The sequence below is a fragment of the Manis javanica genome, chromosome 15 (genome assembly GCF_040802235.1).
Source record: "Manis javanica isolate MJ-LG chromosome 15, MJ_LKY, whole genome shotgun sequence".
Classification (NCBI taxonomy): domain Eukaryota; kingdom Metazoa; phylum Chordata; class Mammalia; order Pholidota; family Manidae; genus Manis; species Manis javanica.
Window position 1 is genome coordinate 68,885,051 of NC_133170.1, and position 71,505 is coordinate 68,956,555.

At 44.5% G+C, this 71,505-nt stretch overlaps 2 protein-coding genes across 5 annotated transcripts; one reads left to right on the forward strand and one right to left on the reverse strand.

Annotated features, from left to right (window-relative positions):
- The first annotated feature begins 1,176 nt into the window (after positions 1-1,176).
- CCDC63 (coiled-coil domain containing 63) lies at positions 1,177-40,274 on the forward strand. Of its 4 annotated transcripts, none has more exons than XM_073223936.1 (12): positions 1,490-1,607; positions 6,058-6,137; positions 6,529-6,708; positions 9,580-9,769; positions 13,993-14,112; positions 17,405-17,586; positions 18,883-19,061; positions 20,266-20,483; positions 25,954-26,028; positions 28,368-28,557; positions 37,531-37,725; positions 39,898-40,274. In XM_073223936.1, exons 4-12 carry the CDS (start codon positions 9,680-9,682, stop codon positions 40,041-40,043), a joined length of 1,395 nt encoding a protein of 464 aa, XP_073080037.1. In that variant the 5' UTR covers positions 1,490-1,607; positions 6,058-6,137; positions 6,529-6,708; positions 9,580-9,679; the 3' UTR covers positions 40,044-40,274. The 4 variants fall into 4 exon arrangements, with proteins under 4 accessions (XP_073080035.1, XP_073080037.1, XP_073080036.1 ...); XM_073223935.1 differs by having other exon boundaries at positions 6,529-6,698; positions 39,898-40,272; XM_037014592.2 differs by having other exon boundaries at positions 1,496-1,607; positions 6,058-6,133; positions 6,529-6,698; positions 39,898-40,272.
- A 1,672-nt stretch (positions 40,275-41,946) lies between these two features.
- On the reverse strand, positions 41,947-49,746 carry MYL2 (myosin light chain 2). The gene is made up of 7 exons (XM_017666001.3): positions 49,593-49,746; positions 48,236-48,325; positions 45,988-46,063; positions 44,772-44,876; positions 44,052-44,130; positions 43,918-43,966; positions 41,947-42,288 (listed from the first exon to the last, which is right to left on the reverse strand). The coding sequence occupies exons 1-7, from the start codon at positions 49,593-49,595 to the stop codon at positions 42,190-42,192; spliced, it is 501 nt and encodes a 166-aa protein (XP_017521490.1). The 5' UTR covers positions 49,596-49,746; the 3' UTR covers positions 41,947-42,189.
- Between the last annotated feature and the right edge of the window lie 21,759 nt (positions 49,747-71,505).

The window sequence follows — 71,505 nt, forward strand, 5'->3', positions numbered from 1 at the left end:
ATGGGGGCTGCTGAGATCTGCACACCATAAAGGCAAAGAGAGTAAAATCATCTGAGGAAAGCCTATTTTTAACAAGTCCTGAACCTAATTGAACTTAATCATTTTTCAGTCGTTGACACTTGAAATGAGTGAGTCACTGGGCTATGTATGGAGATGAGGTCTACAGCGGTCCTTTAAATACCAGAGAGATGGCAGATATCAGCTTCCCAAAGAGCTGCTCAGGTCTAGGGCTATAGTTTGACTCAGGGTTATGGTAAAGCACGGGTTTCTGGAGACAGACAACCCTAGATTCAAATCCTGAGTCCTCCACTTACAAAAATCACTGTTTCTCCAAGCCCCAGTTTCCTTATCTGTAAAATGGGGATGGTAACTTAGCCCAAAACACTGTGTAAATCAAGGCCTAATATGAGGTTGCTCATAGGCTTCATTTATTCCACTTGGCATGGATATTCATGTTTCCTCACAGAACTGTTAATGTGTTTGATTCTGACAAGTTGCCTAAACCCCATATATAATATACTGTCACACTAACTTCCCTCATGGTTACAATATGGCTGCAAGCAACATCAGGGACAGCATGCTTCCTTGCACACCATATTACCTTTCTAAAACAAAAATACAGTAAATTCTAAAACACATCTTGTCCCAAGAGTTTAGGGATAAGAGGATGGAGATCTTAGTATGGCTAAGCTACAATTCACTGGAGGAGCTAATGAATAGGTAAGGTGAAAATCACGTGGAATCAAATTTCCTTAGAAAACCAATATCCCCAATCATTTCCCTTCAGCAATGTGGCTACTTCTTGAGTTTAGCCTTAGAGGAAATGACCAGCTTGTGTTTTAGGGCCATGTGTATGAAAAATGATTATCTTTAAAAAATACCAAACTCAGGCTAGTGAAGCATGCTCACACCAGGAGACAGAGTGGGCGTTCTGGTTCAGGCAACTTGTCAGAATCAAACACATTAACATTTCTGCAAGGAAACATGTGAATATCCATGCCAGGTGGTATAAGTGTCAGGTGACCTGGGTCAGGCTGGCATTCCCTGGGTCATGCTCACAGAGGGTGTGTGTGTGAGTACTTCTAAAGGAAAATAAAGGGTGAATTCCCCGCTCTGGTGACGTTACTCTTCTCTTATTTGTTTTTCTTTTCTCTTCTTTTTTTTTTTCAGAACAGGAAGAATCTGGTTCTTTTTCGTGCATGTAAAGTATGCACCAGGCACGTGAGGTTGAGAGCCAGGGTAATACAGTGAATGGAGACGAGAGCGGATGACAGTGGAAATTTGGCGGTGTGAGCAGCCCAGTCGGGGAATGAGAGCGTTGACTGAGCCAAGAAGTTACTCAGTGTCCGGGTCCAGCTGGTGGGGTAAGGACTGGCGGAGGAGTATGTTCGCTCTGGTCCCCTCCAGAGGGCCCTGTGTTTTCCCGGCGCCTTCCAGGGGAGAACGCCTCATCTGTGCAGGTCACAAAGACCCCCATTCCACGGTTCGGAGAAAGGCCCAGACGCTGGGCTGGGGGCGGCGCAGCGAGGCCACGCGCCAAGCAGCCCTCTGGCGCCGTCGCGCACGCAGCCACAGCAGCCATCAGACTCGCGGCGGCAGCAGGCCGGGTAAGTTTAGCGGTGCTGGCGGCCGCGCCTGCGGCTCCACATCTCCCCCTACTGGGGTAAAGCAAAGACGTGGTGGCTGCCCCCAACTCACTCCGACTTTCAGCTGCCCTAAACCTGGAAAATATCACGGTCCCCTCAATTAAACATAAATAAATTCCAATGTATAAAATGACTCCAAGAAAGTCCAACAAGCTTCCATTTCCCCCACCTTCAATAAAGATTCCCAATTAAGAGTAACTTGTGCGTGCTTCTGCACCCCTGCTTGGCTAGTTTCCCAAGCAGATGTTTAACTTACCGCCAGGTTATGCAGCTTTGGATCAGTTTTTACAGGCTCCTCCCCTCTCAGACCTGGCATTTCATAATCCATGAGGTTATGGGTCAGGCTTTTCCTTTAAAAGCAGATTATTAAAATTCAGCAGCAGGAGGGGAGCCTGCCTCCCTTACCCCAGGTAATTAAATATTAGGTGGTAAAGATGATCTCTGCCAGAGAAGAGACTCCATTCAAGCAGTATTTGCTAAAAGCTTATCATGTGCCCAAGACTACAAGACACTGTAGTGGATAGACTGAGGCCCAGGGCACAAGAGGGCACCTGCTTGATGTTACCTACATTATCACAGTGCTCCCCAGAAGTGGCTAAGCTTTTCAATTCCTCCCAGGAATGGCAAACTCAAATTCCTGCTGGTGCCAGGCATTCTGGAGGGAATGTGGGAATTGAGGGAAGGAGACAGGCAGTAAGGGAAGAGCAGAACCTGCAGCCAGGAGAGTGAGTGCTGAACCCACATTCACATTTTAAAATACTGCTTGCTAAACAGAAGTGAAGGCCCTGAATTTGCCCTGAGGGCCTTGAACTTGAGACCCTGGAATGAGAGGGTGCTAAACTAGGGGCCAGGACACCTGTGGGGTATCTGAAGGCCCAGCTGTGAGAATGGGGGTGAATATGTCTCCAGGGAACAGAGCGGGCCCACCCCAGAGGGCACAGAAAGGGATATGCCTGTACTGGCATCTGGAAGCTGGAGAGAAGCCCAGTGCCCCAGGGGGAGGCTGGCTCTGTGTGTGTGAATGTACAGCACCAAAAAGGTAGGAAGATGATGGCACCTCCAGCTCCTGGGGAAAGACACAACCAAATAACTAAAGGGCAAGATAAACTGATACATGGAAATCCTGATTCACAATCAAGTTACATTCATCAAGTGCCTGTTATGTGCAAGGCTTAATATACATTATTTTAATATATATATGAACTTTATTTACATTATTTTATGCTGAGAGGTGGGAGTGAGTATCCCGTTCTTCAGATGAGGAGACTGAGGCTCAGAGAGTAAAATCACACTGTCAATGAATGTCAAGTATACTTAAGCCATGCTCTTAGAAGGTACATCACAGATCCATTTGGGACCGAAATAGACACGAACCCAGAAAACTTTCTGGCCTATATGAAGTTGTTGCTGCACACAATTTCAGAGCTGAAAGAGGTCCCAAAGTGTATACCCTTTGCCCAAACCTTACCAGTCAGGTAAATGCTGATATAGCCTCTACCCCCTATCTTGAGGGCTCTATCCAGAGTAATTAAGCTAAAGAACGATTGTCTTTATCACACTTCCCTGCCTGTGGGAATTTCCCAGCATTAGATGTTTTCCTTCAAATATGATTTACCAAAGTTCAGTTAGTCTTTAGAAACCCTCTAGAACATATCAGGGAAAAGCCAGAGGTTCCTACATTGTCAGCCACCATTGTCCTATCACCCAGCAGCTTGAGAATCATTTTCAAGCCTACATTATCATGTAAGATAAAAATGTTCTAGGTTACAATAAACAAAATACTTGATAAGAGTGCCCTAAACAAGAGTGATGCTATTTCACTTAACAAGAAGCCTAGAAGTAGGTAGTTCCAAGGATGAGGCAGTGGCAAACAGGGTCAATAAGGACCTAAAATTTCCTTCCTCTTTCTTCTTGTGCTCCTCAGTGTGACAGTGATATTCCTCATGGTCACAGGATGGTTGCCACAGCACCAACCATCATGCCTTCACAATACTTTCCAAAAGCAAAAGAAAGGGAGACATGGACAAGTTCTTTTTGTCACAAAGAAATTGGAATGGACTTTTCCTTATGTCTCATTGACCACATTGGGGTCACATGCTCATCCTTAGACTAATCATTGACAAGGGAAAGCGGGGCTACCATAATTAGTGGGTACCAATCATGATTCATCCTCTGGGACTGGGCATGTTAGGGAGTGACAAAATCAGAGTTCCTGGGTAGGAAGGAAGAACTTAGGGTATTCTTAAATTCTTTCTAGCTGCTGTTACAAATAAATCCCCACATTTCATTGGCTTAACACAACAAAAGTTAATTTCTCATTTTTGTAAGAGTCCATTGAGAATGTTTGTGGCTAGCAGGTGACTTCTTCCACACGTTGATTCAGAAGACCTGTCTTGTGGCTCTGCCCATTTATGGTTCATCTATGAAGGAAAGAGAGGATGGAAATGTCACATCTGCTTCTTAAAAGTCACGGTCTGGAAGTGACACACTTCCCCTCTGCTCTCACTCCATTGGTGAGAACTCATCACATGGTCTTATGTGGATTCAAGAGAAGCAAGGAGTAAAACCCTAAACCACTACCTCAAGCAACTTTGCATGAAGGGGAAGTGGCTGTTCGGGAGGCAATTAACTGCTCTATCACAGGCTGATCTTACTGCATTCTTGCTTTTAAGAAACATCCAGGCTTTTCTAGACCTCTTTGCCAGTCACTTCCCCTGGATGCTGCCACCTATACTAGTCACACATCATTCTCTGAACACTTCTTTTATTCACTTGCCTCTCAACCTTTGCCCAGGCAGTTCTCTCTATCCAGAATTCCTTCTCCATTTTTCTTCTCTTCTTGATGAACTCCTATTCATTCCTCAAAAGCCAAATTAAAAGTTATTTCCTTTGTGGAGACTTTTCCACTATTTCACTCTAGGTGGGATTCATAGTGCCTTGAAGGCTGGCTTATCGCTGAATTTCCTACAATGTTTAGCACCCAGTAGGGGCTTAGTTTGTGTGCTAAATGGATTTAAGTACTTTAAGCCTGAGAACTCATTTAGTTGCAAGTGATAGAAAACTTATCTCAGCTTGCCTTAAGATAATATGTTGGTTCCTGTAATTGGACATGATCCTGATGTATCTTTAGGCTTGGCTATATCCAGGGGCTCAAACGATAGGTTCAATTTTTCTCCATTTTGTCTTCTCTCTTCCATGGTGGCTTTATTCTCAGACTCCCTGCAGAGGCAAGAAGGTTGCCAGTCGCTCCCCACCTCATTCACCTAGGTTCAAGTGTATCAGGAAACAGTCTTTTTCTTCCTGAGTATGCATGCTTAAATTCCACTCCACTCTGCACGGACTAGCCAGGCGCCCATATCTGACCGCTCTGGCCAGGGGGTGGGATTATGCCGATTAGCAAGGGATCTGATTACTCTGATTGGCCCATCCAAGGTCATCCTGCGGAGGAAGAAATGACCAGCCAGTAATGGAGGGTATGGCTTCCCACGGGAAGTCCAGGGTATTGTAACCAGGAGAGAAAGGATTGCTGGGTCCCCTCCAGCCACCAGAAACATTCATTATACTGGACCTTCCCCATATGAGACAACCCATATCATTACCACGTCATACATGCCACTATGTACTGAGCACTTACTGTGGGCCAGTTGCAGTGCTAGGCGCTTTACCAGTCCAACAACTTGTGAAGCGGCTTCTAGAATTTCACCTGTTTTCTAGATGAGGAGGAAAGTGAGGCCCAGAGAATTGAAGTGACTTGCTCAAGGTTAGTAAGTGGCTGAGAAATAATTTTTGCTGAAATCTGATGATTGGCACAACCAGCACTTAAAACCACAGCACTGCAAGCCCCTCAGTGGCAAAGCTTGATGGCTCTGCCTCGGCAGCTGGCTCCCGCGGTCTGGGATCAGGGTCCAGTGGGCCTCACAGCCCTGCAGGGCTGTAGGGTTAACATTGTTATCCCCTTCTCCGAGTACCAGATGAAGTTCAAGTTACGTGATAAAATGCCTCTCAGTACCACTGGCTTCTGTTTTAAAAGGTGTGTCTGTGGGGCACCCACAGCTGAAGCTGAAGATGGGCATATTTAGTTCTAACCTCACAGGGGACCCACCATCTGAATGCCATTTTGCCCCTCTTCTTTGGGAACACAGGGAGCAGGAGGGTAACTGACACGTCGGAACCATCTGCCCAGATCCTAATAATAGATGGTGAGAGGAACAGGTTTCAGGCAAACATTGCTTTAAAGAAGAAGAAGAAGCCTCTTCTCACACCCGGGCAGCCATCTGCCGTGTGCTCCTCACGTGCCAAGCTGTGGGAGGAGGAAGGGACTGCAGGGGGTGGGGAGGGGAGAGCGTGACGCTGGGTGCTGACCGCTGGCAGGGGTGGCTCACAGCTCTCTTCCTTTTGCCACTATGGACAGGGGGCATTGCAGAGGGAGAAAGGAGCGCTCGCTGGCTTTGATTTCCCTGGGTCCAGTGTCTGAGCAGAGGGCAATGGTAGGTAACAGTAGCTCCTGGGTAGAGTGCTTATTGTGGGTCAGGCACTGTGCCAGCCACTGTACACATATTAGCTTATCTAATCCTGACAACAAATCTATGCACACTCATTTTATAGATGAGAGACTGGGGACACAGAGAGGTTAAGTGACTCACCCAAGATCACACAGCAAGGCTGCATCTTCAGTATGCAATAATGAGTTCAGCTTCCTGTCCACCCTGGCAACCCAGGGTGGGTTTTCCATGTAATATATAAGCAGTTGACCTCACCCAAGCGTGGTGGTCTTCCAGCTCCAGCCCTGCCCCAGGCTCCTCCTGCCCTCCATCCTTGAACTGAAATGTGGGTTTCTCTAGTCACCTAACTCATTCCTCAATGGCCCTACTGTCTTACCCAGCTGAAGAAGCACAGGAGGAAAGCCTCTGAAGCTCTCCAGGAACCTTCAGAGAAGATCAGAGGGCGGCAGGCTGAGGCTGAGTTTTGGAAGCAGAGGCAGCAGTTCGGGAAGATGGTGGAAAGTTGGAAGTCTTTTAACTTCCACTCTCAGCGGAAGATCACAAACCAGCAGTAAGTGATGGTCAGTTTTGTATGCGTGAACTTGGAGAAAGTTTTGGGCTTGGTTTCATTAAGCTTGCCTTCTCATGTGGCTTCTAGGGCAGGGACCCAATTCTGAACCCAATCTGGATACCCACCTGGGATAGCTTCAGCAGGGAGAGATTTATTCTCAGAATCCAGGACGTCTCAGGGACTCCCAGGGGAGCAGGGCACCCATATCTTAGGGAGGGACCCAAATGTGAAACCATTTCTAGTTCCTGTTTTTCTCCCCTTTCTGAATCTCAGCCCTGGCTGGTGGGAGATGGCTGCCCCCGACTCCTGAGCTGCCAAGGGCCACACAGAGAGACTGTCATGAATCAATTCCAATCCCAATTCCAAGAAGAAGAATCTGATTGGCTTAGCTTGGGCCAGTGCCTGCTCCTGGTTCAATCAACCGTGGCCAGGGGAGCTGGGCCATAGAACACAAAGCGGCCACTGGGCGTCCTTCCCATGGATCTAGCAATGGAAGTGGGGGAGTTCCCAGAGAAGGGGAAATCACCAAGCTGTGAATATTCCACAGATTTCCTGTTTGTGTGTCTTTATGGGATATGCAAGATATAATATTTGAAATTTGATTGTCCTAGGAATTGGTGGATAGTTTCTTTGGGCAATAGAAAGGTGTTCCCTGGGGTTGAATGAACAATATCAAAAAGGTATTCTTAGCTTCTCCTCAAGGGAATGTAATTCCTTAGCTACATCCATAATGTTTATACAGGCAGCAGCAACTGCCTATTATTAGAAAAGCTTACTGGGAGATGATGCATGAAGTTCAGAATAGGCAAGAGTGGTTCTTTAGATTTTCCTCAGATTCAGTTCACTCAGAGCTACTGTTGGTCCATATGGGATCTTCCTGCGAATTACAAAAAGGCAGCCTTTCATAAGACACTTTACTGCCATCTGTTGGAAATATTGTCATTTTGTGGGGATCTTGCTAGAACAAGACAAGTGCCTTCCAAAAAAATGTAAGAAGTCAATAAATCAACGATTATTTTTCAAGCCGATGGTGTTCCCTTGAGCTGTGCAGTCCACAACCTGCACCTCTGTGCCTGGCGGCCCTGATTCACAGCCTACCCCTGATGGGCATCAGGAAATGCCTCCTTCCTAGCATGTCTCTAACAGTTTCGCTTGAACTTTACCCTTCACTCTTAGCCTTGCCCTACTTGACCCCAGTCCATTTCATCTGGTTTCACTGTAATGGAACTGGTGGGAGGCAAGTGGAAGAGTGGAGATTTTAGATTCTTTGAGTGAAACATCTATAAGTAGGAGCCAGAAGTGGGGTGAGCTGAGTGAGGAAATACTGTGGGCCCAATATTTAAAGAGGTGCTTTTTCCCAGTGCTGACCCTGTACCTATACCACCCCAAGAGTCAAGGTGTCCTTAAATTTGGGGGTGCCTCATGGCCCCCATCCCAGTCCTAGTCCTGCCAACAAGACATACAAACCTTCCTTTCGCTTCTGCTGAACCCTCTGGAAGCCTAACTCTGGTGGATTGTAGTGCTCTTTCTCTTTTCTCTCCGCCTTAACAAAGACCCCCTTCCCAAGAGGGGCTTAAGAGGGGGAGAAAATCCTAGCTGCCAGGTTTAGAAGACAAGCTGTTCTAGAACTAGGTGTGCACTCTGATGGTCCCTAGCCACAGGTGGCTATTTACATTTGTAATTAACTAAAATAAATAGCATTAAGAATTCAGTTCTTTGGTTGCATTTACCACATTCAAGTGCTCAATAGCCACATGTGCCTGGTGGATGCTGTGGGATAGCACATGGAGAACATTCCATTGTTGTTTGACTGGATGCTGCTGTGTCAGAACAAGGGTCGGCAAACCATGGCCCAGGAGCCAAGTTTGGCTGACTACCTGCTTTTGTAAAAAACGTTTTATTGGCACACAGCTCTGCCTGTTTGGTTATGTGTTGCCTTTGGCTACTTTGTGGAGTAGTTGCAACAGAGACTATCGGCCTGCAAAGCCTAAAATATTAACTTTTGGCCCTTTATAGGAAAAGGTTTGCAGATCCCTGCCCTAGAACGTTCTTTGCTCTTCTACAGTGGTGCTTCCAAAACTTTAATGTGCATACAAGTCACTTGAGGATCTTGCTACAAAGCAGATTCTGATTCGATAGGATTCCATAGGTCCCAGGTTGGGGCCTGAGCATCTGCATTTCTCCACATTTCCAAAGTGCACTGAGGAAACACTGCAGCAGGTGTAGGGTGCCCAAGCTTTGGCAGAAACTTGGCCTCAGTGTCATTTCTCATTGTTTAGTTGTGCGGCAGCCTCAGCCTTCTCTTCCCTTTTCAAAAATCCCTTTTCGCCCACACTCTCACCCCTTCTGTGCTCCAGAATAGGGAGAGGGAGAGAAAGGATGAGACTCATGTCAGCCAGTTTAATAAATCATCAGCACCCTGAGCAGAGAAGCTGGTGGAGGTTAGAGGTTACTCTGAGTCTCTGTGTTGATGCAGAGTCAAAAAATCTTGCCTGATGGGTTTGACTCTCATTACCAGAGATAATTGTCTGGAAAGTCTGGAAAGAAAGTGTGCAAATCAGATGCCAGAGAGCCACCACAAAATAGAACTTGGGGGCTCCTACCAGGTCTAGGAAATGGGTTTTGACAGGCTCAACTGCAAATTGGTCCCTAGGCAAAAAAAAAATGCCCTTCAGAGAAGGGTGGGGCAGGTGGAAGTCACAGTGAACTGGGCTGCAGGCGATCTGAGCTCTAGACCTGGACCTGAGACCTTGGGCAAGTCTCTTCCACTCGCTGGCATGGGAAGTACCTTGCTGAGTCTCCTTTCAGAGCTCAGCCTGGAGCATCTGATCAGGGCAGATTCGGAGGGTTCAGGATTAATCACGTGCTGCTTTCCCAACAGCAATGAAATCAAGACCCCCAAGAAAGAGCAGGATGAGATCACCTTGCTTTCGAGGTTCATTAAGTCCTCAAAGAACTTGGATCTGAATGAGAAAAACTACATGGAGCTGCGTTTTCTGCTGCAAACCAAGGAGGGCTATGAGACCTCTTTTGAATCAATGAGAAAGCTGTTAGCTGAACTGGATGAGAAGGTATGGTCTTTCTCTGAAAGAGTTAACCAGAACACAGAGCAAGGGGAAGGAGTGAGGGAAGAACCTGTGATGCCTTAGGCCAGATCTGATGACCCTTATATCCACCACAACTTTTCTAAAGGTGACTATGTTCATTCTCCCCACCGTCTTGTGACACCTAGTCTCCCAGTGCTATTGATCCATTACTCCATTGTGGTCTCTAGTGCCTTCCCGCTACACTTAAGATAAATTCCCAAATCCATACTGTACCAGTCAGGAGAGGTTAGGTTATGCTGCAGTAACATTCCACACACACACACACCCACTGCCCAGTGGTTTAAAACAATAAATGTTACCTCCTCGTTCATGCTACATGTCAATAATGGATTGGTTAGGGGTTCTTACATCATCCTGATGGGATAGTCACCATCTTGAATATTGCCATGGAGGAGTAAAAGAGAGTTCTGGAGAGTTACACTGGCAATTGAATGCTACAGACTGGAAGTGACATGTTACTTCTGCACATGATGCATTGACTCAAAATAGTCTACCAAACCCATAAATACCCAAAATACCCATACCCCATATAGTCAACTCTACCCATCCACAAAAGGGTCCAGGAAGTACAACCCTCCCGTGTATCCAGAAGGCAAAGAGCTAAAGACGTTTGTTGGACAGTGTTAGTGGTTAATCTCGTCCTATGGCTTGAAAGGGATCCAGCCCCTGCTTACCCATCTGGCTTCATCTCACATCATTCCCTCCTTAACTCATCTCACTCCAGGTGCAAAAGACTTTTTTCAAATATGGTAAGCCTTTTCTCACCTCAGGGCCTTTGCACATGCTCCCCCGCCCCTGCTGCCTGTTGTTCATGTCTCAACCTAAATGTGACTTTCTCAGGGAGGCCTTTTCTAGGCTCCTCTCTCCAGTTTAAAATATGTCCCCCTTGCATTAGTTAGGTTCCTGGCCAGACACAAAAAAGCATGCTCAGTAAGGAACTTTGAGAAGAGTTTTATGAAGGGACTATTTACAAGGATGTGGGCACAGAGTAGGGATGTTGAAGCCCTGTAGGGTTGGCCACAGCAGTCAGGGGGGAAACTCTGGAACATGGAGATAGGAAGTAAGCTGTGGGAGTGAATACCCTAACCTCTCTCTTCTCACCCTCTGATCCCCTCTGAGGGAGCCACTGTGGACTCCTTCTAGGTCAGTCTCCTGGGGCACAGAGCAGGGTGGGGAGTGGGCCCCAGTGCACCCCTTAACCTCTCCCATAATGCCCCATGGCTCACTGCATAGCTCCTCACAGTGGTGATTATACCTTAATATGGGTGTATAAATGAATGAGAAAGGTGGCAATAAAGTGAAGAAAGAGGAAAATTGAAGAGAAGATGGGGACATGGGTCTTCAGAAACATTAGGACAAGGCAACCTAATTTGGATCCTCAAGAGAATATGGCCCTCACTGCCCAGTACAAAACCTCTCTTTACCCAATTCCATTCTAGGAGACGTAGGTCCTAGAACGCCTCCTACTGCCCCTGCCACACAATGCCCAGAGGTTCATCCTTGCAAGAGGTCACGGGAGGCAAGGACTTCACTGGGCCCTTCCTAGCCTCACAAAACATAATATGCCTATGCTTTCATGCTGGGAAAGAGCTTCCCACACAGGCAACACATTTCTCCATCAGGCACAGCCTTGGATAATATCATCGGGCAGAGGCTAATTACTCTCAGCATCACAAAAGCAATGTAGGACGTAAAGGTGCCAAAGGGAACAGGATGCTAGATTTATGAGAGCTACCAGAAAATGCTGCCATCATAACTTCCTCTGACAGGTAGCTGGAGCCTGAGTCCTCCACTTGGGTAGGGGTGGGCATCCCACAGCCTAGAGATGCTGCCCACACATGCAGTAAAACAAGTCACTGGTTTTATTTCACAGGGTGAGTTGGTGGGGGTTGTGTTGAGGATGCTGCCTGTGCAAAGAGCAGGAGAGGAGAACAAAGAATAGGAAACTGGCTTGACTTGAACCTGGCTGTCCAGTCTGTGAAGCTCTTTCTTCTGGCTCTTGAGGGAATTTGGCAGAGTACATGTGTTCCAGTTAAAGTCCAAAGCCTGGCTGATACCAGTTATAAACGGCATTTACATGCCTTGCTGGTTTGTATGGCACCCAATAGTTTCCTTGGTGCCTGAATAGTGGAGCTGCCATCAAGCAAGTGAGGATGTGTTGGGCTGTAGGTAACAGAATTCTTGGCTAGAAGTGGCTGGGAAAAGGGAGGTTTGTTTTTCTCACATAATGTGTCATCTGTCTGAAAATAGACTATGCCAAGGATGGTTCAAGCAGCCCTACAGTGGTGGATTGGTCTTTTTCTCTCTGATCCTCTTGGTTGCCTTCCCCTCGTGGTCATAAGATGGCTGCCAAAGCTTAGCTGATACAGCTTCTCACATAATCACATTGAAAGATATGAGTAAGGAATGGGAGGTTTTCTTGCATAATATTCTCATCTTACTAAGGAGAGAATATTTCACCAGATCTCTCCAGCAGATTTTCCTTCATTCCTTCATTGGCCAGGGCTAGGGTAAATTCCTACATATAGGCCTATCACTGGCAAAGGGAAATGAAGTTTCTAGAATTGGTTTGGGGTAGACCAGGAGCAGCAAACTACAGTGAGAGGGCCAAAGCTTGTCTGTATATGACCCTCCAGCAAAGAATGGTTCTTACATTTAAAATGGTACTACAAGAACCTACATGATAGCCTGAAATGTTTACTGTCTGGACCTTTAAGAAAAAATTTTCCAGCCCCTGGTTTAGACTAATGATGATTTATACCCTGGGGCTAGAGGCGGAGCCCACCTTCCTTGAGTAAACTACTGCAGTAAGAAAATATTTTTTCTCATATAACAGCAAGTACAAAGATAAGGTAAGCTTCGGGGTTGATTGGCTTGGCAGCTCAATTATTTTATCAAGTGGTTGTCTTTATTCTTTGGGGCAAGATGGCAGCAGCAATTCCAGGCACCACAACAGATAGGACAATATCTTCGATAGGATACAGACCATCTCTTCCTATGACTTCTTTTTAGGAATGAGGATTCTTTTTCCAGAAGCTTCCCCACCAGACATCCCTTCTCAATTCAGAGGTCCTAACTGGTTGAGCCTTGCCCACACCTGAATGCATAAATCATAGGCAGAGGGGATAGAATTACCCTGGTTAGCTTGGATTCAATCACCTGGGGTAGGAAGTTGTTGGGTGTCAAGCACCCATCATGTCCACCACAGGTCTGGTCGTGGTCACCTCTGCCAGCTGCCTGGGTCTGGACCACTCTTCTGTCTTCTGCTTGGATCTCTTGCTGCCTAAAAGCATCTTTCATCAGTGTACTGTGGTTCTTCCATGACTCTAAATGTGGATTGTAGCATGAAGACAGCCACAGATAATAAATAAAGAATGGGCTTGGAGTGTGCCAACACAACTTTATTTACAAAAATGGGCAATGGGTCACGTTTGGCTGAGGGCGATAGTTTGCAGACTTTTGGTCTACAAGATGTAATCAGAGGACTGTATTATTTATAGCAGAATCACAGAAGATTTCATGCTACAGACTGATTTCAGGCTGTTGTATCTGCAGCTCAAAGAACATGATCCAGGTTATGCTGGTGATATAGTTTCCATAATTTCTGGATAAATCAGTGTCTTTTAGAACTGAATGAAAAGCATGTGTTTATATGTAAAAGACAGTTTAATCCTAGGTACAGAAAACTAAAAAGAGGGTTTTCACCTGCATAATGTCCAGAAGGGCATTGAAAAGTCACAAGGGTTGGAGAACAATTCTTGGACGTTTGGTGCTGTTTTACACGTTGCAGGGTGTATGGCATCTTATGACCTGCCCACCTGGTGCCTCTAGTAAAAAAAAAAACACTCTACAAGATTACAGAATGCCCCTTGGGGGACAACATCATTTCTACTGGAAACTATGCCTTTGGGATAAGGTGGAACTTATGCCCACAGATGAATGAAATTGATCATACACAGGTGAGAACAAAAACTCAAAATCACCTAATTTTACCTCAAACTGTTTAAGAGAGAGTAAGTTGAATTGAGCATGTATCCAAGAGAGAAATTAAAATTCCACTTACAGGAAAAGAAAGAATATTGCAGTTTTTGTTGTAGCACATTTGAGTTAGTGAGCTGCAGAATTTGTACCTGTACAGGTGTTAATTTACACAGCTGGGTTTCTCTCTTTCTCGCTCTCTCTTTCAGATTGTTCAGGTGGAAAAAAAGATTATAAACCAAAAACAGATCTTCACAAAAATACAGGAGGCCAATAACCCCCATAAACTGCAGAAACAGATCCATGTTTTGGAAGCCCGTTTGAATCTTGTAAGTAAGGTGTTCTCTGCAGCTTTGCAAACAACTCTGCCTTTCTTTGCTCAGAGTAAAGAATGAAGTCTGTGGAGCCATTAGCCGAAGATACCCATCTCTTTGGCTGACTCAGGAGGTGAACTACTGATGAACACACAAGCCCGACAGTGTTTTAAACTTTTCCAGCCTGCTGCACTCACTCTGTTCCACTCGCCTGTTGGCCCACTGTTGCCCAAGGCACCATTCTCTTGCTCTCTACACCTTATCTACTATGCTGTTGTCCCCACATCCTCTACCCCAATCCCCCACCACTCCTGGATGCTTACTCTTAGTTCCCAGACTCAAAAATTCCTGCTTGTTTTCAAGAAGCAACTCAAGTATCACCTTTCACCATGAAGAACTAGTTAGACCTTCCTTTCCCATGGCAATTTGCTCATGCCTCTGTTAGGCCCAGTGCCTTTTGGTTGTTGATGTTCTCTCTGAGAAATATTTAGCATAAACATGAATAACTTGATAAAGAGAAAAGTGCTGTTTCCCGATCACCTTCAATTTATATGACTTTTGCATTAAGCAGGATTCTCTAAATAACAACAAAAAAAGGGAATGTGTTTGTCATAGGACTGAAAAATTCAGGGGAAGAATTGAAGACTTTCCTCTGGGTAGAAATGACTTCATTCTTGGGTGGCCCCCAAATGTGAACACCAGCAAGAAAGAAGCATCTATTTCCTAATTCAATCACAAGTCCCAGGGAAGGTTCCCATTGGGTCAGTTTAGGTCACATGCCATCCCAAAACCAATCACTATGGCCGAGAAGAATGGAATGGACTTGAGTCATGCGACTACCCTTGGACCATACCCCTAACCCCCAAGTCAGGGGAGGGCAACCCTATTTAACTATGCAGTCTGAAATTTGGAAAGAAATAGTTCTAGAAAAGCAAAAAGAAATGAAGAAGGAACACTGGGCAGGCCCAAACACATTCCAGTCTGACTTGTGATACTGCAGCTTCCACATGAGCCAGGAGAGAGGGAAAATGAACTGATTTGGAGGGAAGTCTCTCACTGTCTCACAAGCTCTTAGTTTCCCCAAAACTTTGTTCTACCAGGCTTTAACCACAGATGGGTGAAGCTAACTGAATTGGATCTCTGTCTGGAATTGACCTGAAGGCAGGGCAGTATCTTTTCAATGTTCATGCAGTGATTTGCAGCCATGCCTCAGAATGCCTAAGATGTGTGTTAAAATGCTGACTGCTGGGCTCCCTCCAGATTCACTGAATCATAACCTCCAGGGCTTAGACAAGGCATCTGCACTATTATTAAAAGCTCTGGTGAGGCTGAAGATCCCCTTGGTTAGGAATCATTAATGCCTGGCACAGTGTAAGGCTTAGAGTAGGTACTTAGCCAACAAACATCTGTTGATTGAATGAATTAATTAATAATACATGAATGATTTGATGCTGACTTCTCTATAGAGATCTGCTTTTTGTTATAGGTGTATGCAAATTTTCCATTTCTTCCTGAGTCAATTTAGTAGTTTGCTTCTTTCTAGGAATTTGTCCATTTCATCTAAGTTATCTTAATTTGTTGGTATATATTTATTCTTAGTGTATTCTCTTACAATTCCTTTTATTTCTGTAAAGTCTCTAGTAATGTCTTCTCTTTCATTTCAGAGAGGTCTGCTTTTTTGTATCTCAAACTGGTCTCCTCTTCCCTTCCTTCCAGACCAGGTCTGGCTGTGCCTCTTAGTAGATTAGGTAGCCATCTCTAAAGGTTATTTCAGGGTCCCAGAATACTCCGTGACTCTAAGGGCTCCTCTACCTGACAGTTCTCCCCATAGGTCAGATCTTTTATCCCACAATCAGAGGGTGGGTAGCATGCCAACCATCCTGGAGTAAAATTCACACTAAAGTGTGAATGTCTGCTAACTAATGTCTTACTAAGGGTAAGGAGAGGATACAGAGATAAAATTAGTATGTTCTGCTGCTGAATTACCTTCCCTTGTGTAGTGGCTACTGACACAGCCTCAGACAAGGCCAGGGCTGAGACTAGAGTGAAGCAAGCAAAGAGCCCAGGGTATAAAATTTAAGAAGGTACTCACTCTCAAGCTCATGGAAACGCATGGTTGACACCTAAGAGTAAATGCCTCCTTAAATTTTCTGCCCTGGTGGCCTTACTTGCCTTACCCCAATTGTGGCCTTACAAGAATGTATTCAGAACAAGCTTTGAAAACCTCTCATCAAATCTACTCCCTTACCATTAGGAATATTTTTTTTTTTGTAGTTTTTTCCTTCCACTGTCTATGGGAGCATTGTGCATCATTTTTTTAAAAACTTAAGACAAATATATTAAGATACAAAGAAAAGTTGAGGGAACAAAATAATGAACACCCATCCACCTATCACTTAGATTTAATGGTTGTTAACATTTTCTAATATTTGTTTCTCCTTTTCCCCCCTGAACTATTTTAAGGTAAATTAAAATCATTATGACATTTCACCTCTAAATCCTTCATTTGCATTCCTAAAAATCAAACCTTTTCTTTCATAACCATGAGACCATTCTCACACCTTAACAAAAATTCATACTATTTCCTTGATATTGCCTGTATTAAAATTTCTCTGGCTGGCCCCAAAATGTATTTTAAAGCTGAAGCCAATCAAGAGTCACATAAAATGTCTTTTACATTTCTGTTATCTAGAACAGTGGTTCTCAATCAAGGGTGATTTTGCTGCTAAGGGGACATTGTCCCCAAAAGGAGACATTTTTGGTTGTCACATCTGGGTCATGCAATGTGCTCCTGGCATCTAATGGGTAGAGACCAGGGATGCTTCTTGAATACTTTGCCATGCACAGGATAGTCCCTCCCCACCACAAAGAATCATCCAGTACAAAAATGTCAGTAGTGCTGAGATTGAGAAGCTGTGTTTTAAAACAGCCCCATCCCAACTTTTTTCATACCATCAACTTGAAGAGTCCAGGTCAGTTGTCATGTAGAGAGTTTTACCTTCTGGATCTGGCTGATTGTTTCATCATGATGTCATTTAGCTTGTTCTTTTCTCCTCTGTAATTGCTGAGAACCAGAAGTTAGGTATAAAAGTAGTTGAGAGATTTGAAATCCAAGAAAAAAACTTGCCAAAAGCCATGGAGCCAGTTGGTGGCCAACTCAAGCCTTGTGTCTAGTGTTCCAACTGCTGTTTGCTGTGGTTTGGTGGTGGGAGGTTGAGGGGAAGACCTTTTAACCCTCTGGCAGCCTTCTGCAAGCTTCTCATGTCCCAGTAATGAGCCCTGTTTTGAAGTACAACCCTCCCCACAGGTTACTGTTCAGTTTGATAACATGCTGACCACCAATGCTAAGCTCCGGAAGGAGATTGAGGACCTACGGTATGAGAAGGCTGCTTATGACAATGTTTACCAGCAGCTCCATCGGCGCCTGATGATACAGAAGAAAACCTTGAACGTGGTCATTGAGCAGCATGCTCAGGCTTATGACCAGAGGTGTGCTGGGGAAGAAACCCTAGAGGCAGAGACATCTCTTAGGTCCCTGTTGAGCATCCAGCTTCCTACTCTGGGCCACCTCTGTTCCCTGTTCTTATGTGTTGAGAAATCTTAAATCATCCTCATAGTAACTCTGAGCTCTGACTGTGCTACCCATGATGCTAGGTGCTCTGGGTATTATTTCAAGCCTTGCAACTTCCCTAGGAGTTACTATCCCCATTTTATAAACCAGGACATGAAGGCCTAGAGATGCCAAAATGCTTACCTGAGAGCCAGGTAAATGGCAGATGTGGTGAAGCTGACATGCAACCTCTATCCACCATTCCCTCCAGGTGCCCCTGCCTCTAGTCCTAGGGGTCTCTCAGTTTGTGTAATCTCCTGGCTTCACACTCACAGGGTCAAGAGACATATAATTTGGCTGAGAAGAACACAGGTTTTGGAGTCAGAGAGACCTGGGTTTCAATCTTAGCTCCACCATACTATTTTATAGGACCTCTTTGGGTGGTAGTAAGGATTAAATAATGTATGTATATAAGGGATTGGCTGGAACACAGTAATTGACAAGTGGTTATGACGGTGATGGTGGTGGTGGTGGTGATGGTGATGGTGATGATGGTGGTGGTGGTGATGGTGATGGTGATGATGGTGGTCGTGGTGGTAGTGGTGATGGTGATAGTGGTGATTGTGATGGTGGTGATGATGATGATGATGGTGATGATGGTGGTCATGGTGATGGTGGTGATGATGCTGGTGATGCTGGTGATGACGGTGGTTATGATGGTGGTGATGGTGATGGTGATGACGGTGGTCGTGGTGATGGTGGTGGTGGTAGTGGTGATGGTGATGGTGATGCTGGTGATGATGGTGATGACAGTGGTTATGATGGTGGTGATGATGGTGATGGTGATGGTGGTGATGGTGGTGATGATGCTGGTGATGCTGGTGATGATGGTGGTGATGGTGGTGGTGATGGTGATGGTGATGATGGTGGTTATGATAGTGGTGATGGTGATGCTGGTGATGGTGGTGGTGATGGTGATGGTGATGACGGTGGTGATGATGATGGTGGTGATGGTGATGATGGTGGTGGTGGTGATAGGAAAATCATTTCCTGTGGGTGGTCCAGAGCTAGCAGCTCCTGTCTTCAAGTAAAGAAGGTTGTTCCTCCACTCCCAGTAACCTCCATGATTAAAAGAAGTGATAGCCATTGGCATAAAGTCCCTCTGGCCTGATAGGGAGAAGGGAGGAAAAGGGAGGAGATTCCAGCCCCTCACACTCTGTGCCCCGCTCACCCAGGCTGGAGGCCATGACTCGAATGGCTGCCATGAAATACCGCCAGCAGGAGGATATCTCTCAGTACAACCTGAAGATCCAAGAGCTGGAGCGTCTTGCCCACAAGACCAAGCTCAAGTCCTTCCTCCTCATCAAAATGAACGATCGCATGGAGTTTAAGGAGCAGGCCCAAAAGGAAGAAGGTATACTTTCCAGGTGCTTCCCCCACACCTCTCATTCTCTCTCTCAGTTGAAGGTGCCCAAGTCTCCCTGCAGTGGGGTTGCCAAATTTAGCAAATAAAATGACAAGATACTTAGTTAAATTTAAATTTCAGATGAACAATGAGTAAATTTTTAGGATAAGTATATCCCATGCAGTATTTGAGACAATACAAAAAAATTATTGGTTGTTTATCTACAAGTGGGACATATTTATACCTTTAAAAATGTACTGTTTGTCTGAAATTGAAATTTAACCATGTGTTCTGTAACTTATCTGCCAGTCCTAACCTGTAGGATGTATCCTCACTCTGGGGCTGTCCTTCACTTGTTCAGGGGGAGAACTTGTGTGTCAGGGATCCCCAAGACCACTCCCAGGTTTGGTGGTTCACTAGGAGGACTCACAAGACTCAGCAAATAGTCACATGCATGGCTATGCTGTAGGGACCCAAAGAACACTCAGCAAAGAGAAAAGGCCCATGGGTGAAGCCTGGAGGAAACCAAGCTTTCAGAGTCTTCTCCCAGTGAAGTCACAGGACATGCTTAATTTCTGCAGCCTCTAATTGTGACAATATGTGTGAAAATTGCCTACTGGGGGAGCCCATTAGAAACTCAATGCCCAGGATTCCTGCTAGGGGCTGGTCATGGAGGCATCCTCTCCTGAACATGTACCAAAATTCCAGCCTCCTAGAAGGAAAGCAGGTGTTCAGCATAAACTGCAAGGCTTATACAGTCTAGGCACAAGGAGACACACTCATCATTTAGGGAAAGTTAGGGAACCATTTACCAGTAATTGCCTAGGGCTAAACCTCACAAGCGGGCCTTTCTAAGGAGAGCAGTCTCAGGCCTGCTCTGGTAACTCCCTCCTGAAAAGACTGAAAAATCTGAACTCTTCTAACAGACCCCTGCACATGTAGCTGCTTTTATTCTTTGTTCTTTTGGCCTTTCCCATTTCCTCCTGCTTTATCATTTGGGACTGTATTGCTATAAGTGTGTTTCTGAGAAGCCACCATCTCTCACTCCCTGAAATAGCAAAAACACTTATTGGACCTTCTATCCATCCATCCATCCATTCATCTAGCCAACTGTCTACTGAGGCACTAGCTCATGCCAGCTTCTAAGTGCCTGGAATGCATGACTTCCACTTAGCCCTCACAGGGCTCATGGTTGCCAGTTTTCCCTTTCTAGCTCTCAAGGCAAAGAAACACAGGAAGAACAAGGGTGAGAGTTTTGAGAGCTACGAGGTGGCCCTCCTCCAGCTTCTGAAGCCGACTGAGAATGGGAACCTGAACCAGCCCATCGAAGAACTTCTGGCCAAGGAGGAGAAGAACTTTGCTTTGTTCACATATGTCACAGAATTCAGCAGTGACATGGAGATAATGCACAAGAAGACCGAGAAAATCCAGGTCAGAGCAACTCTTCTCTCCCAGGTCTGGGACCCTCCCGTCCCCACTGCAGCCCTCCCCAAAGGGAATTCCTTGGAACACTCTTTGATTTTTTTTTTCCTACATAAAAAAGGGCCTCAAGGTCAAATCAGTTTGGGAAACACTGCATTTCCCTACTGTTCCCTGTATCTTTTTTTTCTAAAATTGTTATTTGTCTCTCAATTGATACATACATTTAATGTGTCATGTTCCCTCACCCTTAGTAGTGACATTTATAATCCATGGTGCGCTCTGTAATCCAGGGGTCAGTAAACTATAACCACAGCTAGATATGGCCTATGGTCTGTTTTTGTACAGCCCACAAGCTAAGAATGTTTTCTTACATTTTTAGAGGTTGTAAGAAAAAAATTGTAAGGAAAAAAGGGAATATACAAGAAAGACCATATGTGGTCTGCAAAGCCTAAAAAATCTGCTATCTGGCTTTTTGCCTTAAAAGCTTGCAGTCCCCTATTAATCAACAGTTTCACTGAATTGAGGAGAAATGGTCAATTTTTCTTGGAGAGAGTTGATGTACATGAGCTTACTAAAAGCTCTGATAAGTCCTTCTATAAAGACACCTGTTTACCTTTGTTGAGCCCATAATTTCCCAAACTTAATTGGCTTCCTGAGATATTCCCAGAACAGGCTTTGGAACTGTACACACAGAATAGAATCCAAACTCCTTAGTGTGATGACATTCCAGCGCCTTCAAAATTTGGCTTCAACCTGACTCTGCAGGCCCAGCTTCCATCATCTCCCCCAAGGTACCCTCTGCAGCTGCCAGTCCCTGCTGTCCCATGCATTTCCCTCCTCCGAGGTTTTCCCAGTGCTGTTTCTGCCCCAGATGCCCACTCCCACACCACCTGCTTTACTTCTGATTAAATACTGCGTGTTAGTCCTGACCCTGCACAATGTCACCTCCTTAGGGAATTCATTACTTCTCCCTGGGCTCTGCTTATATGATGAGGGAAGCTACTTCCTTTTGCAATGTCACTGATTCCTGAATATGGGGCAGTACGCGGCCATGTGCAGGTAGATGGTAGCTAAAATATAGATGAAAACATTTTAATTTACTAGTGATGAATTGATTTTAATGAGGATTCAGACAAATATAGCTTGCAGAGCAAACTTGTGATTTAATGGATGTATTACTGAGGGTGATAAGTAATAATAACAACAGTAAGCAAATAATGATAAACAGACAAAATTTGGTTGATTTTAAGGAAAACTGTTAATAGATAAAAATAGTGACAGATAATAATAGTACAGGTGGCTTGCAAAAATGGCAGAAATGGAAGTGGTTATATCAGTTGGGGTTGTCATAGAATACAGAAGGCTTACCCAAAATGGGTAAATTGAGGTGGGTTTTTTAAAAGGGACTATTTACAAAGGTCTAAGGAAGTTAAGAAAGCAGAGTTCAGGACCAGCGAGAGAGGGCTCCAGGACAGGTGAGGGGAGAGAGCTGCTTCTGCAGTCAGCAGAGAGGTATGTGGAGAAGGCTGGCTGTGTGTCTTTCCTGGAGGGATGTGGCCAAACTAATGACCTGCCAAGAAGTGGGCAAGTAACCCCCTACCTCACTCTCCTTCCACCACTAATTTCCCACTCGTGCCTCCCTTAGCTGGGCCAAGTGGAGCCAGAGGGCAAGGGAGCCCATAGCCACAGTCTCTGCTGGTCTGGGGCAGAGGGTAGGGTGGGGAAGGGTGATGGGTGGTGTTGGGGGCAAATGGAGAACTTCCAGCTCAGTGTGTGTGGTGGGGTGGGAGTGAGGGAGATGAGCTTGAATGGCCCCCTCTGTGTCCCTTCTGCAAGGTGATATTCCAGAGGACAGGCACACACATGTACTCCCTCTGCATTCCCATGCCCAGGATAGCCCTGCACACAGTGGGAGACACCAAGAAATGGTTCCAAACAGTAATTGACCTTGACCTTCTCATTCGCCTTGAGGGTTCTCCTTTTCTCAGCCACCCAGAATGCCTCCAGTTTTAGGTGTAAGGTGCCAAACTCCCGCCCTGTCTGGGCCTCAGTCTCCCCATCTGTAGTACAACATACTTGGATCAGAACAGAGGTTTCCAAACTTTCATTAAAAAGCTCTAGAATGTTTTTGTTTAAACCTGGGTTATGAGGAAGCACTGGTATACAAAACAGATAAAATGGAGCAGTCCTAGATGAAGCAGGTGCAGGGGGACGGGTGGTTGGAGAGGGTCCTTAGGACCTTATCTTTTTGCCCCCTTGTGGCACCACTGCTCAAACTAGAGTTCAGGTAAAAATAAAATAAAATAAAAAATAGTCATAATTCTAACAGCTGACTTCAGCCCTACCCAGAGGACTGGGGTCAGAGGTCATCAACTGGTTGAATCCAGTCTTCATTCTTCTTTTGTTTGGTCTTCGCTATCCCCAAGTTAAAAATGATCAGTTGCTAACGTTTAAAAATCAGGATATCCACATGAGAATCTGGATTTCTGCTTTCTCTTGGAAAATGACACCTGACAGTTCCGGCCCACTTTCCCGCGGAAGGTGAGGGCGCCGCCCAGTCAAGGGAGCCCCGCCGCGCGGCCCTCGGGCGGGCACAGCTGGTCTGAGAGGCTCGCGAGGCGGCGGCGGGGCCCTGCGGGCCTTGAGTTTCCGGCCTCCGGTTTAGGCGCTTCGCCGCTTCGCCCTGGTGGCGATTGGCAATATCGCAGGGTAGGTCAGAAGTAAAGAGCTCTGAAAGGAGGGAAGGGACGGCCCGTTTGGCACCAGGAGTGGGCAGGACCCTGAGTTCTTACTTAACAGAAGGGAGCATCTTACTAGTCCCAGTGGGGTGATGGAGACGAGCCATAGCTGCGGGGTGTGAGGACGCCACGCTGACCTGACCAGGAAGTGGTTCCTCAACAGAGCTGACCTTGATCTGTCCCCTTCACCAGGTGGTACCCTCTTAGCCACAACTGGGTTAGGACAAGTGTGTCTGATGGAAGATGGGCTTCAGTTTCACCACCTGTAGAATGATGTTTCTTCCAGAAAGGTAGCTTCTCAGCCCTTTTTTTGAAGTTACAGAACTGTGCCTTTTGGGACTTAACTAGAGTTGCAAATGCCTGTTGAATAAGTCCTGAGAATACTCATTTCTAATAGGAGACCTAAAATTTGAAAAATATTATGAGAGACATATGCCCATTATAGAAAACTTGGAAACTACCTAAGGATCAAATTTTTTAAATCACCCATTAGATCAGTCATCTAGGCAATGATTGCCTAGAGACAGTCATTGTTGATATTTTGATATATTTTCTTTTTTTGTGTGATGCTTTTAAAACTTAACGTAGTGGTTATTGTATATTATATGTAAAGTTGTATATTCTGATTGAGAAAAATATTCTTTTGGTTGTTTGATCAGACACCAAGGATTTATTGAGCACCTACTATGTGCCAGGCACTGTTCTACACTCTGGTAGTACAGTAGTGAATGTTATGGCAAAAAGCCCTACCCTCATGGGGCTTCTATTTGGCAGGGAGAAAAAAGACAACAAACATCAAGCCTGATAAATATGTACATGATAGAGTATATTAGAAAGTGAGAAGGGGTGTGGATAAACAGACAAAGTAATGCAGGTTAAGAGGGGTTCTGGAAGCCAAGAGCTTGGGTAATTGAGAAGTTAAGATCTGAACAGACCTGTAGGTGAGGGGTTAAGCTATGCAGATCTCCGGGCAACAGATGTTCCAGGCAGATGAAACGGCATATGCAAAGGTCCTGAGGCAGGAAAGTGCAAGCAGGCAAGGGTGCCTGGAGTGGTGAGAGAGGGCTGAGAGGGGGAGGAGAGGGGGTGGGCTGAGAGGGGTCTGAGAAACAGGGATGTCACGGGAGTTGGAAGAGCACATTTCTGGAAGAGTTTTTGGTGGTTATTACTCAAAGAAATAGAAGTTGTGGAAAAGCAGAGGAAGAACACACCTGACTCAGGTTATCTACAGAATTTGGAAAATACTAAAAAGCATAAATAGGAACCCAAATCAAGAAGAATCCCATCACCTGGACATGGCCTGACTAATCTTTCTGGTAGAGCTCCTTTTTCTTTTTTTAAAGAGATTGGAAGCCTCGCTTCTTTTAAATTCTTTTTTTTTTAAATTAAATAGTTTTTGTTTCTGATTATAATGAGAATACATATGCCCGTGGGAAAATGCAATTCAGAAAAATGTGAAGAAAAAGTAAAACATCACCACTTGGAGACAATGCCCATCAATATTTTAGTGACATTGCTTACAAAAACAGTGTTCACTCCCTCGTGTGCCTGCACACACATGCCCGCATAGACACAGATACACACAACACACAGTTAGATCTCCACTTACAGCACTGGGATCACACTAGACAACTCATGAATTTTTCCTGAAAATTCATCATAGATTACCTCCTCCCCAACATCTGCTATGTTCTTTTTAATGGTTTCTGGAAACCCTGGGTGCTCAGTAGTAGGATCACAAGATTCTTCTTTAAAATGTGAATTTCCTAGGCTTTACCCCATACTTACAAACCTAGATTCTCTGAGAATGGGCCAGGAATCTACATTTTAACCATGTTTTTATTTGAGACCCTCTCCCCCCATGATATGAATGTACCATCATTGATGTAACTGATCCCTATCAGCAGATATTTAGGTTGTCCCTAACTTCAAGCCCTTATAAATAATAACCCAGAGGACAGCCTTAAGCAGCTACCTTTGCTCGTATGTCTTACTATTTCCATGGGATAGATTCCTACAGATGGAATTACTCAGTCAGAAGGTGTGTGCCTTTTATATTTGGACACACTGTTCTAGCCCAGGACATCTCAGATCTGGTCCCTGGACCTGCAGCAATAGCATCTCCTGGGCACTTGTGAGAAATGCACATTCTTGGGCCCCACCCAGACCTACTGAATCAGAACCTCTGGGACTGGGGCCCATCAGTCTGTTTTCACAAACCTCCAGGAGCTTCTGATTCAAGTGAGAGTCTGAGAACTGCTGCTTCAGAGCTGCCTATCCATTACTAGCCATGTGTTGATTTAAGTTTAATTTAATTTAAAATTAGTTTAAAATTTAGTTTAAAAATCTAATTGAAAATTTTCATTTAATTTAAAAATTAGTTCCTCAGTGGCACTAGCCACATTTCAAATGCTCAATACCCTCCTGTGGCTAATCACAGGAGGACTGCATCATGAGGAAAGAACATTGCCACCATCAGAGAAAGTTCTATTGACTATTTTGTTCTAGATGATTCTCCAGAAAGGATAACACACCCACCCTTCCATGCCCTCATACTCCTTTTAATTAACAAACATCAGAAAGAACCTCCAGGGGTATATGAGGAGCCCAGGGGTTCTGGGGCTCCTTGAAGCAGATCATTTAAATTTTCATCGGCTGACTCCTCGAGGCACAGGCTTGTTTGAGGTGTGGTGGTGAGAGGACCACCCACTTTTCCTTACAGTCTGTTCTGTCCCAAGCAGAATGAAATCATCCTCTCGCGATCCCTGCAGAAACCGGCTGGTGATGACTGCCACTCTGTCCTGAGACAGCTGGAGGTAAGATCAGGGTAGGGAAGGGGGTCATGGGAGTCTCTGTCAGGCAGCCTGTCAGTTGGTTCTCAGGAGGAGGGATTACCTTCCCCCCCAACATCTGCTATGCTCTTTTTAATGGTTTCTGGAAACTCTGGGTGCTCAGGAGTAGGATCACAAGATTCTTCTTTAAAATGCAAATTTCCTAGGCTCTACCCCATACTTACAAACCTAGATTCTCTGAGAATGGACCAGGAATCTACATTTTAACCATGTTTTTATTTGAGACCCTCTCGCTTCATGATATGAATGTACCATCATTGATGTAACTGATCCCCTATCAGTAGATATTTAGATTGTCCCTAACTTCAGGCCCTTATAAATAATAACACAGAGGACAGCCTTGAGCTGTCTACGACTCTCTACTGGCCTGGATCATGTCTTGATATGTCCTGATCCTTTGTTACAGGCAGCCTCTGCTACAGAAATTGCTGCAGAATTTTGTCCCTAGGGCCTCTTTGCCCATTTTAAAGACTTTGCACTTAAGAGAACCAAGGCCAGACCCTTACACCTGTATGTTCATCCCAGGCTGGCAAATCCCAGACAGATCTCCACTTCAGTCTTTTCTTCTCTCTTTTATCCTGAAGGTGGCCTGTTTTCAATCAATAATAGTTATTACAAACATTTATTGAGCAGTTACTACATACCAGGCTCTGGGCTAAGTGTTTTTCTTGCACTATCTCATTTCATCTCCAAAACAGCCCTGAGAGGTAGGTGCTACGATCTCTCCATTTTCCAGATGAGGAAACTGAGGTTCAGAGGGGTTAAGTCACTTGACCAACATCATGGAGCTGGGATACTGTATGACCTTGTATTGTATTCAGCTGCTGATAATCAGAACCCAAAAGAACAGTGGCTTAAGCAAGATAGTTTATTTACTTTGTTAAGAAATAAGTCTGGAGACAGGTACTTCAGGGCTAGTCATGATGTCATCAGTGACTCAAGCTTCTCCATTTTGTTTTGCCATATTTAGCAGGTAGCTTACGTTCCCAATGTTGTATCCTGACTGCAGTTGATCCTGCTATCACATATACATTCCAGGCAGAAAGAAAGTAGGGGAGGCAAAAAGGGCCTTGTAACTGAGTTAGCCAGCTTAAGATCTTTCCCTGAAGTCTCAGCAATGACTTCTGAGTTTACATCTCACTGGCATCCCTATTGCAAAGGAGGGTTGGAAATACAGCTTTTAGCTGGGTACACTGCTGCCCAAATACAATCATGTTTTGTTATTAAGGTATAAGGGAAGAATGAATAGCAAACGTCTGACAAAGATATGAACCCAGAGTATTTGACTCCAAAGCCCTGTTCTAATCTGCTAGTCTCTGCTTTAGGAACTGCACTCCTGTCATTTCCCTTCCCTTCTCTGTGGTTTATTTTTGTTCTTGGCCTGCTGCTGGGAGACAGGGATGGCAGCGCTATTCTCTGGTGGCCCACTTGGAGGCAGCAAAGCACATGCTGCCCGCATTGAGCTGCTCCGGCAGAGAGGCCTCTCCTAGGAGCCCAGGTATGGGCGTTTAGACTTCAGGCTGTGCGAGTTGAATAAAATCCTGAATGTAAATGCTTGGCACACTGCAGGACAGAGGGCCCAAGTCCAAGGAGTCCCCTCCCCAGGCTGACCACACGCCTGGGGACCCATGTCCTTGGCTCAGGGCCACCCAGTGTCCAGATGCCTCCTTTGGGTTGGGACTAGTGCCACTCTCCATATCAGGGATTTGAAAGCCTACCACATATCTCCCTGACATCTGCCTGAAGTCCTTCCATCAGCGATTTGTGCTTTTGGCTTTAGCATGACTTCAGGAGGCCTCTTTGTAAATGTAAATACTCTAATAAGGGGAATTTGTTTTAATAGCAATGGGCTCACAAGAGCCTGTTTTTCTTACCCCCTGCTAAAGATCACTTCTATCTGCTCTATCCTTTCCATACACCCTCCATCATCATCCCCTGGCTCTCTGGGAGAAGGGGTGGGACCAGTCCCTTAGTGGGAGGGGCTTGGGTATGACTTTCAGAGAAGTCCCTTCCTAGCGGTGGGACTTTGAGAAAGAGATTTAACCTCTCTGAGCCTCCATATATTCACGTGAAAATGGGAATAACAATGGTTATCACTTCATGGGGCTGTGAAGGTTGAATAAAATCATGCATATACATGCTTGGCACACTGCAGGGCCAAGACTATACATGTAACTATCATTATCGGTGTTGTTTATCAAGTAGGTCCGAAACCCTCATCTCCACTGGAACTCCTCATGGGTAGGCTGAACCCAGGGTGTCAGCCTGGCTGACCTGGGGTGGGAATCGGGGTTTGCCACCAGGAGAAACTAAAGAAGACCATGCAGGCAGCAGATATGTATGAGAAAAACTACAGGGAGATCAAGACTCTGGAGTATCTCAAGAATTCAGTGGAGAATCTGCTTAAGAAGATAAATTGTGATGCCACCAAGATCCTGGTGCAATTAGGGGAGACAGGGAAAATCACCAAAACCAACCTTCTGCAGTACCTTGGTGAGTCAAGTTGGGGCATGTTGGACTCTTAGGAGCTGTTTCCAGAGCTTTCTGTGACCAGGTAGGAGGACTTATTATTTTGGTGGTAGTGAGTTTGGTGGTGAAGCATGTAGACATGAATGCCAGCCTGCCTGGATTCAATTCCTTGTTCTACTCAAACTGTGTGACTTTAGGAAACTATCTGGACTTGTCTGTGCTTTACTTTAAAAAAACTTTTTTTAATTAAGGTGTTATTGGTATACACTCTTATGAAGGTTTCAAATGAAAAAACAATGTGGTTACTACATTTACCCATACTATCAAGTCCCCACCCATACCCCAATGCAGTCACTGTACTTCAGTGTAGTAAGATGCCACAGATTCACTATGTCCCTTCTCTGTGCTACACAGTTTTCCCCATGATCCCCCACACCATGTGTACTAAACATAATACCCCTCAGTACCCTTCTCCCTCCCTCCCTCCCCACCCACCCTCCCCCACTCCTCCCCTTTGGTAACCACTAGTTCCTTCTTGGAGTCTGAGTCTGTTGCTATTTTGTTCCTTCAGTTTTGCTTTGTTGTTTTACTCCACAAATGAGGGAAATCATTTGGCACTTGTCTTTCTCCACCTGGCTTATTTCACTGAGTATAATATCCTCCAGCTCCATCCATGTTGTTGTAAATGGTAGGATTTGTTTCTTTCTAATGACTGACTAGTATTCCATTGTGTATATGTACCACATCTTCTTTGTCCATTCATCTACTGATGGACACTTAGGTTGCTTCCGTATCTTGGCTGTTGTAAAAAGTGCTGCGATAAACATAGGGGTGCATATGTCCTTTTGAATCTGAGAAGTTGTATTCTTTGGGTAAATTCCAAGGAGTGGGATTCCTGGGCCAAATGGTATTTCTATTTTTAATTTTTTGAGGAACCTCCATATTGCTTTCCACAATGGTTGAACTAGCTTACATTCCCACCAGCAGTGAAGGAGAGTTCCCCTTTCTCTGCATCCTTGCCAGCATTTGTTGTTCATAGTCTTTTCGATGTTGGCCATCCTTACTGGTGTGAGGTGATATCTCATTGTGGTTTTAATTTGCATTTCCCTGATGATTAGTGATATGGAGCATCTTTTCATGTGTCTGTTGGCCATGTGAATTTCTTCTTTGGAGAACTGTCTCTTCATATCCTCTGCCCATTTGTTAATCAGGTTATTTGCTTTTTGGGTGTTGAGGCATGTAAGTTCTTTATATATTTTGGATGTTAACCCCTTGTTGGATATGCATTTACAAATATATTGTCCCATACTGTAGGATGCCTTTTTGTTCTGTTGATGGTGTCCTTTGCTGTACAGAAACTTTTTAGTTTGATGTAGTCCTGTGAGTTCATTTTTGCTTTTGTTTCCCTTGCTTGAGGAGATGTGTTCAGGAAAAAGTTGCTCATGCTTATATTCAGGAGATGTTTGCCTATGTTGTCTTCTAAGAGTCTTATGGTTTCGTGACTTACATTCAGGACTTTGATCCATTTTGAGTTTACTTTTGTGTATGGGGTTAAACAATAATCCAGTTTCATTCTCTTTCATGTAGCTATCCAGTTTTGCCAACACCAGCTGTTGAAGAGGCTATCATTTCCCCATTGTATGTCCATGGCTCCTTTATCATATAGTAATTGACCATATATGGTTGGGTTTATATCAGGGCTCTCTATCTGTTCCTTTGGTCTATGGGTCTGTTCTGGTGCCAGTACCAAATGTCTTGATTACTGTGGCTTTGTAGTAGAGCTTGAAGGTGGGGGAGCATAATCCCCTCAGCTTTATTCTTCCTACTCAGGATTGCTTTGGCTATTCTGGGTCTTTTGTGATTCCATATGAATTTTAGAATGATTTTCTTTAGTTCATTGAACAATGCTGTTGGTATTTTGATAGGAATTGCATTGAATCTGTAGATTGCTTTAGACAGGATGGCCATTTTGACAATATTAATCCTTTCTATCCATGCGCACGGAATGTGTTTCCATTTTCTGGTATCTTCTTTAATTTCTCTCATGAGTGTCTTGTAGTTTTCAGAGTATAGGTCTTCAACTTCCTTGGTTAGGTTTATTCCTAGGTATTTTATTCTTTTTGATGCAACTGTGAATGGAATTGTTTTCCTGATTTCTCTCTCTGCTAGTTCATTGTTAGTGTATAGGAATGCCACAGATTTCTGCATATTAATTTGTATCCTGCAACTTTGCTGAATTCAGATATTAGATCTAGTAGTTTTGAAGTGGAGTCTTAAGGTTTTTTATGTACAATATCATGTCATCTGCAAACAGGGACAGTTTAACTTCTTCCTTGCCAATCTGGATGCCATGTATTTCTTTGTGTTGTCTGATTGCTGTGGCTAGGACCTCCAGTACTATGCTGAATAGAAATGGAGAGAGTGGCATCCTTGTTCCCTATCTTAAAGGAAAATCTTTCAGCTTCTCACTGTTAAGTATAATGTTGGCCGTGGGTTTGTCATATATGGCTTTTATTATGTTGAGGTACTTGCCCTCTATACCCATTTTGTTGAGAGTTTTTATCACAAAAGGGTGTTGAATTTTGTCAAATGTCTTTTCAGCATCTATGGAGATGATCATGTGGTTTTTGTCCTTCTTTTTGTTGATATGGTGGATGATGTTGATGAATTTTCGAATGTTGTACCATCCTTGCATCCCTGGAATAAGTCCTCCTTGATCATGATGAATGATCTTTTTGATGTATATTTGAGTTCAGTTTGCTAATATTTTGTTGAGTATTTTTGCATCTATGTTCATGAGGGATATTGGTCTGTAATATTCTTTTTTTGTGGTATCTTTGCCTGGTTTTGGTATTAGAGTGATGCTGGCCCCATAGAATGAGTTTGGAAGTATTCCCTCTTCTTCTACTCTTTGGAAAACTTTAAGGAGGATGGGTATTAGGTCTTCACTAAATGTTTGATAAAATTCAGTGGTGAACCCATCTGGTCCAGGGATTTTGTTCTTAGGTAGTTTTTTGATTACCAGTTCAATTTTGTTGCTGGTAATTGATCTGTTCAGATTTTCTGTTTCTTCCTTGGTCAGCCTTGGAAGGTTGTATTTTTCTAGAAAATTGTCCATTTCTTCTAGGTTATCCAGTTTGTTAGCATATAATTTTTCATAGTATTCTCTTATAATTCTTTGTATTTCTGTGGTGTCCATAGTGATTTTTCTTTTCTCATTTCTGATTCTGTTAATGTGTGTAGACTCTCTTTTCTTCTTGATAAGTTTGGCTAGGGGTTTATCTATTTTGTTTATTTTCTCGAAGAACAAGCTCTTGCTTTCATTGATTCTTTCTATTGTTTTATTCTTCTTGATTTTATTTATTTCTGCTCTATTCTTTATTATGTCTCTCCTCCTACTGTCTTTGGGCCTCATTTGTTCTTCCCTTTCTAGTTTCGTTAATTGTGAGTTTAGACTGCTCATATGGGATTGTTCTTCTTTCCTGAGGTAGGCCTGTATTGCAGTATTCTTTCCTCTTAGCATGGCCTTTGCTGTGTCCCACAGATTTTGTGGTATTGAATTATTGTCGTCATTTGTCTCCATATATTGCTTGATCTCTGTTTTTATTTGGTCATTGATCCATTGGTTATTTAGGAGCATGTTGTGAATCCTCCATGTGTTTGTGGGATTTTTCATTTTCTTTGTGTAATTTATTTCTAGTTTCATACCTTTGTGGTCTGAGAAACTGGTTGGTACAATTTCAATCTTTTTGAATTTACCAAGGCTCTTTTTGTGGCCTAGTATATGATCTATTCTTGAAAATGTTCCATGTGTACTTGAGAAGAATGTGTATTCTGCTGCTTTTGGGTGTAGAGTTCTATAGATGTCTGTTAGGTCCATCTGTTCTAATGTGTTGTTCAGTGCCTCTGTCTCCTTGCTTATTTTCTGTCTGGTTGATCTGTCCTTCAGAGTGTATGGAGTGTTGAAGTCTCCTAGAATGAATGTATTGTATTCTATTTCCCCTTTTACTTCTGTTAGTATTTTTTTCACATATGTTGGTGCTCCTGTGTTGGGTGCATAGATATTTATAATGGTTATATCTTCTTGTTGGATTGATCTATTTATCAGTATGTAATGTCTTTATTTGTCTCTTGTGACTCTCTGTTTTGAAGTTTATTTTGTCTGATACAAATACTGCAAATCCTGCAGTTTTTCTCCCGATTAGTTGCATGAAATATCTTTTTCCATCCCTTCACTTTTAGTCTGTGTATGTCTTTGGGTTTAAAGTGAGTCTCTTGTAGGCAGCATATAGATGGGTCTTGCTTTTTCATCCATTCAGTAACTCTATGTCTTTTGATTAATGCATTCAGTCCATTTACATTTAGGATGATTATTGATAGGTATGTATTTATTGCCATTGCAGGCTTTAGATTCGTGGTTACCAAAGGTTCAAGGTTAACTTCCTTACTATCTAAGAGTCTAACTTAACTCACTTAATATTCTATTACAAACACAATCTAAAGATTATTTTTTTTCCTCCTCCTTTTTCTTCCTCCTCCATTCTTTATATACTTGGTATCATATTCTGTAGTCTTTGTCTGTCCCCTGATTGACTTTGGGGATGGTTAATTTAATTTTGCATTTGCTTAGTAATTAGCTGTTCTACTTTCTTTACTGTGGTTTTATTACCTCTGGTGACAGCTATTAAACCTTAGGAACACTTCCATCTACAGCAGTCCCTCCAAAATTCACTATAGAGATGGTTTTGAGGAGGTAAATTCTCTCAGCTTTTGCTTATCTGGAAATTGTTTAATCCCTCCTTCAAATTTAAGTGATAATCTTGCTGGATTAAGTAATCTTCCTTCAAGGCCCTTTTGCTTCATTGTATTAAATACATCATGCCTCTCCCTTCTGGTTTGTAAGGTTTCTGCTGAGAAGTCTGATGATAGCCTGATGGGCTTTCCTTTGTATGTGATTGTATTTCTCTCTCTGGCTGCTTTTAATAGTCTGTCATTATCCTTGATCTTTGCCATTTTAATTACTGTATGTCTTGGTGTTGTCTTCCTTGGGTCCCTTGTTCTGGGAGATCTGTGCATCTCCATGGCCTGAGAGACTATGTCCTTCCCCATATTGGGGAATTTTTCACCAATTACCTCCTCAAAGGTACTTTTTATCCCTCCTCTTCTTCTGGTACCCCTATAATGCAAATATTATTCCATTTGGATTGGCCACATAGTTCTCTCAATATTCTTTCTTTCTTAGAGATCCTTTTTTCTCTCTGTGCCTCACCTTCTTTGTATTCCTCTTCTCTAATTTCTGTTTCATTTATTGTCTCCTCCACTGTCTCTAATCTGCTTTTAATACACTCCAATGTGCTCTTCAACGATTGGCTCTCTGACCGGAATTCATTCCTGAGGTCTTGAATATCTTTCTGTACCTCCACGAGCATGTTAATGATTTTTATTTTGAACACCCTTTCAGGAAGATTCATGAGGTCGATGTCATTTAAATCTTTTTCAGGAGTTGTATTAATAATTTTACTTTGAACCAGGTTCCTTTGGTGTTTCATATTTATATATGGCACCCTCTAATGTCCAGAAGCTCTACTCTCTGGAGCTGCTTAGCCCCTGAGGCAATGTCGGGAGTTGCAGGGGAGTGGTATTGGTGCCTGGGAGGAGGAAAGAGCTGTTTCCTGCTTCCCAGCCGCCTATGCCTGTCTCTACTGCCTGAACCAGTGGGCCAAGCACACAGGTATAAGCCTCTATGCTTTGTGCTTGTAGTTGCTGTGGACAGGTCTTCCCTCTGGCTGGCATAACGCCAGGGTAGGGTTTGCCAGTTTGTGAGCCAGGTGGGACTCACTGGGAGAAAGGCACAGGAGGTGGCATATCATGGAGGGGGGTCCTTGGAGCTGTGTAGCCAGCCAGGGAGCTGGAGCACCTGAAGATCATGAAAGCTCCCAACCTGCTGAGCAGAACGCACCCAGACAGTTTTGTCTACTTGTCCTTTCTCCTGAACAGTAAGCTCTGTGCAATCCTTGCCCCTTTAGCAGCCCTCTTGCTAAAGGCTTCCTTGTTAGTTCCTCTCAGACTGCCCGCCTTTCTTTTGTACCAGAGCAGCTGGATATGGATCCCTGCTTTCCACAAGCGGTTGGAATCTCAGTCTCTCCAGGAATTCTGTCTGTCTTAGCTTTCCAACCTCCTAATCTTGAGTGTATCATGCAAGCACCATGAAATTAGACTTGTGCTCCCAGAGCAGATCTCTGGAGTTAGGTATTCAGCAGTCCCAGGCCTCCACTCCCTCCCCACTCCATTTCTCTTCCTCCCGCTGGTGAGCTTGGGGTGGGGGAAGCTGGGCCACAGCTTTGGTACATTACTCTGTTCCGTGAGGTCTGCTCTTTTCTCCAGGTGTATGCAGTCTGGTGCAGTCCTCTTTCCTGATGCTCTTTCAGGAGTAGTTGTATTAATTATATTTTCATATTATATGCAGTTTTAGGAGGAAGCCTCTGTCTCACCTCTCATGCTGCCATCTTTTTGTGTGTTTTATTTTTTTATCCAATAAAAATGAGGGGTAAACCCAATATCTACCCCATGATTGTTGGTGGGATTAAATAAATTAGCATTCTTAGAGAAAAATTATATGATCATCTCAATGGATGTAGAAAAAGCATTTGAAAATATTCAACATCCATTCATGATAAAAACTCAACAAACTAGAACTAGAGGGAAATTTTCTTAACCTGACAAAGGATATTACAGAAACACAACTAACCTCATAATTAATGGTGAAAGACTGAATGTTTTTCTTCTAAGATAAGGAACAAAGCAAGGATGTCTGCTCTCATCACTCCTATTAAATATTATATTGGTGGTCCTAGCTAATTCAATAAGGCAAGAAAAAGAAACAAAAGGCATATAGATTGGAAAGGAAGAAATAAAGTGCTCAGAACAGTGCCTGACATGTAGCAAGAGCCTATTAACTAGAACACAAGTGTCTAGGCATAGACCCTGAGCTCCAAATAGAGAGGGAGGACTGCACCTACACAGATCATGACTATTTGGAATAAGTGGATTCTTCTGCTCTTAGAATAAAACCTAAAGTTTGTAATACCATCTGTGTTTGGGAGTTTCCCAAAACACCCCTTTATGCCAGGATCCGTGATTCTCTAGGAGGGCTCATAGACTCAGCATATAGACATACTTGTGGCTATGATTTATTACAGCACAAGGATACAAAGAAAAATCAGCAAAGGGGAAAGGGAGACATGGTGTGAAGTCTGAAGGAAACCAGGAGCAAGTTCCAAGGCTCCTTCCCCAGTGGTGTCACGCAGGATGTGCTTAATTTCCCCAGCAACAAGTTGTGACAGCACAAGTGAAATGTTGTCAACCATGAATGCTCATTAGAAACTCTGTGCCCAGAATTTTGATTGGGGGCTGATCATTTGGTACTTCCAGCCTGGCACATATCCAAATTCCAGACTCCCTGGAAGGAAAGCAGGTGTTTAGCATCAACCACATTTTTTATACACACAGTTTAGGCACAGTGAGCCACTTTTATCCATTAACTGTGATAGGAAACTTCCTGAAATCCAAATTCCCTGATGTCAAACTAGGGCCATCCTGGTAAGCAGAAAAGGAAAGCAGTCAGGCCTCCTGTGTTAAATTGTTCTGGCCACTGCTTATTATGTTCTTAATAGCCTGGCCCTGCTCACATTTCTCATCTCTTCTTGTCCTGTTCTCCCTCCTTGCTCACCACCTCTAGTCACACTGTTCTCCTATCTAATCTTCTAGCCCTCCCCCCCAGTGCTTTCCCACCTCAGGGCTATTCCTGGAATACTTCCCATGTCCAGGTCCTCATCATTCTCAGATCTCAGTTTAAATGTCCTCTTTCCAGCAAGACCTCCTATCACTGCCCCATCTGAAGCTGTCATGCTGTTGACACAACCTCCACACACTGTTATTCCCTTGCATGGCAGTCCTATTGCTGACTATTCACCCAGTTTGTCTCTATGTACAGGTAATTCTGAGTATCTGAATCTATGAGGTTCTTGAGATCTGATAACAAGTTCTAAATGCAAATATTTTTGATCCCTGATTTTCAGAGGGAATAACAACAGTATGGGTAGTATGAGTTGTTTTTTTTTTTTATTTATCCAAACCCAGTATTTACTGAATTCAGATAAAAAGCACCTATGTAGGGAGGGATATGTGTATTTGTCCTCTCACAGAGCTTGTCTTTCCGCCTCTATACACACTGAAGCTTGTGAGCTTCATCACGGCAGGGGCTGCATCTTTGTTGTCCGCCTGTTTTGCCTCCATGCTTCCATAGCATCTAGCACAGTGCCAGGCATCCAACAGCCATTTGTGGAATGAGTGAATGAGCAAACGACTGGTGACTGCATGGGGCTGTGAAACAGCAGGAAGGCAGCTCTCCCAGTCTTAGCAGGTCAGGGAAACATTCCTGCAGATGGTGAGGCCTGACCTGAGTCTTAAAACACCAGTAGGGGTTACACAGGGAGGGGTGCAGGGAAAGGCATCCTAGGCACAAGGATTGGCATGGGAAACCACCCAGACGCCCAAGACAGAAGAGCAGAGAAAAATCAGTAGTTTAAGGCCAGGCTGCACACACTCCCAATTTTTAGTGTAACCCAGTGTTTCTCAACCTTCTTTTCATTATCACCTGCTAAGGAGCCATTATAGATGCTGTTTTCCTAATTGCCCCTCCAAATGAAATGTTAACATCATAGATATACTGTGTAGCTGTTGACTGTTGTATATATCTGTGCTTTGTACATTATAGAGTAAGATTTTTTGCTTCTCAAGACCTAAACTTTGCCCTCTGGGGGGTGATGCTGCAGCCTCCAGAGTGCATGGTGGAACCCAAGAGGAAGCCCTCATCCTTAGAGGCACTCATGACCCCCATTTCCTGTTCCTTTCCTCCTCTGTGGTGGGGCACCACCCCAAGTTCCCCCAGAACCAGGTCTCTAGGCAGCCGTCTTGGTTCTGCTTGTTTTTTTCCAGCCATCATTGAAAAGAAGACCAACGACCTGCTGCTGTTAGAGTTCTACAGGCGGATCCTGGATCCAGAGACCGAGACCCCGCTACCCTTCATCAACCCATTCTGGGAGGGCTCTACCCTCCTCAAGCCTGTGGATCCTGTCAAGGTCATCCCCCCGGTGCTCCGGTCTGATCTCTTTGCCGACGGGTTGGATGAGGGTGAGTTGTCTCTCTGATCTGCACTGGTTGCTAGGAAACCTGTGCTGCAGAGGGTCTTCAGTGTTGAGCCTCAGTTTCCCCCTTTATGAGACCCATGGGTCCATCGGTTCCACTAGGTGCCATCTTGACTTGGTTCACTTGGGGATGGTTCTCCCTACAGGACAATGACCCAGCCACAGATCCTGAATTTCAGTTATCCTGGATAGTTTAAAAAATCAAAACTACACTTAAAATGAACCTTAAAATGTCCAAAGTTTACAAAGTGTTAAGTTATTGGCACATAAGTTTCCCTGATCCCATTGCTCAGCCTCACACTATGCCCTCGAGTCTTATTCCAGCCGTGGCCTCATTTGGCCCCACCCCATCCAAGCCCCAATCCCGTGGTTGCAGGGACTGCGACCTGTTTTGTGCCAGAAGCCAGATGCCTAACTGTGGCCCTTTTGGCACCGGCCTGTTGATCTTCCCTAAGTTCAGGGTTAGAAGCTTCTCTCCCATGGTGGAGAACCAGCTCTTCTCTTTGAAGGTGGGGAGAAAATCAGAGCCACCTGGTTTTTGGGGGGCAATTAGGCAACACATATGGGAAGCCTGGGAAATGGATTCACCCATGAAGCCTGTAATCTCCCCTGTGGGAACTGGACATTCAAGAAAAACTTATTCAAGGGTCAAAGATGGAAGTAGGAGGATGTTCACTAAGCCCTAAACTGGAAATGAATGAAATACCACTCATAAGAGATCAGTTGAATAAATTCTAGTTCACCTATCCATGCAGTGGAATACTACACAGACACTAAAAAGATTGCAGTAGGTCAATATGAACTCAAACACACAAATTATCATTATATATATAAACTGTATAATTGTATATGTATGTATAATTATGTATACATTTGTATCTATAATTATATATAAATTCATATATAATATGATATATATAATTATATATAAATTCAATTGTTCTCAACCAGGGGTAATTTACCCTGTGGAGACTTTTGGCAATGTTTGGAGATATTTTTGGTTGTCATAACTTGGACATGGGGGATGCTTCTGGTGTCTAGTGGCCAGGGATGCTGCTAAAAGTCCTACAGAGTACAGGACAGCACTTCACAACCCTGACATATATATGGAGAAAGAGAGAGAGAGAAGGAAGAGGCAGAGAGGGGAGGGAGGGAAGGAACTGAGAGGGAGGGAAGGAGAAAGGAACCTTGATGGTGCCTGTAAAACCAAAGAGTCTGTACAGGCTGACTTACAGTGGCTATTTCTGAGTGATAGTTTGCAGAGAACCTTCTCTGCATTTACAAATTAAACGATTCTGTATTTAAAAAATTTTATTTTACAATGATCTTGTGTGACTTTAGTAATAAAAAAAAAAGCACCCCAGAGTTTTAAAAAGCTGCCCCACTTCTCTGAGCAGCATTTAAGTGTGCAGGAGTGCCAAGGATGCCGGGAGAGGACTGCCAACACGAGGACACACGTGCCTTCTGTTTGATTTAGTCGAGGCAACTGAAACTTAGCAGTAGTGAAAGCTGGTCTGGTGTCAGCCACCTTAGCTTCCCTCACGAGTTCCTGAAGAGGAGGGTGACAGGGCAGAGGTGCTGGTAATGCTGTCCTCACAAGGTTGGGAACTTACTGATGATGCCTTCACTTATGTTCAAGGGAATGTTGATAAACAGTGGGTTCTCTTAGCCCACCAGCCTTTATGACTTGTATGTGCAAATGAGAAGAGGCATCCACTCTAGGCAGATTAGTTGGGGAAAATGCCCCTTCTGGGTAACATGGCTTGGCAATCAAGTGAAGGCTAGATTTCAGCCCATGCAATCGCCTCTCTACCAGGTGTCTTTGTGCAGTCCACATCCTGAACAACTACAGAGGATGAGCATGTCTCCTTGATATTAAACCAAACTCATCTTCACAGCCTCATCTAGGGAAAAAAAACAGTTATTGTCTATGTATCCCTATGCAATGTATCTATGCCTATCATCCCTCTCCCTGAAACTCCAGAATGTTCCCACTCCAACCCCCAGCACTGTGGAGGGACCCCAAACTAGGCTTGGACATCCTTTCCCTGGGCACCCATGAATGGGGCAAAGAGGCACTGTCTCTGGGAAGGAAGCCGCCCACCCCTTGCAGGGTTTGATTTCCCAGCTCCTCACATGAGTCCTGTCTTTGGTGCAGTGGACCAGCCCCTGGACCACAGCAGCCTTCAGCAGCTGGTGCTCAGTAACCGCACTGCAAGAGAGTCTCAAAGCAGAGAGGTCCACTCAGGCAGCATACCTGAGAAGCGGGATGATATGAGGGCCAAGAAGAAGTTAACGGTCTGAGGTGAATGGGGCTCCATTTGTACCATAACCCAGAAAGAATAAATGTTTTGTTCTGTAACTCCACTGCCTCACATTCATTACTAAGAGACTAGGGTGCTGGGAACCACGTGGGACAGGGTAGAGGAGCAGGAAGGGTTGAGTTGCAAAGCCGGCTGGGGGACAGAGTTGTGTGAGGTCACTGTGGCTATTGAGAACCCCTGAGGCGGTGGCCAGCACAGGTCCCCCTCACCATGGCCCACCAGGTGGAGCAGGGATGAGTGAACACAGACAGGGGCTGGGTGGGAGCCGAAGTATTGAACTTGGTGCCCAGATCCACACGGGATGCAGCAAGTGCTTAGTGCTCACAGGCAGGACCTGGAGCCGCTGAGCCTCTGTGTCTGCATCTCTGTGCGTGCCTACATATGCCTTTACATCTGTGTGTGTCTTGTGGATGAGCATGTCCCTCCAGAGCTGTGTCCAGGGTGTCTTGCCCTGAACCACACTGCACATGAGTGATCAGAGCTGGGACCTCTCCTGCGCCTCCTGGTGCTGGTGTGTCTGTGCAGGAGCCTCAGGTGGCGGGTTCTGGGCGTGGAGTCTGGGTCTTGGCAGCATGTGGATCACGGTGGGTCATCACGGGCTGGGAGTCTCTTCGGTCCCTGCCCGCGCAGCATGCTGTTGGCTTCAAATGGGGCCTCCTCTCCCAGCAGCTGGCGCGTGTGTTAGTCATACTGATGGAGCTGGTCCTGAGTTCCTCCTGAGCCTTGGCGACTCACTCCAGTTCTGGCTTCTCCCGAACTGCCTGGACCGCCTCATTCCCTCTTGGTGGCTCCAGCAGCCACTCTCACCCCCAGTTTCAGATGTTGGCTCCCATCACATCATTTGCTTTGGCTGTGTTCCTGTGTTCCTGGGACTCTCTTGAGGGCCCAATGTCCACTCTGTTCACTCTCCCTTCTTCCTGAAAGGCATCTGGATTTTCCTTCGGGGAATGGCCCCCCAACCCTAAGGCCACACGGTTAGGGAGGGGGACTGATTTCATCCCCAGTAATGAGAGTTAATCATGTGCCAGTCAGAGCGCTTCTCCTGTTTCAGGGTTGTTTTAAGTACTCCATAGGCCCTGTTCCGGGATATGTGGAGAGGTTGGAGAAACAGAGGTACCCTCTCTCCACTAGGATTGCTGACGGGAGAGACAGGAGCTATTTTGCCACCGCTGAGAGTAGCACAACATGAAAGAAAGCAGTGGAGAGGCCTCAGGTTCTGATGGTACTGTTTGAGCTCCTGGTTGCAGCTATGCCTGAAGCCCTCAGACTTCTTGGCTGTGTGAACCCATTTGTTTGCTAAGTTGGGATTCTTGCAGACAAAATAGACCTGGATGCTTCTGCAATGACTTTGGTCACTCAAAATCAAGAGTCAACTCATGCTCGGACAGGGTTAGTTATCACACTTCACACAGGGTCAGAAATCAGTACCCCTCCCCCAATTTGCCAGGAAAGTACAGACAAGTTCTACTTTATCTGAAATTAGAAACTAACCTCTTATGATTAATGGGTATGATTTTTTTTTAATCAAATGAGCCTATTCTTAGCATGCATGTGAGGCCTCTTCCTCTTAATTTATCATAAGGCCTGTCTAAGCACATCTATGGAATGGCATCCTAAAGGAAAGGTTATCATGGGAGGTAGTCTCTATAAATGCTTGAGCACTTTGGAAGAAAGGGCTGTGGTTCTCTAGTTATCATTCCTGTAAAATGTGGCTCTTGATAGAAATAGCCTTAAGTGGCTGCAGAGGTCTGCTTTAAATAAGGAGTCACTAAGATGCGTAATAATGACAGCAGGGCCATCACCCACTCATATGCTGCCTTTGTGGGAACTAGCAAAGGACCGTCCTTACTAAAGGCGCTTCTGTCAGAGAAATACCATGAGCAAATTGTACAACCTCCTGTTTATTTGAACATAGCCTCTGGATGAATTTCCATCTGCAGGATGTGTGGCCACATAGTATCTGTAAGCTAGTTGGGCTGCAGAGAAGATGGCCTCGGATAAAAGAGGCGGCCACACAGCTCACAGGCCAGGGGCAGGGACAGCTGTGTTACTGGGAAACGTGGGCAAAGGGCAGGGACCCCCTCTCCCTAAAGACAAGCCCAGGTTCCGGCAGTGGGCGTCCCCCCTTAATCCTTCTCTTCTCCATGGGTGATGATGTGCACCAGATTCTTATAGTCCAAGTTGCCGGTCACATCAGGAGGGAAGGCGGCGAACATCTGGTCCATCTGCAGTGAAACAGCGAGACGTGCTGAGGATGCGTACATAGTAGCCTGCATGCCACCCTTATTCCACCAGGAAACCAGGGGAAGGGAGAGGGAGGGCTGTGTGCAGGGCAGCTGAGAGAAAGGTGGCTAGGGGGATATGACACTCAGACCCCCTCCAGGAATGCCTTGTCACCCAGCTGCTGGAGAGAGCTGCCAGCCCCAAGGTCATGCCCTTGCTGGTGCAGCCCACCGCCAACTGATCAGTGTGGGGCCCAACGTGGGACCTCTCAGAAGGGCTGTTCTAGCTGGGGGTGGGGGGTGTCGACCAGGCTGTTCTCTGGGTCTGAATTGCATGTCTGCATCTCCCACTGTGCTCTCCTGCTTCCCTGCCCTTCCACAGGTGCTGACAGCAAGGGCCATCCTGCAAGGATGTGCCCAGGAACCCAACCGGCGGCATAAAGCAGGGATCTCAAATCACGTGTGCAAAGGGACTGGGCCAGTTGCATAAGGGAGCAAGGTGGAACTGGTGGGACTATGGATAAGTGGAGACATACAGCCCAGCTAAAGAGGGAGCAACTGCTTAGGGCCAGCTGCGTGTGCCCATGTGGGCAAGACTCTTTGAGAGAATATGATCCTTTGAGGGAAACTAAATATCTCGATTTTTTAAACATGCAATTTCCACATTTTAAAAGTATTGGCTAATTATTTTTTTAAAAACATTGGCTATGACAGCTACCATTTATGTTGCCCTTATCACATGCCTCAGAACTTCACACATTTTCACTCATTTAATCCTCACAGTGTACTGTGAGATAGGGTCTATTATTATCCCCACTTTTCAGGTGAGGAAATTGAGGCATGCTGAAGTTAAGGAGATTGTCCAAAGTCACAAAGAGAGGAAGGCAGGCTCTTTTAACTGCTTGAGGTTTTGCGGGTAGAGTGATCTAAATAAAGTTTTTAGTGAAATGTGGAACTCATTGGAATCAGGTCTGAGAAGGAGCTATTTTAAAAAGACTCATGAAAGTTTTGTTAGTAATACTGACAGGACTGTTTCTTGTTCGTACAAGACCTTTAGTAAATTAGCAAAACTGCCCTTCCTCTAGGCACATTACTGTCACCTGCTAGAAAATGTCATACATACTGATTTTTAAAAAATTGTAACAAGACATTTTACTGCCATCTGCTGGAAAATATTGCAACAAGTACATACTCTACAATATATATTATGAGAATGTGCAATATATCTAGGAGAACTGTGCAGTGTACAACCTATAAGAACAGTACATAGTAGCCTGTATGCCACCCTTATTCCATCAGGAAACTGATGCTCTAACCAGGGCTCCATGCTTTGTGAGGAAGGAAGCCCTACAGACAGACCTGGGTTTGAATCCAAGTTCCCCAGCCCTACCATTGTCCTTTTAGACAACTTCTCTGGGCCTCAGTTTCCTCACCTATAAAATGGCAGTGATACTAGGGCCCACCTCGTAGGGTGACTGAGAGAATGAAATGAGATAAGGGCTCAGCTCAGTAAACAATAGTAGGTTCTCTCTCAGTGTTGGGTCAGGGGTGTTTAAGAAAAGAGAAGGGTGGAGTCCCCAGAAGGTGGCACCAGTTGTTGGGGTGCAGAGAGTGTCCAAAAGGCTCTGTTACCTCCTCCTTGGAAAACCTCTCTGCCTGTGTGGTCAGCATCTCCCGAACGCTGCAGAGAGAGAAGAGCAGGTGTTGGCACCAGGTGCGTGTGTGGGAAGCAGGTCCCTCATGTCCTCCCCACAAATCCCACTCACTAATCAGCCTTGAGCACCCCTTTGCCTTCAGGGTCAAACACTTTGAACGCATTGAGAATGGTCTCCTCGGGGTCTGCCCCTGAAACAGAAAACAGAGATGAAATGCTGTGGGTGGCTGGGAACCCACAATGTGCTGGGAGGCCAGGCCCAAGTCCCTCCAAGGTGGTGGGGCCCGAGCAAGGCTGTTTCACTTGGAGGAAAGACCCTGCCTTCCTTCAAGTACTGAGTCGTTTGGTATTCTGAAAGAGAGGGCTGAGAATCCAGTTATTTCTGAGCACCCTCAAAGGCAAACATGGATTTAGAGTTAGAGAGACTAGGATTTGAATCCTGCCTCCAGCACTTGCTAAATATGAGTCTGCCAGCAAGTGATCATCCATCTCTGAGCCTCATTTCCCATCTGCAGGCTGGGATAAGAATGGAGCCTGCCTCCTAGATGCCATTAAGTGATGTGATACATATAAAGTGCTTAGTGTAAGGTCTGACTCAGGGTAAGCCTTGGAGCCATGTTCACTGCAGTTTTTTATTCTTTTTCTCCCTGCAGTGTTAGTCTGCCTTCATTTCCTGCCAACCCCTATATGTTCTCCTGGTGCTTTTATTCATGCCCAAAGATGAAGACATGTAAAGACAGGCACAGACACACACACAGATGCACAAGTACAGACATACATACACAAATATGCACACACAGAAACAGATGCACAGACACACATATAAGCTTACCCTTCAGTTTCTCTCCAAACATGGTTAGGAACACAGTAAAGTTAATTGGACCTGGAGCTTCCTTGAGCATTTCATCAATTTCCTCATTTTTCACATTCACACGGCCTAGGGCAGGAAACACACACTCAGGGCCTCCAAGCTGAGACAGAAACAGCTATCAGGACACTGCCATTTGCCCTTGTAATTCCACTTCAGGGAATCTAGTGGAGGAACGATCAAGAGACAGAGTGGACAGGGCCAAAGATTCACGTGAGAAGATGTTCTTGACGGTGTTATTTATAACAGCCAGACAGCTGGAAACAACCCAAGGGTCTGATATGAGGAGGCGTTAGTCATTTGTATAGTAGGGTTTTCAAAACCTGGAACATTTTAAACAAATATTTTAACTTTTTACTCAAGTGGGCAACGCTTATATTATAAATTAGCCCTTTTCAGTTGGAGGTGGGAGAGATCAATCAGAATCACCTGAGGGAACTTTTTCAAATTATACCTGCTGTTACCCACACAGCCTTGGAGGTTCTGATATATCTGCTCTAGCCCCTGCCGTAAGTCCATATAGTATCTTTGTGAGAATTAGAAAAAGTCACCCCTTCTTAAGATAATTTGTTTTAAATACAAAAATCTATAGTGGCTACAAACATGAATCGTACTGCGTATAATTGTGCAGTGTATAACCTGCACAGCTGTTCATGGTGACCCGAAGTTCTGCAGGTGGGAGTGGAAGGGTGGGTGGTGGCAGGTTGGACATGTGTATTCTGAAAAAGCTCCATGCAGTCGTGTTTACACTCTTGAGATGTTAAATTTTAAAAGTTGAGTCCAAAAATAGAATGAGTCCAGTTTTTTTTTGAACCACAAAAAACAGATACCTAGAAAAGACTTAGAGGCTTGAAATATTAACAGTGGAATGTGGCCTGTTGGGTAATGTTTTCTCCTTTGTACATTTATGCACTATCCAAGTGTTCTATTGTGTGCTGGCATAGTATTCAAAATCACACACAAAAAAAGTTATTTTAAAAGAAAAATAAAAGATAATATGAAGACACCCTTAGGCTAAACTCTTCTTTCCTATCTTCTGAAATTTGTCTTAAAGGCCAATTGTGATTGAGCCATTTCTTTGGAAAATGACAAGCTCTTGAACTTTCTGATGGTCCCACCTCCTGCGCCTCTTGGGGGTGGGATAAGGAGACCCTCTTATGAACTTAGAAGGCGGACGTACCAAGAGCAGCAAAGGTGTCTCTCAGATCATTCTTGTCAATGAAGCCATCCCTGTTCTGGTCCATGATGGTGAAGGCCTGTGAAGGGGGTGGTTGACTGGTCAGCCAAGGAGAAACTGGGGGGAGGAGCATAGGAGGTTGGGCAATGGGCTGGGAGAAATGGGATTCTGAGATTCAAGGAGCATTGAAGGACATCAGTCAAAGATTTAAACCTGGCAGTTCCTCAAATGTTAGGTGTAGAATTAACATATGATCTAACAATTCCACTGCTAGGTATCTGCCCAAGAGAACTGAAAGCATCTGTTCACACCAGAACCTGTAGATGAATGTCCATAGCAGCTTCATTCATAATAGCCAAAAACTGGAAACATCCCACATGTCCATCAACTGATAGATGGATAAGCAAAACACAGTTTATACATACAGTGGAATATTATTCAGCAATAGAAAGGAAGGAAATTCTGATATGTACTACAACATGGATGAGCCCTGAAACATTATGCTGAGTGAAAGAAGCCAGACACAAAGGCCACATGGTATATGATTCCATTTCTATGAAATGTCCTGAATAGGCAAATCCATGGAGCCAGAAAGTAGATCAGTGCTTGTCAGGGGCTGGGGGAAGAGGGGAGTGGGTATGAGGTTTCTTTTGGGGGTAATGAAAATGTTCTGAATTAGATAGTGGTGATATTTGCAAAATTTTGTGACCACACTAAGTAACTACTGACTTGTACACTTACTTTTAAAAAGTGAATTTATGGTATGTGAATTATATCTCTAGAAGGCTGGTATTTAAAAGAAACAAGTGAATAACTGGGATCTTATCTGCCTTCCCACTACTCCCAAGCCCAGGTTATCTGTAAAATGGGACCAATAATCTTTCCCAGCTAGCTCCTGGGGAGACTCCACGAGTTTTATAAATGTGCAGGTATTTTACAAATGACTTATCAGCCATACATTTTTTGAGTTCTTCTTTGCAACTGGTTCCTGAAAGAATTGGCACCCCCTGCCTGCCTCCCAGCAGTTGTTCTCATTCCAGAGATTGGGACAGTGTGAGGCAGAAGGGATGGTATCATCTTCTCCCTGGAAGGTGACTATTTCAAGTTCAGATATGACATTTTATCCTGGGAATTACATTTTCCCCGGTGGCTGTGGGACACAGTATTCCTGTGATTTGAGTTGTCAGTGGGAACAAAAGGTGTAAGTGTCCATCCCCATTTGGAAGCCCCAAGAGGGTTGCCCTTTGATATAAAACACACTGGCCTCTTTAGCATCGTTTTAGCATATTTTCCTCTGAAGGGCCAGGTGGGAGTGCGGAGGACTAAGTGTGAGCCATCACCACTGCTGGAAAACTGATTCAAAGTCCACCTCCTACGCCTGTGCGCAGTGGCTTAATTTTGCCTAATTGGTACTTAGGTTTACTCAATAAAATGCTTCCATAGAATGTGATAGAGTTTCAGACCTGGCTAGTGTTCAACAATTGAGGATTGTAAAATTTAAAATCCAAGAGATACTGCTTTTCATCCCTCAGATTGGCAAAAATAATATTTTAGACTATTAATACCCACATTGATGGAAATGTGGGGCAAAGGCATTTTCTTCCTTTGGGCCTGTTGAGGGAAGGGATCCGTATAGCGTTTCTGGAGGACAATTTGGACCAATGGTTCTACTTGTTTTTGGTTCCTTTTTAAGAAGTTCCTTTGACCCAGCAGTTCTGCTTTTAGGAATTTGCCCCGAGGAAATAACCAGAGATGCAAGCGAAGATGTGTTATTTATAATAGTAAAACAGTCTAAACAAATGTAACATCCACATCATAGGAAGTGATTTAAATAAATGATAGAAAATGTTGATGCTGAATTGCTCAAAGGAAAATAGCAGGTAATATTAGCATGCATGGAAGATTGTAACTTTGCTTAATGAATATATATACATACAACAAAAATGACTTGAAGGGTAGATACCAAAATGTTAACTGATTATCTCTGAGCTGTAGAATAGTAGGCCATTCATTTCTTCTTTGTGCTTTTCTGAAAAATTTTCCTATATTTTCAACAAGAAATATGCTTTACTTTGATGATCAGCAAAAGTTATTAAAAATTTCTTTTTAAGGTTGAGACAGACTTTGGACTTGTTTGGAGGCTAAACACATCTAATCAGGAGGTCCCTGCAGGGAATATGGGACAGGGGAAAGGTGCTCACTAATGGGTGGGAATTTCCATCCAGGCAGATGATTCAACAGCTCCACCCACCTCCTTAAACTCCTGGATCTGGGTCTGTTCAAACATGGAGAACACATTGGAATTGGCGCCCTCTGCTCTCTTCTTGGCTTTCTTGGGTGGCTGTGGTGGGAAAGAGCATCAGTTAAGAGAGTCTGAAGCTGTGAATTAGAAAACTGGGTCAGCTCCCATCTCTGGTGAGCCTCAGCTGCTCATGTGTGAGCAGGGGGTAGGGTGCCCACGGTCATCTCAAAGCAGTGATGCTGGAGAGATAAAAGGGCACTAAACCCTGTGTCTCAAAAGCACCCCAGTTCTGGTTGCTTGCCAGGGATTGTGGGTCTTGGAGCAGCTCCTTTGCAAACTAGGGGAGGTGGAGGTGCGTCCGGGGATGGAAGCCACACATCTGGATCAGCCCCAGTTGTTCTAGCCGCTTTTGTTCTGACGCATTTCACAAAAAGTTGAGTAATGCAAAAGGAGAATTGACTGGAGGGGCAAAAAGTCAGGCTCACTAAACCATGAGGAATGCCAGGATGAAGCGACTTTTTCAGGGTGTTAAACCCCAACTGCTACCCACCCCAAATTTTCCCTTGATTCAAATGGCAGTGAAATCTCCTCTCTAGATGTTCTGTCCTTACACTATGAAAACAGTGCAGAGAAGGCGAGTTAACATTTCTCCCCACCCCACTTGTCTCTGACTTTAAATAGCGCACACACTTCAGCACCAAACATACATTATTTCATTTAATCCTCTGTCTGTCAAGTTGGTGCTATTATTACCAGTGCCATTTTACTTGGGAGGCAAGTGAGCCTCGGAGAGGTTGGGTCACTTGCCCAGGGTCGCACAGTCACAACAAGGCAATGTGTCTGAGTTGAACTTGGGCAGTGTGTCTCCAGAGTCTGTGCCCCCAACCATTCTCCTGCCCTGACCCTGATTTGGGGGCTTCCTGCTTTGGGAGGGGGACACCTAACCAAACAACACAGGGAGAAATGCTTTAAATTTGCAAGTTCAAAAGGTGAAAACAAAAAGATTCTTTCCTCCAGCTGCCTGAACAAGAGAAAAGAATTACAATTTGATCCTTAAAAGCATTCAATCCCATTTTGCAAGCCCTGGGAGTTATTGATTCCTCAAGAGGTCAGTAGACAAACCATAAAAAAGCCAACTCTCTTTTATTTTGTTTTTGTGAGTCCCCGGGAGCTGCTGTTATTTGTGGCTTATCGGGGCATTGATTGGAGTTCCTCTGTGCGCACGCGGCCAGCAGAGCTTTCTCCACCAGCGGCCGGGGCCCTGGAAAGCTGCCTTTCTACCCGCCCCTTTGGTTCTTTGCTTGCATGTGGCGTCCGCCTCTTGCCAACCCCACCTCACTCACCTCAAGGAGGCATCGCTACTCACCATGGTGGAGAAGGACAGGGCACTCCTTCCCTGGAAGAATCCCACAGGCTGCCCAGTTCACCTCGGCCCAGGAACAATAAATACTTCCTCCCCCATGTTTAAAAATAACCCCATGACCACTTTTGGCAGTAATAGGTAAGACAGACACCACCTAAGTCTCCCCCACCCCATGCCATTCTTCTGAAGTAAGGGCAGCTCACTCACCACCTGGTGACACATGAGACCCAAAAAGACATTCAAGGTTAAAGAGACAGGCGCCTGGGTCACAGGGAGAGATGTGCATGCTTTCTGCAGCGCTAACATGACATTTGTGCTTGTCAATTTTGAGAAGGAAAATGGTGGGAGGCAGGGACTGTTCAAATTCCCTAATATTATTGGGGTCCCAACCAGGGCCTTTGCACCTACAGTTCCCTATACCTGAAATGCTTTTACATCAGACATCTGTGGGGCTCCCTCCCTCAACTCCTTCAGATTTTTGTTCAGAGGTCACTTTCTCAGTGAGACCCCACCATCCTGTTTAAAATAGCCATCCACCCCCTGTCCTGCAGAGGCCTGTCTGCTTTGTTTTTCCTCACAGCATTTATCACTTCTTAGCACACGATGTGGTTCACTTACTTATTTTGCTCAGTGTCAGTGGACAGTCAGCTCGGGAGGGCAGGTTCCCTTCACTTCCCTCATCACTCTCCCCCAGCTCCTAGCTCATGACTGGCACAAAGCAGCTGCTCAACAATTATTTGTTAATTAAAGAAATGCTCTCACTTACCATATGTTTGTTATGTGCCAGGAACCCTATACAGATATCTCATGCTCATATTTATATTTTTCAACCACCCCGTGGGGTTGGGACCACCTTATCCTCCATGTCCCCATTTCACAGATGAGGAAACACGTTGAAAGGCAAAGTGAGCTTCCCCAGGGTCACACAGTGGTGGAGCTGGGAGTGGGTCCAAGGCCCATTTACCTCCCCAGTTGGGGCTCTTACAGGGCCTGGGAGAAGGCAGCATGTTCAGAAGTTGAGGCAGGACAGTTATTACTCTCTCCCAGGGTGACTTTCCTCATGTGGCCTCACAGGCAGCCTTGGAGACCACAGAGTGAGAACTCGGGGCTTGTAATCGAGTCATGATTTTATGTAGTGGCTGTGGGTGCTGGGTTCCAGAGTTCATACCTCTAAGAAGGAGAATATTCCCTTGACCATCTCCAGTGGTAAGGACTCAGATCCGATGGCCAGACAAGCATTCATCCCCTTTTTGGGTCCATACTGTGTGCCAGGCACAGTATTGCAGGGGAGACCACCACCAAGTGGCACACTCCCTGCCCTCATGGCACAGATAGTTCAGGTAGTAACAAATATTACATAGGGATGAAATAGAGGGACATGGTTGTGACAGGGGGGGATACCTCACATGGGCCCAGGAGTCCTTTCTGAGCAGAGGCTGGGGGAGCAGGCTCCTGGCAGTAGGGACAGCAAAAGCCTCAGAGGAGATGAACTAGGAGTCTTTGAGGAGCAGAAGGACCTGTGTGGCTGTTGCTGAGTGAGTGAGGGGCTCAGGGTGAAGCCAGCAAGGTGGGCAGGCAGATCATATGGTATGGACTTGGGATTTCATTCCAGAAGTAAGGGGGTCATTCAAGAGTCCCAACCAGGACCCTTTGTCTAACCAGCCTCTGGGGCCTACCCTGCCTAGGGACATCCTGATTTGGGAGCAAGGCCAGCAAGCGCCAACCTAGAAGGAGACCCTATCAATCAAATCAATCCACAAATGTGTTCTCGGTTGCTTTGATGTGCTGGAGTCTTCCATGGATGCTGCTAAAGAAGATGCTTGGCCCTAGGAATGAACAAACTAATAAACAAGTAATGCAAACTCCACTATCCTTGCCAAAGGTCTGAATAGGGATTGTTAGAACATTTCCTTTTGACCTTGGAGGTTTGAGGCAGTGAAGGGGAGTGCAGGTGACATCATCACTCTGAGCATGTAAAAAGATAGAAAGACCTTCCTTTTGGGGTTTTCCAGAGGGTGAAAGTAGATGAGGCCCAGGCAGACCTTCAGTAAGGGCAGCTGTCACTCATTCCCCTTCTCAGGTAGAAAGAAGTTCAGTTTGGGGGGCACAAACCTAAGAGCCATTTGCTGTAATGATAAGAAACAAATTGTTTTCCTCTTTCCAGTCATACATGGGTTAGAATTACCTAGGAGCCTTTTCTAACAGAACCTTTAATAACACTAATCTTTAATAACATTAGTCTTTTCCTGTGTTTGCACAGGCATGTGTGCACACACATTTGAGTGGGCACATGCACCCATGCACACACATACATGCACACTTGTGCATGTACACACACACAGATGAGAACACACGCATGTGCTTGCACATATACAGAGGTCTATGATACATACACACACACCCTTACCCACTCATACACACATGCATGTATGCACAGACAGGTCAAGAAGAGCTCTTCTGTCCCAGATCCTCTGAAAACACAGAATAAATGTTTCTCTAGCTATTAGGCACACCATGGATTTTCGTTAAAACGTTTTTGCAAGCGGTCAGTAACTATAAATGGCAAAGCAGAAAGGTTGCTGCAGCTACAGCAGATGTACAGAATGCACAGTGGGGGTGAGGAGCCTTGGGCTCAGGGGCTAGGATGGGCCCAGGGCCTCCAGAGGTTGGTGGGGTGCACCAGTGTACCTGTGAAGGGCACCTGTATGGTTAAGCCCTCTGAGGACTTATTTTATTCAACTGGGCCTTTGTGGGGGGGTGCTGAGAGAGAGTTCCGGCTCAGGAGCTAGAGGTGTGTGGGGGGGTCTCAAAGAAGTCCCTAAACTTCTCAGGCCTCAGTTTGCTCACCTGGAAAATGGGGATCATAATAGTACACATAGTACAAAACAGTTCTCATAAGGCTGTTGGGAGGATTAAGTGAATGGGATTAGGTAAGTGTCAGGGGAATTCTGGGAACGTGGTGGCCTGAACAGGGCATGGAGACATGTGGCTGCAGAGACTTGGGGCCACAGGCTGTGGGTTAGGCCTTGGGCTGTGCTGGGAGAACTGGAGACCAAGAGGCGCCCCTTGCCAATGGGTTAGGTTGCCACTGGGGAGCTCTCCAGAGCCCTGGGACAAGGAGAATCAATGTAGACTTTCAGGAGTACATTTCAGCGTCAATCTCAGGAGTGCTTTGGTGGGAGGAGCAGAGTGGGTGAGGTAGGGTTTCTCTGTCCTCAAGGCTGGAGTGCCTAAGACATCTTGCTTATGAACCATAGGCCCACAGGGCCTGAGACGCCCTCCCTTTCTTCTGCCGCTAAGACGTGCCCAGCAACCAGACCTCAGTCCCATGCAGCCAAGGAGCAAACTAACTGCCCACCTGAGGAACACAGAAGCCAGAGAGCAGGTCGGGCAGAACAACCAGAATAGGCACTTCTCAAACAATCAGAAAACAAGTGTATGTGTTTTTCCTATTGCTGCTGTAAAAATGTCACCATAAATGTGGTGGCTTAAAATAGCACCAATTTATGATCTTACACTTGTTTGATGATCACTGCTCCTGATTTTTTTTTCTAGAGGAAATACTGACATTTTAAATTCAGTTTTAAATTCAGATTAGTTTTGCCATTCTAGAACTTCATAAATTCCTTCCATTACAAAACAATCTATGGGTGAACAGGCAAAATGAGTCTGTGAGGTTGCCAGGTTTAATAAAAAATATATGGAATTCCAAGTTAAATTGGAATTTGAGATAAAGAGTGACCAGGCTGTTTTGGGGCACTGGAAACATTCTGTATCTTGACCTGGGTGCTGGCTGCACAGATGCTGGAGCTTCCTGGCTTGTATTTTCATGATGTGTGCCCTTCTCTGTGTGTTACACAGTCCATAAAAAAGTTACATCATACTAGGTAAATGAATACATTCTTACTATAAAACAGCTACAAATGTTACAGAGTATTTTGCCTAAACAGTTAGCTTTCTGTCACTATAGCCAAATTCTCCCTGGAGGGAATGAGTGCTTGTGGTTTGGCTGAGGTCTTTCAAACTACATTTTTTACTCTTTGCTTTTGTAAATTGAGATGCACCCGTAGCAAAACGCACGTCTCTTAGTGCCCAGGGCACTGAGTCTTTGCAAAGTACGCTCTGTGACACCACCTCCCAAATCCACACATGAAGCACTCCAGCTCCCAGAGCGACCCAGTGTCCCATGTTCATCAACATCCCCCTAAAAGTAACCATTTTTTGACCTCTAGCACTATAGATTAGTTTTGCCATTCTAGAACTTCATAAATTCCTTCCAGACTTGTTTAAAATAAAATTTTAATTTTAGAATTTACAGAAAAATTGCAGTTTCCATATACCCCTCAGTCAGTTACATCTTACATTACTGTGGGACATCCATCCATGACTGCTGACCAAACTCCAGACTTTATCCCAGTTGCACTGGTTTTTCCTTTATTGTCCTCACTTCTGTTCCAGGATCTAATTCGTGATACCACACTGCATTTCCCTACTTCTCTCCCCCCACCACTTCTGCTTTCAGTCTCTCTCTAATTTGCACACAAAAATATACATCTTTTCACATTAGTATCATAGCACACATACATATGTGTGCATACAGATATGCTTTTTCACATTCATGGTTACACATGCACACAACATGCCGGCCACCTGGGCCTTTCTACTCCACAATGTGTCTCAGACACCTTTCGAAAAGTCCCCAGCCCTCACCTCACTGATGAAGGTAGGAAGTGTGTCTTCCCAGCTGTGGCCAAGGGGAGGCTGGTGGCAGAGCCAGGTCACACAGTGAGCACGTTTAATACATGCTTACATGCTTCAAGCACCAACTGAACAAAACAAAGAAAAACCCAACAAACTTTTTTTGGAAAGGATTAGATATATTTTTAAAAAGGATTAAAATAGTCATCACGGGGAAAATCAGGACATTGTGAGATGCTCTTATGTAAGCTAGTTTGACCATTTCTGACTGCTTTTATCTTTTCATTTCACATAAGGTGGTGGGAGTCAGTGTCTTCAGTTTTCAGGTCTTGTAGAGGTTTTAATTCAGCACTGGCTGGAGGTATTTTAAAATTCATTTCCTTTGCAGGTACTTTTTCCTCTTTATCCCCCAGAACTCAGGTCTAAGCCATTATATCCCACCTTGTAAGGTAAAAATGAGACCCTTCTCTATATGGTTGTTTTATATGAAACACTTCAACAGATTGAATGAGTTCAGATATTAACATCAATAAATCAAAGAGTTAATCTAGTAACATATTAATATTTAGGACAGAGCCTGGAACAGAAAAGTGCCATATAAGCACTCACTATGATACCATTGGAAACAATTAGCTTAGTGGGTCAGCTCGCCCTGGGGTGTAAAGCCCCTTTAAGAGGGGTGGTGAAGTCAGCCACCTCCAGATAGAACAAAGGCCTACCAGCCCACCAGCCCACCAGCCCACAGCCAGACAGCTGATAGCCTCTGTCGTCAAGTGATAGCACCTATCTCCCTGTGTCAGGGCCCCCAGGTGTCAGTGAGAGCCGCCAAGTGGGAACGAGGCTTCTCCAGCAAGTCAGACCTGGGTGGACCCAGCAGGGATAGGTCAGCCACATGGACCGGACACCCACATCAACTCTTTGTGCCCTGGTTTCTGCATCTGTGAAACGGGGACCATGCATTCGCTAGTACTTGTAAAGTGCTAGGACATTGTTGGGCACAAGGTTCCGTAAATGCCAGTTCTTATTCCAGAGTGCTGGCTGTCACCTGTGTCCAAGAGAGGAGGGTAAAGAGATAAAATGTTAAAATATGAATTCATTTTCTCTCCTCTTCCTCTCCTAACCTCTTTTTCTATTAATGACTTCACCACTGTCTCAGTCATCCGGACCCAAATCCTCAGCCATCTTGACTCCACCTCATTGGAAACAAAGGATCTATCCTGCCTCTAAAATTCTGCCCCTGGCCCAGCGTGTGGGAGTAGATCTCAGTTGGTTTGGAGCCTCTCCTCCCTTGCCTTCCCACCCCTGCCTTTCACATGTTCCCACTCCAAATACTTCCTACCATGCCCAGCTCCGATGATGACCCACACATGTTCCAGAACTTCAGTGGCTCCCCACTACCTCAGGAGGAAATCTCCCCTCCTTGGTCTGATAGTTAAGATCTTTTACCACTTGACCCTGACCTACCAGAATAGTGCAATGATTGAATGTTTGGTTCCCTGTCAGCTTCTCCATGTCCTTAACTATGGTCCCTGAACAAGTGACTTAACTACCCTAAACCTCAGATTCCTTAGTTGATAAGCAGGGGAAACAATAGTTCTGCCCTTAAAAGTTTGTTTTAAAAGCAAAACTAGATAATTGTTACACTAATGATAGCAGCTGACATGTATTGTGTGTTTACTCTGTGCCAGACACTGTTTCAAGTGCCATCCACATGGTAACTCATGCAGTATGTGTAACCGGCTTTGCACTATTTCCCATGGAGTGCATTCACCATGAGTGCCTGCATATGTGTGTGGCTATTTTTGGTCACCTTTCCACACTTGTTTCCTGCCTGCGCCCCCACCCCAGCCTCCAGACCCCTCACACAGAGCCTTTGGGGGGAGATGCTCTGTGCCAGTCGTTGGATGAGTTTCTTGCCTTCCCTAATAGCTTCATGTGGAGGAAGGACACACATGAGCTGGCTGAGTGTGCACGGACATGTGTTGGGTCCTGGAGGGCATATGAGGCTTGTGCTGGATCCTTGGCAGTAGGCAATAAGGACTGAGAAAGCAGGGTAACCACCACGGCTGCCACTGCACTGTGATCTTGCCAAACTGGGGTCCCCAAAGAAGTCAAGTCATACTTACTTAGAACTTCTTGTGTGTCATTTATGTATCATTTCACAACCACACTGTGAGGAAGGAACTCATATTAGACCCATTTTCCAGATAAGGAAACAACCGAGGCTCAGAGAAGTGCCGTCATTTCACGGGGCCACACTGCTAGTGCCCATTCAGATTTGAACCCCTAATGTCAGACTCCACCACTGCGCTTTTCTTCACCCTCGTATTCCTGTTTCAGGGCTTGGGGATCTGAGCTCCAGCACTCACCACTCCTAGGGAGCCCAGAGGTCAGATCCAGCCCTAGGCAACCAGACAACCCTTTGGTGACTTTTTCTCTCCTGGTATTTTTAGCCCTCAGGCATCCACCCTGCCTGTGCGGGGGACAGAGACACCCAGACAATTCCATTTTTACCGGTGCCCTTCAGATGCCCGCCTGCCCACGCCCTCCCGTTCCGGGCAGGCTCAGCTGTCTCGGTGGCGTGCCTGGCATTCCGGGGGTATTGTTCCTCTTGGCGAGGCCCAGATTCCAGCAGCAGCTGCTTCCCTGACCTCCCCCACCAGCTTTTCCGCACTCCCCGCTGGCCGCCTGAGGGAACCCCTTTGCTGAGCTCATGGCACTGTGACAGTGGAACCCGCCATTGCCCCTCTCTGGAGCTGTATAAAGGCCGCGCTCCCAGCTCAGTAGTCATCTGACCCAAGATTCTCAGGTGAAGGACCCTTCAGCGTGTCTTCAGCGAACACACAGCTTTGCAGGGCCAGAACCGCTGTCCCTTCCCAGCTCACACACAGGTATTCAGTTCGGGAGCAGGATTCTCAGCCTTGGCTCTAATGACATTTTGGGCCAGATTATTCTTGGTCATGGGGCAGAGGGCTGCCTGGGCACTGCACGACACTGAGCAACATCCCTTTCTTCTACCCAGTAGATGCCCATAACAACCCTTCCCCAAATGGTGACAACCAAAAAAAATGTCTTCAGACATTGCCAACTGTCCCCAAGGGGAAGAAATTATCCTCGGGTGAGAATCACTGATCTAGAAAATTATTACTAGGATGGGGAGGTGGGTTCCCTGACAGCAAAGAGTTTGAGGTTGGTTTAGGGGTGCTGAAGTCCACTGATCACCCTTTGCCTTTCTTCCTGGGGTCTTGTGGCCTGGCCTTGGTGAAGAAGGAAAATTCAGAGTCAGATCTGGGCTAGGATATCATCTCTGCAGCTTGCCAGCTAGGTGATGGAGGGCAAGTGGCTTTTCCCTGCTGAGTATCTCGTTTTTCATCTGTGACATGGGTTGGCTAAGAACACTGACTTCAGGGGATGCTGTGAAGCTGGCTCGAGATATGCTGAACAAAATGCAACATTGTTTTTGCTTTCATAAACCTTTTTCCTGGTGTAATCTATGCCCACCCTCGGATGAAAAGTGAAGACTTTTCTGCTCACTCTTAGGCAAAAGACAGCCCTGTGGATATTTAATCCCAAATACAGACTTACTTAGGGCTTAGAATGTCCATCCCAAATGGTAACCAAAGCTCAAGACTTCTCCCTTGAATTCATATCAAGTCTTCTGTCCTGCCTCAGTCCACGCCAGCAGTGAGTCAGCGTCCTGAAGTCACTGGTCCTCACACTCACCCCAGGTCTTGACCCACTGCAGACTGTTGGTACATGGCAGCCAGAGAGACCTTATCAAAGCCATTTGTCACCACCAATACTTTTAAATGGCTGCCCACACTTTTAGGATAAGACTCTTACATTGATCTGGACCCTGTTTCCCTCCTCTCTTTATCTAGATCAGGTTTTTCAATGTCACCATGCAGAGCCCTAGAACTTTCTTTCTGTCTTGGGTCTCAGAGGATACCCACAAAGGAGGAATAACAAATACATCGAATGGCATGCATATACCTCATTCAGCACCCATAGCAGACATTGCTAATCAATCATAGCACTCGCTCTTACTGAGTCAGGATGGCCACGCTCAGCTGGAGTTGGCAGGAAGGATGAGCTGACATCCTTGACCTCTCTGATGTGGCTGAAGGAGGGAGACAAAGAGTGACATCATCAGCACCATTGACAATTGGGGCCATATTCTTTGTTGTGAGGTACTGACCTGTGCATTGGAGATACTGAGTAGCATCCCTGGCCTCTTCATGTCCCCTGGGAGGCAAAATTGCCCCCATTGGTGAACCCCTGGGTAGTTAACTTCATGCCTCCCCAGTGCCCCAGGTGACAGTTTCCAGCACAGGGCTCTTCTCTTCTTTACTTATCACAGGTGCATTTCACATTTATTTCTCTGATTATTTAATGAGCATCTGATTCTCTCCTTGGGCTGTAGCTCTGCAGAACAAAGACTGTGCCTGACTTGCTCGCCATCTTTCCCCAGCATCCAGCACAGTGCCTGGCACATGGTAGGCACTCAATAAATATTTGTTGAATGACTGAATGATGCTCTACTGAAGAACTCAGTGCATTCTGCCTTAATATCTTATTAGTCTGTCTCTTCCTCTAGAACCTTCCAGGAGAGGCCAGGATTCATTAATTGTCCCAGTGCCCTTGGTCCTGGCACAAAACAGGTGACTGCTATTGACTTGTTCCATGGAATTGAATTTAAAGGGGACAGAGGATGGTCCTGGAGTGAGTCCACAACACATGTGGGAAAAGCCTGGACCAACTTCTTGTGCAGTGTATTTGGGGTCTGAAGTCACTGGTCCTCACACTCACCCCTACCTGTCCAAGGCTTCAGGGCAGCTGGAACCCCTTTGGCTAAAAAGCATCCAGGAGACAAGCTTCAGGGGAATCATTTTGATTTGAGTGTTGATGTCAGTCTTTATCCCCTGCCTCCAACAATGTTGGAGAGGTCAAGGATGTCAGCTCATCTCCCCAGTCAACTCCAATTGATCATGGCCATTCTGACTCAAAAAGGGAGAGTGCTGTGATTGATTAACAATGTCTTCCACGGGTGCTGGATGAGGGAGTGGTATATGTATGCTGAGTGCTATGTGCTATTCCTCCTTTGTGGGTATCCTCTGAGACCTGAGACAGCAAGTTCTAGGGCTATGTGTGATGAGGAGAACAAGAGAGAATTTGGAGGTTGGGACATACAATAGAACAGTTCTGTTTCCCCTTAGACAGAAAAAGCTAAGTTTACCCTGTTCTCTTGAGTGACTTTGGACAATAGAACAGGAGCCTGAGGGATTAAGGGGAGTATGCGGTAATGCTTCTGTATCCTGGCCAAGGGCCAGGGCATTTTACAAAGGACAAAAATAGACAGGAGAGATGAAGAAGACAAAGGGGGATGGATCATGGAATCTGCTCTGAAATGAGGCCAACAAGGGCTTCTGAGGTCAGTCATGGTTTTACAAGGGAACGGGCCCCAGGGAAGGGAACGGTTCTGTTTGGTACAATGCTCAGACACTGTCCTCAGGGTCAACCATGAGTACTAATACCAATAGAGAAAACCAGGCTGATCTTAAATCTGAACAGAGAACTGGGATGCCTGAATCAGTGAGGAATGCTTTGGGCTGCAGGTTACAGAGAATCATTAGCAGCAGCTTAAACTAATGGGAGATTATTTTTCTCTCATAATAAGGAGTTTGGGAACAGGTAGCTCCAGGGTTGTTCAGTAGCTGGACATAATCAGGGATTCTGGTGGTGTTTCTGTGATTCTGACTGACTTTCCCTTCATGCTCCCAAGATGGTGGCCACAGATCCAGTAGCCTGCCTGCTTCTTATTAGGGAGGAAAATATCTCTCTCAGAATCCCAGGAGGTTCTCCATACATTTTATTGGCCAGAAAAGGTAAGATGCCCGTGTCTACACCAAACCTGGCCTACTTTCTTTAGACTCACAGGCTCTTTGACCAAACCCCAAACAGTCAGACTTCTGTTAGCAAAAAAAGAGATGGCAAATGGACTTGGGGCAGGCAAAGGACAGTGTCTGCTTGCCACCACAACTCACCCCATCCCCTGGCTCCAAAATAGCTGAAGGAATTTTCCTCCCAAAATCTGCAGTGGAATACACAGTGTTCGGCAACAAAACCTTTCTATAGCCAAAGAGTGAGTCTAGTTAAATAGGTTCCTCAGTTGCAGGACTTGTCAGAGCTTTTAGCCATAACAATTAGAAATGCTGACTACTTTCCAGGCACTGGATCAATTGCTTTATTTCTCTTATCTCATTAAATCCTTACAATAAGTCTATGGGACAAAAGAGGTGGAAACTAAAGAGGAGAGAGCCAGAATTTGAACCCAAGATTCTGAGTTTAGACCACTATGCTGCACTGTATCCCACAGAGCAAACAGTTCCTAAAATGGACAAATTATTCCTCTCTGGGGAGATATTTTGCAAAGGCTGGAAGCCTGGGAAGTTTCTTCCATGAGACTGCCCTTGTCCGATGGGAGAAGAATTCAAATGTAAGTATCATGTTCTTGGGTGGACTTCCCAAAATCGAAGTCCACCCCTGTTACTTTTTTCCACAGCACTCTGTTCTTCCCATTCAGGGCACTTACTGCAGTTTTAAATTAGATATTTGAATTTATTTATGGGTTAAGCATCTGTCTCCCCACTAAAATACCATTTCCATGATGGCTGAGATTTTTGTTTTTTTCTTTGTTGTGTCCCCAGAACCTAAAACCATGCCTGGCAAATTGCTCAGTAAAAATGCTAGGTCAGTGAACAAACTTAACCAATCCATTTCCTCTTTCTGTAACTGAGCTTGCACATTCATTTAAAAATCTAGGTAAAAACTGAGTTTGAAATTTTCGTTTTGTGGAGTGGGTTGCATAAAAGAATACACGCTAGACATAAAATCCAAGAAAAACCTTGGACCTGAATGATTGCAGGGAAGCCAGATTGTCCAAGAAGACTGATCCCTGGGAGTGTTTACTTTGAATTCCCTTTGAGTTCCATCAAGGTCGGTCTTGGCCAAATTTCTCCATAGGAGAAATCCGTCCACTATGAGAGATGAACTGTGCCTGAGCAAGTGAGCCCCATTTCCTTCTCGGCCTCTGTTCCATCCTGAAAATGTCCCCTTAGACCTATCTGGTTGCCCAGAGGAATACAGGGGCCTTCACCCAACCTTTCCACCTGATTCCATTCCCAATTCCTTGGTTTAATCGTTTGAAATTATCCGGGGCAAGAGCTGAGCCCTGCAGTTTGCAAACTTCCCAGAAGGGGGCGGTGCTATATTAGGGCTCCGCACAGTTAGTTCTCGCTTGCTGGCAAATTAAGGGAGCAGGAATCTGCAGAGGGAGAGGGGCATCTTTTCTCCCACCTGTCTCTTGCCAGGTCAGCGAGATCCATCTCATCGATACCACTTCTAAAATCAGAAGGGTGAGGACGAAGTCTTCAAAAAGGAAAACCATTTGCTTGTTTATATTTCATTTCATTCATTCCTCAACAATTTATTGAAGTACTGCTATGCTTCATGCCCTGTTCTAGAGAATCAAAAGGGAACAAAATAGATAAAACTTCTTGCCCTCCTGGAGCTGACCTCCTGGCGGGGATTGGGGAGGAGGAGATCATAGATGATCAACATAATAAATAAGCAAATTACATATTTGGTTGGAAGTTGATAAATTCTTCAATGGAATAAAAGGGAACTGCAGGATTATAAGAGGGGAAGGGGAGAGAAGTGTGTGGGCAATTTTAAATGCAGTGGTCAGGAAGGCCCCTGGAGAAAATGACATTTGAGCAAAGACTTGAAGAAAGTGGAGGATATTTGGGGCTGGGGAAGAATGACTCTGGCAGAGTGGACTTACCAGGGCAGAGGCCCGAGGTAGGAGCATGCTGGTGTGCTATTCCATTTTTAGTTTTAAAAAGCGCAAAGTAATATCCACTTACAGTGGGAAAACTAGATACTAAAAAAGAAAATTATTACTTGCAATCCCTTTACTCAGAAATAACAGCTGCTAACAAGTTGATGCATATTTTTGTGGTCTATTTTTAAGCATGCACACGTACAAATACATACATACACATATTTTCTAACAAAATGGGGATCATTCCATACATACGGTTTCATGACCACTTATTTGCTTAATAGTATAACCAGAAGATCATTGTGTGTCAATAAATATCGATTCACATCATTACTGTAACAGCTGTAGAATGTCCCATTGTATGGATGTCCCATATTTTATTCAACCATTTCTCCCTTTAATGGGCATTTAGGCTGTTTTCTGTTTTTCTCAATTATAAATGGCAGTGCAGCCACCATTCCTGTAATATTTTGACATTGTCCAAGTAGCTCATTATTTCCTCAGGAAGTGTTTCTACAAGTAGAAATGCTGTACAGAGGTTGTGCACACTTCAAAAGCTTTTGTATGTGAGACCTGTGTGTTTCTCAAGAGGGCATTTGGAAGGGCTTCAGGGGGCTCTACAGTGGCCTGAGGACATGCACCTTGGTACAAAAACACCTTTTCTGAAGATAAATAAATACCTTACTTGGGGGCTTGTCTCTAGGGTCTGGCCACATGGGTAATTTTTATTTTAGTTTTCTTCTTTATGCAGTTTATTAAAATTTTTATTGGGCATGAATTGCTCTTCATATTAATTTTCTCACACAAGCAATACTTGCTTTGTATAAAAATCGAACACAAGAGAATTATAGAAAGTAGAAAGGGAAGGTTCACCTCTCCCCAGAAGTTGCTTCAGTTGATTTTGTGTGTCTGGTTCTTAGACGTGGCCAACCCTGGTGCACATTTCCGATTTTATTGACACATGTCTCTACTCTGTGCTCACTCTGCTCCAGCCACACTGGCCTTCTAGCTGTTCCTCAAACACACCAAGCTTATTTGACCTCGGGGCCTTTGCACCAGCTGGTCTTACTACTTGGAGCTCTTCTTCCAGACCTTTACATGGCTGACTCTTTGTTATTGCATGTGTCAGCCCAAATATCCCCTCCTGAGAGAGGCCTCTTCGGGCCGCGTGGTCTTCTCACTGTACACATCACCTTGCTTTACTTTTTTCTTAACTTTTTTCTTAGCGCATATCACAGTCTGAATAGGTCTTCTTTTATTTACTTGCTTCCTTATTTTCTGTCTCCCTAGACATGAAGTTTCTTATAAACAAGCATTTTTCTCTGCCTTGTCTACCATGGTACAGTGGCTGGCACACAGTTGATGCCCAGTAAACATTTATGAACACTGTTGAATAAATGGACATACATATACTTAAAAACCAAATGAAAAACACTTACATTTGACAATAAAATGACAAATAACCCAATTAAAAATTGGGCAAAATACTTGAAAAGACATTTCTCCAAAGATGATATACAAATGCCCAAGAAGCACATGAAAAGATGCTCCATGTCATTAGTAATTAGTGAGATGCAAATCAAAACTATAATGAGATACTGCTTTATACTCATTAGGATGGCAATTAAAAAAAAAGCAACAGAAAAGATAAAGCATTGATGAGGATGTGGAGAAACTGAAACCTTTATACATTGCTGGTGAGAACTTCAAATGGTTCAGCTGCTGTAAAAAATAGTTTGGCAGTTCCTTAGAAAGTTAAATGTAGGATTACTTTATGACCCAGAATCCCACTCCTAGATATATACCCAAAAGAATTGAAAGCAGGTTCTCAAAATCTTGTACACAGATGTTCATAGCAGCACTGTTCACAATGGCTGAAAGGTGGAAACAACCCAAATGTCCATCAACTGATAAATGGACAAGCAAAATGTGCCATGCCAGACAACGGAATATTATTCAGCTATAAAAAAAGAATGAAGTTCTGATTCCTGCTACAATGTGAATGAACCTTGAAAACATTATGCTAAGGGAAAGAAGCCAGACACAAAAGGTTACATATTGCATGATTCCTTTTATATGAAATTTCTAGAACAGGTAAATCCATAGAGACAGAAAGCAGATTAGTGGTTGTCAGGGGCTGGAGGAGGGGGGAACTGGGAGTGACTGTTGAATGCGTGTGGTGTTTCCTTCTGAGGGGATGAAAATGTTTTGGAACTAAATAGAGGTGGTGGTTGCCCAATATTGTGAATATACTAAATGCTACTGAATTTTTTACTTCAAAATGGTTAATTTTATATTTTGCAAATTTTACCTAATTAAAAAAGAATACTGTCATAACAATAATCAATAAATCAAGATCATGTTACACATTTTTTAAAAAATCAAATGGGCTCACTTAAAATGTCTTCCGTTCTTGATTTCTGCACTTAACAATGTATGTTAGATATTGTTCTTTAAGGGGCTACTTTGCTCTTTGTAATGGCTACAGAGATTTCCATTGTACAGAAGTCACATGAGTTATTTATCTGATCCCCTGTGGATGGACAGCTGGTTGTTTTGCCTTTATAAACAATGATACACAGAGCATCTCTAAGCACTAGTCTGTAGCCTCCTTGAGGGCAGGATCAGACTGCGCAGGATGTACAGACTTCAACAAGCCCTCTCTGCATTCTCTGCATGCCTAGCACAGTGCTTCACTTTAGGGCTTATTCAGGAATGAGGGACAGAAGGAAGAACAAACCAGGGGAAGGTATGAGATGGGAGCAAGGAGGGTTGGAGGGGCAGAGGAGAATGTGATGCCAGCATGGACTTGGGAGACAGGCAGCCTGGCTTTGAGCATCCTTGATGGGAGACTGTGGGCAGCTCCCCGAGCCTCTCAGAACCTTGGTTCCCTCATCTGTTAAGTGGGTACAGTCACAGTCCCCATCTCATGGCATTGGGAAGATGAAGCGATCAATGTCTGCACATGTATGGCAGACTCGGCATGTAGTAGGTTCTCTGGAAATAGTGGCTGGCATAATTCTTGCTGGTATTATTTATGCCATTATTGATATTTCACCTCTGTGATTAGCTGGAAGTCCAACATACTCATTTTACAGGGAAAGAAGTTGAAGGAAAAGGCCACCAACCAGGTCACATATCCCCTAACCCACAAGTGGCAAAGAACACATTCCCTGACTGCACCCCCAACCCCCACGGCATTTCTCCTTGCCTTCACAAGACACCCCAAGTGCCCAGGATGGGAGCTCCCAGCTTTCCCAGGGAGCCAGCATTCCCGTATCCAGAGAACAGAGAATCAGACTGCCAGAGAAGGCTGGCATCTGGGGACATGATTTGACCATCTTTTCTCGCCAGCTTGAGGCCCAAAGAGGCGACAGAAAGCAGGGAAGCGGAGGCAGAGGAAGGACGGGGAAGGGCCTCCCGGATCCTCAGGATTTGGCTCCGCTTGCACCGGATGATGGAGAACGTGAGTGCCCGTGCGGGAGCTGCGTGGTCAGCACAGCGATCCAGGACTCTCCTCCAGCGGGGCTCCCAGGCGAGGCGACTGACCAGGACACCTTCAGGGTCTGCCAAGACCTCGGCAGATGTTCCATGACGTGTTTTGAGATTCCCAGATGAGAATGGCAGTGGGATCCATAGCATTGTCTTCAATTTCCAGCCAGCACATCTGTGCTTTTCTACAGTTGTGAAAGGAAGGTCCTTCTAAAATGTTCTGAAAGAAGTAATATATGCTCATAGAAAAAAAAATTTTTTTTTAAAGGTTAGAAAACACAGAGAAGTGTAAAGAAGAAAAAAATTGTGTGGACTTCCCCCACCCAGAATGGAGCTTGGGTAGACCTTTCTTCCAGACTTCTCTTGGATTCAGACACATGCACCCCCCCAGCACCACCCCCGGCCCCGCAGAGTACATATTGCTTCTTATTCTGCATTTTTTAACACTTAAAACACGAACACCTCTGCATGGCAATATGTATAGCAGAATGTTTCCTTTCTAAAGGTTGCCCATTAGTCCACACTTACAGTAGCATTTATTTATGTTTTAGTTGAAGTATAATTGAAGCCACTAGCATTTATTTATAAACCCCCTCTTTATGACCTCTAGGTTGATTCAAAATTTTGTCTGATTATCAGCCATACAGTACTGCTATCCTTGTATCTTATCTGACTACTTCTTTAGAATTAATTCCTACTAGTGCAATTGTGGGCTAATGGTACTTTTTAAAGAGATTTGAAACATAAAACCAAATGCCTTCCAGAAATATGCTAATTTACATGCTCACCAGCTATATATGGTATTATCCCACACCCTTACTAAAACCACCTACTTGAGAGACGTCCAATGTGCTTTTTAACCATTTTTATTTTTCCTCCTTCGCTTCATCCTCATTCTTCTTATATTGCATTGCATGTTTCTGTCATTTTCCCATGTAAGAAAAATATCCTGAAAATATATTTCAGTTATTTTTGCAAATATACTGAAATATTTTTCTTGTTTCTATTCATCTTTAAGTTATTTTATTTCCTTTTTATTGTGGTAAAATACACGCAATATAGATTTACCACTGTAAACATTTTTAAGTGCACAGTTCGGAGGCGTTAAGCACATACACATTGCTGTGCAACCGTCCCCTCTGTCCAGCTTCAGCTCCAGACATTTTTTATCATCCCAAAGTGAAACTTTGTACCCATTAAACACTATCTTCTCATTCTTCCTTTCCCTCAGCCCCTGGTAACCTCTGTTCTTTTTTCTGTCTCTCTGAATTTGACTCCTCTAGGAATCTCATGTAAGTGGAATCATACAAATATTTGTCCTTTTGTGACTAAGTCACTTCACTTAGCATAATGTCTTCAAGGTTTATCCATGTTGTAGCATGTGTCAAAATTACATTTAGATCAACAGACCATTTTGAGTTACCATTTGTATATGGAACGAGGTATAGGATGTCTTCTATTGCCATTTCTGTTCAGTGGTGTACTGGAGATTCTAGCCACTTTGATAAAGCAAGGAAAAGAAATAAAAGATATTAGATAAGAAAAAAAAAAGTAAAATTTGCAGGTGATATGATCATTGGTATAGAAAGATCTGTTGGAATCCACTAGAACTAGTAAGTGAGTTTAGCAAGGTTGCAGGATACAAGATCATTACACAAAAATCAACTGTGTTTGTATATACAGACTATGAACAATTGGAAACTGGTATTTAAAAAACAATACCATTTACAATAACATAGAAAATAAGACATTTGGGGTTAATCTGACCAAAGATGTACAAGACTTATAGACAGAAAACTACAAACAACAGTTGAAAGAAAATTTAAAACAGTTGAAAGGTGTAGTTTGTTCATGGGTCAAAGGACTGAATATTGTTGAGATGTCAGTTCTTCTCAGATTGAGTTATAGATTTAATGCAATTCTGGTCAAAATCCCAGCAGGCCTTTTGTAGAAATTGATAAACTTGATTTTGAAATTCATATGGAAATGCAAAGGACCTAGAATAGTCAAAACAAGGTTGAAAAAGAATAACAAGGTTGGAAAACTAACATACCTAATTTTGAGACTTGGTATAAAACTACAGTATTTAAGGCAGCATGATACTGGTATAAAGATAGACAAACACATCAATGAAACAGAATTATAGTCCAGAAATAGACCCACACATAAAGGACAACTGATTTTGACAGTACAATCGGTAGAGAACAGATAGTCTTTCGCCCATTCTAAATTGTGTGCTTTGTCTTATAATAAAATTGAATTTCTTTTTCAAATTGATTTTTGAGAGCTCCTTATTCTGTATACCAGTCCTTCATTAAGATTTGTGTTTTGCAAATATTTTCTCCCCACATGTAGTTTCTGAGCTTTTTATTTTCCTAACAATATCCTTGAAAGAGTGGAAGTTTTAAATTCTGATGAAGTCCAACTTATTTTTTTCTTCACAATCTGTGTTTTTGTGTCCTATGTTAGATATCTTTGCTTAACTCACCTCACAGGATTTTCTCCAATGTCATCTCCTAGAAGTTTTATAGTTTTAGGTTTTACATTTAGGGTTATGATCCATTTCAAGTTAATTTTTATATAGAGAGTAGATATGGGCTGATTTTTTATTTTTTTGCATGACTGTCCAGTTGTTCTAGCACTATTTACTTAAAAGACTATCCTTTCTATTGAATTGCCTTTGCACCTTGATTGAAAATCAATTGACCATATATGAGTGGGTCTATTTCTGGGCTTTCTATTCTGGTCCATTGATCTATGTGTCTATCCTTTCACCAATACCACATTGTCTTGATTACGGTAGTTTTACAGTAAGCCTTGAAATCAGGTAATGAAAGCCCGAGGTCTTTTCTTAGTTGGAGAATTTTTGCCATCTGAAGAGGCTGGGAATGGAAGCAGTTCTGTTTGTGAGCCCAGTAGATCTTGGCTCCTTTACACGTCATAGTTTGTTCTTTAGTCATCCCTGTCCTTTTGCATTTTATCACAGGCAGCAAGAAAAAGCCAGATGACATTTTGAATATTCTGCTGTATCACTGAGTTCATTACATACATTTTCTCTTTCTGTGTTACGCAGGTGACAATCTTCCTGCCACCACAAAGTTTCCCTTTCTCCAGTTTTGAACAACATCTTCCTCAAGTTCCCAATGCCATCCTCCTTAAAGCTCTGTAGGCTGGGAAGGTCGCTGCTGTGTGGTTTGGGTTCAGGGTTGTACTGTTGTACTGCTATAGTCAAATGGAGCTGGAGTTAGGCCAGGGAGGGGGCATCTCTTTCTCAAAATGGAGTCTCAGGGACTATCCATGCCATCTTTCCATATAGATTAGTAGGGGCTTCCTCACAGCATGACAGCCTCAGAGCGGCCAGGCTGCTTGCATGGAAGCTGAAGGCTCAAAGATGACTGTTCCAGCTCACAATGAAGACTTTACACCAACTTTTACGACCTTGTTTTGGAAGTGACCTGGATGGAAGCCAGTATACCATATAGATCTCACCAATCACAAGCTCACCCAGGTTCAAGGGGAAGGGACACTGGCTCCACCCTCTTGATAGGGATGTGGCAAGTTTCCAGAAGAGCATTTGACAATAGGCAATATTTTTGTGGCCATTTTTGAAAAATACAATCAATATAGCTATACATCCTTTATATTAGTAAAATTCATGATTAAAAACTTATGTATGTACATACATATATTTTTTTTTAGGAGAGTCAGTTGTTACCATTCTACCTACCACTGATCAAACTCTACCATTGAAAGAATGAGAGCTTTCATTTACTGAGAGATTGTGTCTGAAAATAGTAACAGCTGACGTTCACTGAGTGCTAGCTCTGTGCCAGGTGTTATGTGTCCTCTACATGCCTTACCTAATTTAATCCCTACAACAACCCTGTGAGATGGGTACTATTATTATTGCCACTTTCAAGATCAAACAACTAAGGTGCAGAGGGGTAGAGTGACTTGCCCAAAGTCACACAGCTGACCAATGATAGAGCTAGGATTTACAGCCATGGAGACTGAAGCCCGGGCCTGTGTTCTTGGCTCCTATTATTTTCTGCTTCTCCAAAGATGGTGTGTTAAGTGTCCTGGAGGGTCATAAAATAATTGTAATGATTCCTTGACAATAATAATAATAGCTTACTTTGATAAAATCAAGTACTTACTTTGTACCAGGTTGTGTACTAAGTGACTTCCATGTCTTTCCATGTAATTCCCAAATATCCAATTTCTGCTATGACCCCCATTTCATAAGAAAGGAAACTGAGACACAGAGACTAAGGTCACCTGGCCAAGAATTGGTGGGCAGGGGCTGGAACACAGCTCTGTCTGAATTTAGAAACTTGGTTCTTCCCCACACATTTTTAGCCCAGAATCAGGCTGTTCAAAAATGGCATGATCCCAAGATAGGAAGATGGAGAGAATGGGCCCTCAGAGAGAGCTCAAAATCCCAGCCTGCCCCCTTGACCCCATTCTGGGACTGCTCTTCTCTTTGGCCCGTCTGCCTGTTGGGTTAATCTGGAGTAGAGGCCAGGCTTCCCACAGGACTTCACAAAATTGCAATTCAACAAGAAAGAATCTTCATTTTAAGAACTCAAATCCAGAGGGGCCTTCTGTCCTCTGTCTCTTTCTCCAACCACCTCCTCGAAGGAGCAACCGCAGTGGCCCGGAGAACTTGTGGGGCTGGGCGGCAGGGAGAAAAGACACATCTCAGCGGAGATGGGGAGGGCGGGAAGCAGCCAGGCAGAGAGAGGCACAGGGCTTGATTAATTAATTAAAGGAAGGAAGTAAAGTAGGGCGGAATCCACAGAGGAAGTGCGCGCTGCGTCTCGAGTTTATGGGTCATTATTCTGATGGCGGTTCAGTTGCCCCGAAGAGGATAGTACCCCGGTCCATCGCCTCCTGACATGCAAAGGCGGCCCCCACGGCAAACAGGATGTGGCCCCTGCTGGTTAACAGTTGAAGGAACTCCCTGCCCGGATTCCAGGGACTGGCTCTGCCCACGTGGAGTGGTCATGGTGAGCTGCTCTGGGGCCACACTGCTGGCTGGATCTTGACTGCTGCGTACCAGCTGTGGGACATCGAGTGAGTGGGTTGACATTTCTGTTCCTCAAAAGCCTCCCCTGTGAAATAGTAATAATGGTACCTTCCTCACAGGGTTGGAATGAGGATTAAGTGCCTCAAATGATGCCAGACACATAGTAAGCATTCCACAACTGATAGTTATTATATCCTAATAAAGGATGGGGTTCTTGGTGTTGCAAAGGAGCAGGAAAGTGTTTCCATGGATTTCATTTGACCCAAATGGGGGGGACTGGGGTCAGGTGCCACTGATAGGGGAAACAGAGTGGGAGGGAAAGTTATGGCACACCCCGTGGTTGGTGTGCCTTGCAAGATGCAACTTATGGGGGACTCTGGGCAAGTTTTTCTTCCCTAATAAGAGGAAAGCATGTTACAGGAAATTCTATTGGGTTATATTCTCTGAATACAGTTGTGTGAAAATGTGATGCCTGGAGCTATAGCAACTATAGCAGCTATACTGTGACCATGGAAGGAAGGCCAAGAGAATAACAGAGACTAATAACAAGAGAATAGTAACCCAGTGCCTGAGTATTTTTCAGTCACCAAACTAACCCTGGGAGCCTCCTCCTCCAGATTTCTTGTTATAAAAAAAAAACCAACCCCTATTCAATTAGGCTAAGGTTTGGCAAATAGTTTTTTTTTTTTTGAGAGGGCATCTCTCATATTTATTGATCAAATGGTTGTTAACAACAATAAAATTCTGTATAGGGGACTCAATGCAGAATCATTAATCAACCCCAAGACTAATTCTCAACAGTCTCCAATCTTCTGAAGCATAACGAAAAAGTTTTTACATGGTGAATAAGTTCT

Coding starts and splice junctions, on each gene's coding strand:
- CCDC63 (XM_037014592.2), top strand. Junction 17,587..18,882: donor GCTCAGGCTTATGACCAGAG/GTGTGCTGGGGA, acceptor CCGCTCACCCAG/GCTGGAGGCCATGACTCGAA. Junction 19,062..20,265: donor GCAGGCCCAAAAGGAAGAAG/GTATACTTTCCA, acceptor TTCCCTTTCTAG/CTCTCAAGGCAAAGAAACAC.
- MYL2 (XM_017666001.3), bottom strand. Junction 44,877..45,987: donor AGACACCTTTGCTGCTCTTG/GTACGTCCGCCT, acceptor TTCCTGCCCTAG/GCCGTGTGAATGTGAAAAAT. Junction 42,289..43,917: donor AGAGGTTTTCCAAGGAGGAG/GTAACAGAGCCT, acceptor GTTTCACTGCAG/ATGGACCAGATGTTCGCCGC.